This window comes from Chanodichthys erythropterus, chromosome 2 (genome assembly GCF_024489055.1).
Source record: "Chanodichthys erythropterus isolate Z2021 chromosome 2, ASM2448905v1, whole genome shotgun sequence".
Lineage (NCBI taxonomy): Eukaryota > Metazoa > Chordata > Actinopteri > Cypriniformes > Xenocyprididae > Chanodichthys > Chanodichthys erythropterus.
Genome location: NC_090222.1, coordinates 32,711,821 through 32,766,750, shown reverse-complemented (window position 1 = coordinate 32,766,750; position 54,930 = coordinate 32,711,821). Strand labels below are relative to the sequence as shown.

The 54,930-nt window shown below is 35.9% G+C and overlaps 4 protein-coding genes and 1 long non-coding RNA gene across 6 annotated transcripts; 4 read left to right on the top strand and 1 right to left on the bottom strand.

The window, feature by feature from the left end:
* The first annotated feature begins 398 nt into the window (after nucleotides 1–398).
* On the top strand, nucleotides 399–16,608 carry LOC137027924 (semaphorin-4A). The gene is made up of 14 exons (XM_067396551.1): nucleotides 399–638; nucleotides 3,575–3,735; nucleotides 3,912–3,968; nucleotides 5,998–6,093; nucleotides 6,200–6,293; nucleotides 6,389–6,511; nucleotides 6,766–6,899; nucleotides 8,530–8,711; nucleotides 8,823–8,964; nucleotides 11,533–11,722; nucleotides 11,825–11,940; nucleotides 12,161–12,324; nucleotides 13,488–13,555; nucleotides 14,388–16,608. Exons 1-14 carry the CDS (start codon nucleotides 539–541, stop codon nucleotides 15,002–15,004), a joined length of 2,244 nt encoding a protein of 747 aa, XP_067252652.1. The 5' UTR covers nucleotides 399–538; the 3' UTR covers nucleotides 15,005–16,608.
* A 1,113-nt stretch (nucleotides 16,609–17,721) lies between these two features.
* si:dkey-7j14.6 (uncharacterized protein LOC556585 homolog) lies at nucleotides 17,722–22,910 on the top strand. Its single transcript, XM_067396541.1, has 7 exons — nucleotides 17,722–17,878; nucleotides 18,578–18,776; nucleotides 19,021–19,122; nucleotides 20,147–20,203; nucleotides 20,425–20,577; nucleotides 20,683–20,784; nucleotides 22,456–22,910. The coding sequence occupies exons 2-7, from the start codon at nucleotides 18,609–18,611 to the stop codon at nucleotides 22,531–22,533; spliced, it is 660 nt and encodes a 219-aa protein (XP_067252642.1). The 5' UTR covers nucleotides 17,722–17,878; nucleotides 18,578–18,608; the 3' UTR covers nucleotides 22,534–22,910.
* A 2,941-nt stretch (nucleotides 22,911–25,851) lies between these two features.
* On the top strand, nucleotides 25,852–31,231 carry si:dkey-7j14.5 (uncharacterized protein LOC556563 homolog). Its single transcript, XM_067396534.1, has 8 exons — nucleotides 25,852–25,986; nucleotides 26,139–26,239; nucleotides 26,634–26,744; nucleotides 26,822–26,878; nucleotides 29,248–29,364; nucleotides 29,678–29,746; nucleotides 30,584–30,697; nucleotides 30,827–31,231. The coding sequence occupies exons 2-8, from the start codon at nucleotides 26,180–26,182 to the stop codon at nucleotides 30,911–30,913; spliced, it is 615 nt and encodes a 204-aa protein (XP_067252635.1). The 5' UTR covers nucleotides 25,852–25,986; nucleotides 26,139–26,179; the 3' UTR covers nucleotides 30,914–31,231.
* Nucleotides 31,232–33,030: 1,799 nt separating this feature from the next.
* On the top strand, nucleotides 33,031–41,760 carry nudt17 (nudix (nucleoside diphosphate linked moiety X)-type motif 17). Of its 2 annotated transcripts, XR_010897157.1 has the most exons (10): nucleotides 33,031–33,272; nucleotides 33,393–33,467; nucleotides 34,452–34,565; nucleotides 34,670–34,853; nucleotides 35,136–35,161; nucleotides 37,551–37,643; nucleotides 38,166–38,264; nucleotides 38,361–38,497; nucleotides 39,728–40,216; nucleotides 41,308–41,760. XR_010897157.1 is itself a non-coding variant. In XM_067410472.1 (9 exons), exons 1-9 carry the CDS (start codon nucleotides 33,246–33,248, stop codon nucleotides 39,897–39,899), a joined length of 927 nt encoding a protein of 308 aa, XP_067266573.1. In that variant the 5' UTR covers nucleotides 33,031–33,245; the 3' UTR covers nucleotides 39,900–40,338. The 2 variants fall into 2 exon arrangements, 1 of the variants encoding a protein (XP_067266573.1); XM_067410472.1 differs by lacking the exon at nucleotides 41,308–41,760 and having other exon boundaries at nucleotides 39,728–40,338.
* LOC137036356 (uncharacterized) lies at nucleotides 41,323–46,023 on the bottom strand. Its single transcript, XR_010897162.1, has 4 exons — nucleotides 45,959–46,023; nucleotides 45,165–45,305; nucleotides 41,506–41,571; nucleotides 41,323–41,418 (listed from the first exon to the last, which is right to left on the bottom strand). It is a non-coding gene; the product is annotated as an uncharacterized lncRNA (long non-coding RNA).
* Between the last annotated feature and the right edge of the window lie 8,907 nt (nucleotides 46,024–54,930).

Sequence of the window (54,930 nt, the reverse complement as noted above, 5' to 3'; positions counted from 1 at the left end):
ATTTAGTAACAATATTTGTGTGTGATATATTTTATGCATATTTCGGTATCACACAGCTTAGCAACATGCTTAAACCAGGTTTGCTCTAACAATTGCTTGACTAGCTGTTTACCAGTCTGAACAGCTAAACCTCTCAGTCTAACCAGATATTTTTAAGCTTAAATTTTAAGATAAAATGTTGACATTGCGAAAAAAAAAAAAAAAGGTTAAGACAGCTAAAAACAGGTTCAGAGCTTTCTCATCCAACAGAGAAATAAGATGCAGGAAATGCACTCATTAAATATAAAAAGATATTGAGATAATATCATTATAATTCAGTTGCTTGTGACTCATCCATTCTGCTGTCAGAAGAAGAGCCATTAGCAGAATGCGTTTAGTGGATTCTGGGTTAGAGATGAGTATAGTTGGAGTGGTTTGAGGTTTTTAATCTTTCTTCCTGGTGCGCTTAAGGCAGTCTCATCAGAGGAAGTGAGATTCAGTCACTCACTGTTTCGCTAGCTGATCAGAACAGGTTCTGTGCCCAACAACGTCTTTGAGGATGGCAAGATTGTTCAGGATTTGGATGTTTAAGGTCCTCTTCTTCGGATTGATAGACCAACCTCAGGCCTCCCTGCGTCCTCGTGTGTCATTCTCTCAGGGTGAGTGAAGCTATGATGTCGAGACGTACTTTACTGATGGAAAACTCACCTTCATTTTTAGTGATAGATGTGAATGTTGAGGACAGAGTAAACTGTAAAAAGATTATTAAAGGATGTTTTACAGGAAAAAATTTTTTGTACTTCAAATTTTCATGTTTAAATGTGTTACTTGCTATTTCTTTGTGTTACTTGCTATTTCTTTGCAAATTTACTAGAAATTTCTGAGTGAAATTAGTTTTGTACACCAAATTTTTTTCAGTATAAATTCTCTGTTATTGAAATACATTCTTGTAGACATCCTTGAGCTGCTCAAGAAACCAGGACAGGATTTTAATCAGTCAGACTGTTGCTGATATTAGTCATTTGTGACCAAATTTCTGACAGAATGTCTTTACAGTATGAACAATTGAGAAATTAATTGTTTTCCTACTTGTTATTGTAGTAGTTCTTTCCAAATCCAAAAATCAGCTCAGCTATGTACAAGATCATAATTTAATGGGCTTTATTCATGAATCACAAGCAAAGCATTTTCTTATATATTTTTTTTGCATTTGATTCACAGTAAATGGTTCAGTTTAATTAAGAAATGATTTATAAATGATTCACTCAGCTAATCTATGGCTCAGTATTTAGCATCAAAAAGTGTTCAAATGACCAAAACAGTCATGTTAGGCAAAGACAGATTCTGTTGAAGTTTTGCAATCTCTATTCTCTGAACTTGTGAGTTGTGGTTTTGTTTGTTATTACCCATTACCATTGTTCTGCAAATGCTTGATGGTCTAAATGTTGCATGCTTGTGTACTGATGGTGGAAACCACCGTTGACCGATTATCTCCACCACATGCTCAAAACCCTGCTGCTGCAAACAGTCTTAAGACTAGCGTTAGTTTATCAGGCATAAATCAATAGATTTGTCATGAAAATCTTTTTGTGCACTGTCTGGGTTTTTACTCATAACTTATATACATGTTTGAAGTATTTGGAAGAGAAACTGCTTTGAAACGAAATGCCTGCTTTAATATGCATGACCGTTTAAAATTTGGGGTCAGTATTTTTATTTATTTGTTTATTTTTGAAAGAAATTAATACTTTTTATTCAGCAATGATGCATTAAATTAATCAAAAGTGACAGTATAGACATTTATAATGTTATAAAGATTTGTATTTTATATAAATGCTCTTCTTTTGAACTTTTAATAAGAAATGCTTCCTGATCAACTTATCAGCATATTAGTATGATTACTGAAGGATCACTGAAGACTGGAGTAGTATATAAAAAAACGAACCCAAACTTTTCCTCTGATGTCTCAAATTGGGGAAACATTGCAAAGAAAAAAACAAGTAACAAGTGACAAAAGGATCTATGAGTGTTGAAGTCAGCATTAAACGGAAGTTGTGATAGTCTTTTCCTTCCCTATTGCGACATATATTCAAGTGAAATGGCTTCTCAAACAAGAAAAAATGTTGGATGGGACTTGATTTTGTCTGTTGGTAATTGATTGCATCATTGGATGCTTGTGGTTTGCTATTGCTGTGATCTCATGTGAGTGACAGGTTGTCCCGCCTTCGTGCCAGTAAACATCATCAGAGAAGAAATGGGGAAGTTAATGTAATTTAAGATTATGAGGGCACTTGTTAAAAAAAAATAATGATGTGCATGGATAAATTATTTATAATACATACATTAGTATTCCATTAAAGGTGCCCTAGAACTTTTTTTAAAAAGATGTAATATAAGTCTAAGGTATCCCCTGAATGTGTCTGTGAAGTTTCAGCTCAAAATACCCCATATTTTTTTTAAATACATATTTTTAACTGCCTATTTTGGGGCATAATTAGAAATGAGCCGATTCAGGGTGTGTGGCCCTTTAAATCTCGTGCTCCACGCCTCAAGAGCTGGCGCTTGCCTTAAACAAGATAAAAAAAGTTTACACAGTTAATATAACCCTCAAAATGGATCTTTACAAAGTGTTCGTCATGCAGCATGTCTAATCGCGTAAGTACAGTGTTTATTTTGATGTTTACATTGTTTCTGAATGAGTTTGATAGTGCTCTGTGGCTAACGGCTAATGCTACACTGTTGGAGAGATTTATAAAAAATGAAGTTGTGTTTATGAATTATACAGACTGCAAGTGTTTAAAAATGAAAATTGCGACGGCTCTTGTCTCTGTGAATACAGTAAGAAACGATGGTAACTTTAACCACATTTAACAGTACAGTCAGTTATTATTGCTCCATCTGCCATTTTTCGCTGTTGTCCTTGCTTGCTTACCTAGTCTGTTGATTCAGCTGTGCAGATCCAGACTTTTATACTGGCTGCCCTTGTGTAATGCCTTTCATAATGTTGGGAACATGGGCTGGCATATGCAAATATTGGGGGCGTACACCCCGACTGTTACGTAACTGTCGGTGTTATGTTGAGATTCGCCTGTTCTTCGGAGATCTTTTAAACAAATGAGATTTATATAAGAAGGAGGAAACAATGGAGTTTGAGACTCACTGTATGTAATTTCCATACCAGACTCTTGTTATTTAACTATGCCGAGGTAAATTCAATTTTTGAATCTAGGGCACCTTTAAAAAAAGGGTCATTTTGATTTCATAGTGACTTTAACAATAGACAGCACAACAAAATTATATGGTCACTTCTGTGTGTGCAGTGTTGCTAAACCTCAACTCACGGGCCTTGTCTGTTTCCTCAGATCAGAAAGAGGAAAAGAGTCACAGTGTTGTGGTTTCATTTCTAAAATTTCAACTTAAAAAATATAATTTTTTTAAAAATATTTCCCTTACACCTTGAAAACACTCGTGTATAAATTAGCTTCATAGCTTCCTACATGGTATAGGTTACTCATGTTTTGCCTTGTCGGTCTGATAGCAATAGCCCCTGCTGAATGCCATAACATCATTACTGTTGGTTGTTTTTCTTCAACAGGAAGTTCAGAGCGTCTCTTGGGCATCTACCACAGCTCTACTGTGAAGAGCACCACCACTCTGCTGCTCAGCACTGATGCTGACACACTGTTTGTTGGAGCTCAGGATGCTTTGCTCTCCCTAGATGTCAGTCAACCGGACAGTATTACACTCAAAGACGAGGTGAGAAAGATTTTGTAACCATCCAGGTATATTGTGCTATATATTTCAGTTTATAAAACTGATTTTGTTCCCACTCTCTAAACTTGTATCATGAAGATCTCCATAGATTTTGGATGGAATATTACAACGTAATAATTTACATTAAGATAAAAATGTAAAAATTTACATTTTTACAGTTTGAATGGAAAGCATCTAGCGAAAACCTGCAAACCTGTAAAAGGGCCTCAAAAAAGGTATGTGCCATTGCTAATGTGGAACTTCCAAATTGCTTTACAGTATGTTTCAATGACAAATTTGACATTATGTGGGACATTTTTTAAACTTGAATAAAATGAAAACTAAAAGACTTTCAAATCACATGAGCCAATATTTTATTCACAATAGGACATAGAAACATAAATGTTTAAAGGGAGAAATTTTACACAACTTTACACTTTTATCCACTAAATGAGCTCATTTCAGATTTGATGCCTGCTACAGATTGATATCAGGTCTGTAACATGATTAGCTATAAAGACGCAGAGAGGCAGAGTCTCTCAGAAGTAAAGCTGGTCAGAGGCTCTCCAATCTGTGAAAGAGTGCATAATAAGATTGTGGAAAACTTTAAAAACAATGTTCCTTAATGTCAAATTGCAAAGACTTTGCAAATCTCATCATCTACAATGCATAACATCATCTAAAGATTCAGAGAAATAGGGACAAGGCCGAAGACCTTTATTAGATGCCCGTGGTCTTTGGGCCCTCAGACAACACTGCATCACTCATCGGCATGATTGTGTCAATGACATTACTAAATGGGCCCAGGAATACTTCCAGAAACCACTGTCGGTAAACACAATCCGCCGTGCCATCTGCAGATGCCAACTAAAGCTCTATCATGCAAAAAGGAAGCCATTTGTGAACATGGTCCAGAAGCGCCATCGTATCCTATGGTCCAAGGCTTATTTAAAATGGACTGTTTCAAAGTGGAAAAGTGTTCTATGGTCAGACGAGTCCAAATTTGACATTCTTGTTGGAAATCATAGTTGCCGTGTCCTCCGGGCTAAAGAGGAGGGAGACCTTCCAGCGTGTTATCAGCGCTCAGTTCAAAAGCCAGCATCTCAGATGGTATGGGGGTGCATAAGTGCATATGGTATGGGCAGCTTGCATGTTTTGGAAGGCACTATGAATGCTGAAAGGTATATAAAGGTTTTAGAGCAACATATGCTCCCCTCCAGGCGTCTATTTCAGGGAAGGCCTTGTATATTTCAGCAGGACAATGCAAAACCACAAACTGCAGCTATCTCAACAGCATGGCTTCGTCGTAAAAGAGTCCGGGAGCTGAATTGGCCTACCTGCAGTCCAGATCTTTCACCTATAGAGAACATTTGGCGCATCATTAAACGAAAAATACGTCAAAGATGACCACAAACTCTTCAGCAGCTGGAAAGTTATATCAGGCAAGAATGGGAATAAATTTCAACACCAAAACTCCAGAAAACTCATAACCTCAATGCCCAGATGTCTTCACACTGTTTTGAAAAGAATAAGAGATGGTACACCATGGTAAACATGCCCCCGTCCCAATTAATTTGAGACCTGTAGCAGGCATCAAATTTGAAATGAGCTCATTTAGTGGATAAAAGTGTAAAATTTCTCAGTTTAAACATTTGTTATGTTATCTATGTTCTATTGTGAATAAATATTGGCTCATGTGATTTGAAAGTCTTTTAGTTTTCATTTTGTTCAAATTCAAAAAATGTCCCAACATTTCCGAAATTCGTGTTGTGTATATGTATATATATATAAATATATATATATATAATATATATATATATATATGTACACACACACACATTTTTAATTATTTTAAGTACAGATCTTGACTGTCTATGACAACAAGATGGCCTCCTTTATGTTGGTTACATCACAGATTCAACTTAACGGACAAAATGTTTTCAAGTAGTAATGACGTACAAAAAAATTCTTCCTTTTTTCAATATTTAGACAGTTACAACTAGACATTTTTAATATTTTCCATTGCCCTTCAGAACTGAATCTAAAGGACTTATAATTAAAAACATTTAAACATAGAAAAGGTGCATTCAAGTCATTTTTGCATGCATTGCATGCTTACTCTGTTTTTAAGTTACATAATAAATCCAGACAAATTATCATCAATTGATTGACCCTTATTGCTTTTAATGGGATTTCTTTTTTGTTAAGCATGATATTTATTGTAACATTCCTCTTATTTTTTAATTGTATGCTTGTCCATAACAGGATTGTAGCAACTTCATCAGTATTTTACAGTTTTTCAACTCTACACACCTTTATGCCTGCGGGACAAATGCATATGGACCACAAAGCGTCATCATTGTAAGTTCATATAAATTGCATAGATCGATATATGAGGAAGAATGAAGTATAATTTTAAGAATGGATCGATCGCACTGCTCTAACAAACTGGACATCTCTGTTTTAGCCAGCAAGCTCTCTGAACACCAGCAGAGACACAAAGAACGCCAAAAACTGCTGTCCCTACAGCGCCACCCGGAGGAACACAGCCATCATTGTTGGTGAGAGAGCAGAAACACAGTTTAAGATGACCTCAAAGATAGTCTTATCTAATCTAGTGCTCTCACACACTTAACCGTGACCTCTTTGCTTACAGATGAAGAGCTCTATACAGCAACCAATGTCGGCTTCTTTGGAAACAAACAAGTAATTTCTCGCTGTCACAGCAGAGAAACCCGCAACAACCTGGAGCTTGAGAATGTACCAAAATTGCTACAGGGTTTGTATTTTTTGTACCAAGAATAATGCTACCATGATGCTCGGAATACCTGCTCTAACATATACAAATTAATAATTAGATCTTGATGGCCTAGTGCTTATTAATATGGGGTGGTAACACAGAGGTTGCCAGTTTGATTTCATGAAAGGGTCCTAGAGGAGTCACTATTGTAACCTTGAGCAAAACACTAAGAGCATTTCCACATGCATGTGAAGTCTTTTTAGGAGTGAAAAAGTTTTTTTTTTCTCTCTTAGACCCTGTATTCATCAGTTCAACACATGTTGCCAGTGAAGGAAAGATCCTCCTGTTCTTTACTGAGGCTGGGGACTTGACCGGAGACTTCTTGGTGAACTCTTTTTTTGTGTCTCGTGTGGCCCAGGTCTGCACGGTGAGACTTAATTTTTCTCCTATTCTGAAACATAATTCCATTATTATAAGATAGAAGGCTGGATTTTGTTTTACAAATATTCAAGTAACCCTTGTGTCCTGTTTTAAATAAGTTACAGCTGTTTAAGGATTAGTTCGCTTCAGAATTAAATATTCCTGATAATTTACTCACCCCCATGTCATCCAAGATGTTCATGTCTTTTTTGAGGAAAGTTTTTTGAAGAAAACATTCCAGGATTTTTCTCCATATAGTGGACTTCAACGGCTACCAATGGGATGAAGGTTCAAACTGCAGTTTCATTGCAGCTTCAAAGGGCTCTACACGACCCCAGACAAGGAATAAGGGTCTTATCTAATGAAACGATTTGTCATTTTCCTACATGGTATAGGTTACTCATGTTTTGCCTGGCCATGCATTATGTAATCAAGTTGGAAAGGCGGAAGTAGGGTGTAGGGTGTTGGTAGCCACTGAAGTCCACTATTTGGAGAAAAATCCTGGAATGTTCTTCTCAAAAACCTTAATTTCTTTTTGACTGAAGAAAGAAAGACATAAACACCTTGGAGGACATGGGGGTGAGTAAATTATCAGGAAATTTTAATTCTGAAGTGAACTAATCCTTCACGATCGCATCAAAAATGACCCGCTAGACTTAAAGTCAGCATGAAATGGAAGTTGCAATAGTCTTTCTTCTCTGTTGTGATGTACATATGAATATCTGAGTGAAATGGCTTCTCGAACAAAAAAATGTTGGACTGGACTTGATTTTGTCCATCAGGAATTGATTAGATTGGATGGTTCCTATTGCTATTTTTTGTGATCTTTTCAATAGTCATAGTAGAAGCATTTTACTTGGAAACCTTAAGAATAACTGCATTTCAACAGTAGGGATAAGTAACTGAAACAGAGAATATTTGCAAGAGAATATTTGCAAATGTTAGGCATTTGAAATAAATCATGACTGTTTTTAGATTGTGAATGATTTTTAATAATTTCTTATCAGCCATAGAGATATTGCAAAAATAACAACAGATATTGTTAAAGACACTCAAGAATCTCCAATGACCCCCAGCAAAATTATTAAATTATTATATTAAATTAAATTTTTTTGACTCGTATATAAACAAATATTATAAAATCTAAAAATCTGAAGGTATTTTGAACAAATTTAAGATTAAAGGGATAGTTCAGCCAAAAAATGAAAAATTTGTCAACATTTACTCACCCTCAAGTTGTTCTAAACCTGTATGAATTTCTTTCTTCTTTTGAACACAAAGATATTTTTAAAAAATGTTTGGTTGATGGGCCCCATTGACTTCCATAGTATAGAAAATAAATACTATGGAAGTCAATGGGGCCCATCAACTGTTTGGTTACCGATATTTTTCAAAATATCTTCTTTTGTGTTCAGCAGAAGCAAGAAAGTCATACAGGCTTGGGATAAGTTTCAACTTGGGATAAGTAAATGATGACAGAATTTTCCTTGTTGGGTGAACTATCCCTTTAACTATATTTTTTTAGTGTTCCTAACTCTCATCAACTCCCAAAAAAGACCCTAACATCATACAAAGGAAGCATATGAATCTGTCTAGTTTTAAATAACTTCTTTAATGAAATTATTTTTTAATACCAGGATGACAACGGAGGAAGCCTTACTTTACAGAAACGCTGGACATCCTTTGCTAAGGCTCAGCTGGTCTGCCAACAAGGGGAAGATCTCCAGTTCAACAAGCTGCAGGACATTGTCAAGTTGTCCCCACCGGACAATGAGTCACCTGACAGCAGTCTGTTTTATGGGGTCTTTACCTCACAATGGTGCCAATCATTTCAATCTAACCCACCATCGTGACATATTTTATTCACTGTTCTGAATGTTTCTGTGATTTGTGTTTAAACGTTTTCTTCCCATCTCTCTCTGTCTCACAGGTCAGTTTCGTCTGGTCAGTCAGCAGTGTGTGCTTTCAGATTAGCAGATATTAAAGCAGCTTTTTCAGGGGATTACAAGACATTCGATTTGAAAGGAAATTACTGGTCACGTCAGCCAAATGCAGACGGCAAACTCGGCAAGGTAACACAGACTAAGAGAGCTAGAATGTTTAAGGGCTGTTTGTACAATTGGAGAGAAATTATTATAAATATTTTAAATAAAGATTGAAAATTTATTTTTAAATAATATTTAAATAATAATACAAATTATTATCACAGTTCCATTTGGTGCCACTTGTGGTGCCAATTATACACTACACCTTTAAATATTTAGTTCACCCAAAAATGAAAATCTTGTCATCAGTTACTCACCTTCATGTCTTTCCATGGCTTTTAAATGAAATCTGAAAGATTTATGTCCCTCCACTGACAGTCCACACAACTACCACTTTGACGCTTCAAAAAGTTCATAGAGAGATCTTAAAATGAATCCATATGGTTTAGTCCAAATTTTCTGAAGAGACACAATTGCTTTATATGATGAACAGGTTTATGCTTTTATTCACATATAAACACTGATCAGCGAACATAAGCAGAAGCTCAACTGAACCGTAATAATTAAAAGCATAAATTAAATTTGTCTCATCAGAAAATTTGAACTAAACTGTTCAATTCTATGGATTAGTTTTACGATCTCTTTATGGACTTTTTGAAGCTTCAAAGTGGTAGTTGCATAGGCTGTTAAAGTTGCCCTAGAACCCCTTTTCAAAAGATGTAATATAAGTCTAAGGTGTCCCCTGAATGTGAACGTGTGAAGTTTCAGCTCAAAATACCCTATAGATTTTTTTAAATAAATTTTTTTAACTGCCTATTTTGAGCCATTATTACATATGCACCGATTAAGCGCGCGGCCCCTTTAAATCTCCCGCTCCCCACCCCCGCGAGCTCTCGACTGCCTTAAACAGCAAACACAAAGTTCACACAGCTAATATAACCCTCAAAATGGATCTTTACAAAGTGTTTGTCATGCATACATCGATTCCTGTGAGTATAGTATTTATTTGGATGTTTGCATTTGATTCTGAATGAGTTTGAGGCTATATGCTCTGTGGCTAACGGGCTAACATTACACACTGTTGGAGAGATTTATAAAGAATGAAGTTGTGTTTATGCATTATACAGACTGCAAGTGTTTAATAATGAAAATAGCGACGGCTCTTGTCTCCGCAAATACAGTAAGAAACAATGGTAACTTTAACCACAATTAACAGTACATTAGCAACATGCTAACGAAACATTTAGAAAGACAATTTACACACATCACTAAAAATATCATGATATCATGAATCAGACATTTTGCCCTTGTCTAATGGCTTGAACATGAGCTGGCATATGCAAATATTGGGGGCATACATATAGAGTACCCCAGGGATGATGTGTTTTTGTAGGCCAACCCGGAAGTTAGCGGCGCACAGGTTCCCTCGATCGAAAGCCTATGCATTTTTCCCATAGACTTTTGGAAAATCGCAGATAATAAGCTCTGTGTTTAACAAAGGGTTATGACACTTACACGTTTTGTCTATAAAGATAATCTTTACAAGTTAACACAACATTTATAGATTTTGAAGCCTAAATAAAGTCGTCAGATATAAAAAGCTAACTATAAATGGACTACAGCACACCATGGTCGCGGATCAATGTCGTCACCACCAAGCTTCCTCAAACTTTATTTAGAAAACAACTTTATTTAAAAACATGCTCGCTGACTATGATCTGTGCTGTTATGAATACTTATCCACTTTTTCATGAGAAATGCTGTCCAAATGTCCCGTTTTTAATGATGACGTCTAAAGTCCCCGCCAAAGGAAGTAGTGCCTTTTAGCAATTTGTTAGCAACCGCCGATTTGAAGACTCAAAAAATCACAAGTGGGTTATAACTGGTGTGTTTTATGTCATCGATCAAAACGTGAAAGTATTTAGAGGCTTTGATAACCACAGACCTTATTTCAGGCGATTTAGCAAAAACCCATTCAAAAAACCCATTGACTTGACGGCGTTGGAACCGGAAGTCCTAAAATGCTAACTCACTTCCGGGTTTTGCCTACAAAAATGCGTCGTCCCTGAGGCACTCTTTTAATAATCCTGACTGTTACGTAACAGTCGGTGTTATGTTGAGATTCGCCTGTTCTTCAGAGGTCTTTTAAACAAATGAGATTTATATAAGAAGGAGGAAACAATGGAGTTTGAGACTCACTGTATGTCATTTCCATGTACTGAACTCTTGTTATGCTGAGGTAAATTAAATTTTTCATTCGATGGCACCTTTAATGAAGGGACAGAAATCTCAGATTTCATTTAAAATATTTTCAGTTGTGTTTCGATGATGAACAAAAGTCTTACAGGTTTGGAACGACATGAGGGTGAGTAATTGATGACAATTTTTTCACTTTTGGTTGAACTAAAGCTTTAAGGTCAACATGAAATTATATTGCCAACCCATGTTACTCCCATAAAGTTGACGTGTTTGGCCACTAAAACAAACAACAATGTTTGCAAAGCACCACAGTGATTGCACTCCTCAGGAAGTCCACTATAAGTGGTTTACTTATAATATCACATTAAACTGCAGCAGGAGAATGTATTTTATCATCCAAATGACTCACAGCTGATTTAATCATAGTGTAACCAGACTTCTCTCATCTATTTGCAGTGTGGACTGTTTAACGACACTGACCGTGTGTTGAACATTGTAAAAAAGACCTTCCTTGCTGAAAAAGCTGTGCGTCCCGTGGGGAAGAAACTGCTTCTGTCCTCCACAGAAGAGCAGTATAGTCGTATAGCTGTTCAGAGAACTCAAGCTGCAAATGGACAAAGTTACACCATCCTGTACCTGCTCACCGGTAAACATAATGAATACTAATTTTACTGATCTTATGCAGTTTATTTTTGTATGGCCAGACTTTTTCCTGGTGCCCATTTCTGTCCATTTCTATTTTCTTCAGAGTCTGGCTTTCTTCATAAAGTTGTCCTGCTGGCAAAAGGTCCCCATATCATTGAGGAGATTCAAACTTTTAAACAACCACAGACTGTGAAAAACATCCTCCTCTCCAAAAGCAAGGTTTTAAAGCATTACACTTTCCTTGTTTGTCTTTTTACTCTCCTGATCATTGATACATTTTTATACACTGTCTGTTTGCTCTGTTCCTAGCCTAGTGAGCTCTTTCACTCCATTACATTAAAGGAGTGGTTTCAATCTTACCTTTTGCATTAACAGACATAATTTATTAGATGTACAGTGTGATCAGATTTCATTTAATGGTCTCTGTAAATTACCATAGGGTGTGCTGTTCATAGGCTCTTCTGAGGGTGTCTTCAGAGTGCCTCTGTCCAACTGCTCAGCTTATCCAAACTGTGCAGAATGTGTGTTAGCACGCGACCCATTCTGTGGCTGGGACTCGGAGACAAGAGTGTGTGCTACTGTGTCTGGAATGGGGTCTAAACTGTGAGTTGACTTTTCTATACCAATATCTGACCTAATAGATAAAATTATCTCTATTATAAGTGACTAAATGGGCAAAGAACCACCCAATTAAACCACAAAAGTCAGTCTGACCCAGAGTTATTTTGGTATTATTTATGTACTATTATTTATTATGTACTATTATGTACTTTTATGTTATATATATATATATATATATATATATATATATATATATATATATATATATATATATATATATATATATATATTTATATATATATTTATATATATATATATATAGTTTTTATTTTAAATAAAAAATTTAATAATGAACGTGTTTGAAATGTTTTCATTTGAAATTTGGAATATTCATCACTTAAATTTACAACCGTGTTAAATTTCAGCCCCCAAAAATGCAAACCCTGAAAATACAATGCATTAAAAAAACAAAAATTACAATGCATTTTTTTAATTAGTGCAATTCAACATGCCTTTTTTTTCTTTATTAGTTTACTTTCATATTTATTTTAGTTGGACAAAACTACTTGTGATGCTGCTTAAAAGCTGATATTTCTTATATTATTTGATTGTATTGTCATAATTATAAACATACTGTAGTGCAAATAGTTTCACTGTTTACTGCACTTTCTTCTTCTAGATATTTACCTATAGCACATTCACAAAATAAGGTGGATAGTTAGCTGCTAAATATAAACAACATTTATATTTTTCATTTAAGTTTTTTTTTTTCATCATAATTTTTTCATCTAAATGATTTAAAATACTTTAAGTTTTTAGTCTGACCAAGATGAAGTGTGACTTTTTGTGTGTGTGTGTGTGTGTGTGTACTTGTTTATATTACATTTTGGGGACCAAATGTCCCCACAATGTAATATAAACCTGATATCACCTACATTGTGGGGACCAGCCAGCGGTCCCCACAATGTAAATGGATTTATAAACATACTAAATGATGTTTTTTTGAAAATGTAAAAATGCAGAATGTTTCCTGTGATGGTTAGGTTTAGGGGTAGGGGTAGTGTAGGGGGATAGAATGTACAGTTTGTTCAGTGTAAAATCCATTACACCTTTGGAAAGTCCCCACAATTCACAGAAACACAACGTATGTGTGTGTGTGTAAAGGTGCTTTTATCTGATACAAAACTACTACTCTTTTTTGGCAGACGGCAGGACGTGGAAAGCGGAAATGTCAGCGAACAGTGCAAAGAGTTCAAAAGTACTGCTGCTACAGGTGAAACATGTCTTCTGTGCAACCCACTAGATATGAATAGTCTCATGTCACCTTTTTTCATAACCAAAATTTTTATTTGCAACTGCATGGTGTTAACTCATTTGATAGTATCACACTTTAGGTGAAAGTGCCAAATCTTCAACTCATAATCACCAACAAGCATGAAATGTTTGCTAATACAGGCTATATTCCACAAATAGATATGTAGAGCTTTCAAGTCGACATGACACGGAAGTTGCGATAGTCTTTTATTCACTATTGACACATACATCTATGTGATACAGCTTCTTGAACAAGAAAAATTGGAGGGTGGGACTTGATTTTGTCTATAAGGAATTGATTGGATGGTTGTGGTTTGCTATTGGTGGATCTCATGTGAGTGACAGGTTGCCCCGCCCTCTCGCCAGTAAACATCATCAGAGAAGAGATGTTGTTGCAAGATGCACATGAATAAAAAAAATGTGCACAGATACGTCATTTATAATAAATACTGCAATATTCCATAAAATTAAAAATAAGAATTGTCCATTTTGAATTCATGGCTACTTTAAATTGAGAAATGATAATTTAGTATCATATTTTAGTATCATTGAGGTACTATTAAAGTTTCTATTAATATATTGAATATATTTTCAGTTCATTTAAATTAAAGGCACAATATGTAACTTTTCACCTCTAGAGGTCGCTTATTCAAAACAAAGGCATAGCTTTGATGGCGCCTTGAATTTGCGGAATCATGGTTTATCATATTAGATATTATTTTAGATTATTTTATTTCAAGTAACATCTTTTATGGATTTAATTTTTAACTGAAACTTTTGTCTTTTTCCAGTGACACGGATTGCACGGTTTAATGAGACTGTGGTTCTACCATGTCAGTCGAGATCCAGACTGGCGGAGGTGACTTGGAGATTTTCAAACAACAGCGTTGTTTCCCAGTGTCCGTACCTGCAGCGGGCCAATGGCAGCCTGGTCTTCCCTGTCACTCCAGAGACCGTGAACACCTACCGCTGCATGTCGAAGGAGCTGGGCTTCGAGCAAATAATTGCCGCCTTCACTGTAATTCTCCCGGCCATCCCTCGTTCTCTTCCTCCCACATCACACCAGCAACCTGACATCACCCTGGACACGGAAATAGAGCCCATCCCTGATTACTACACAACACTCGAGTTTGATGAATCTGGTGTAAAACAACCCAGGACTAATCATGAATCTACTGTAACCATCAACACCTCTGGACAAGACACTGTTTGCATCTCACAGAAGAGTTACTACACTGAAATGGTTGCTTTTTGCTTTTTGTTTGTCATTTGTCTCTTTGTATTCGTTGCTTTTGTGATCCTGTGGAGACGAAGCATGAGGTGCAACAAAACCACCCCTCAGAAACAAACTAAAGACACTGAGTCAGACAATATCTGGCAAACAGAACTGGACGAAAAGCAAAGCTGAACCCTAAAACCAGCACTATCTGTAAGATTACAAAAAACTAAGGAGTGATTCTTGACCCATAATTAGTTTGGAAAATAACTGTTTCCATTTTGAAATTAGTCTGATTTGATCGCTAGAATGCCAACAGTACATTCCATGATATTTATAATCATTTGATTTTATTTATATTTAATGATTTTATATAACCATACTTGTTTTACTTTCAGTTTCATTATACAAAAACCTCATAAATACATTGGGATGTGATCTAGAACCTGGAATTTTCAAAGTTACAAAGTTTCCATGAATAAATGGGAAATTATGTGAATAAACTGGAAATTTGCAAAATTGCAGGTTAACCTATAGCAGGGAACTTAAACGTAGTTGAAAATAAAACATCTTGCAGCATAATCTTGGTTAAAACAACCAGATTTAATGCAAATTCAGTTTAATTTCTATTTTCATTTTACATTTTCAATGGGACTTTTTGTGTGTGTGTCATAAGGAATATGTTTATTATATTCAACATTCATGATTTTTTGTCCTAAACTGGTCAAAGATGTCATTTTTATTTTATTAGTTTGCATGTATGTCTGTTTCTGATCGAACAAAATGTTTATATTTGAACATGCAGTTTGTATAAATTACCCCAAATTTCCAGTTCCCTTTAATTCCTGTAAATTCTTGTTAAGTTTACAACTTGGAATATTTCTGAAATTCCCCAGCTTAACTTCCCATGGAAAGTTTCTGGAAAATGTCTTGAAATTCTACGTCCCTTTGCAATCCTAGTAACTAACACAAGAAAAAGTGAATTGGCTTTTGCATTTAGTGTGTGATATTTTTTTTTGATTTTGGTTGTCATATTTTTCTTGTTTGAAACCATCCTACATTCAATTTATTGTTCACAGATATAGATTTGAAAACACAATACCCTAAAAAATACAGTGGTATTTTTTCTATATATCAGTGTGTTAGATACGTTGATATACTGATATAAACGTTGAGATATTTTACTTCATAAGTTGTTAAATATGGATTTTTTTTAACACAAATGCATCGCTTCTCGTCAAAAGGCCTTTATTAACCCCCCGGAGCCGTGCGAAGCACACGTTTATGATGGATGGAGGCACTTTCTTTAGCTTATACTCAATGATCTGTCATTATAAAGCTCGGATGCGTCAGGATATTTATTATTATATCTCTGATTATGTTAATCAGAAAGAAGAAAGTCATACACATAGGATGATATGAGGCTGAATAAAGCTTGGGGTAATTTTCATTTGAAAGTGAACTAATCCTTTAAAGGTAAAATTTAATTTCATCAAAAACTCACAGTCCTTAAGCAACAAGTCACAATAATAAAAAAAAGTCATAAAACATAACTTTTCAATTATGAGTGTCCATGTTTTGTTTTTTTCATCTGTATGTAAACATTTCTTTTTTTTTTACTTGTGTTGCATGGATGCAAAAATGCTTGTGAATCTTGTGTTGCTAAAGCCAGAATCAAAATAAATGAATAGTTGCTTGGTTAGTATTTATGTTATCAAGTCATATTTCTGGTTGCAGTTCACTTGGCAGAAGTCTTATAAATTTGTGAGTGAAGATATAATAAAATTAATTTAAACTAGGAATCTTTTCTCTTTATTTAGTGTTTAGAGTGGGGGGATTGTGTAAGTTTTATTTAAGATAACATGTTGCAGAATTATATTATTTTACAATTCATTCAAGTATAATGTGGTTACAGTGATTAGGATGCAGAATGTAGTGTAACCATACTGTAATGGTAACTGGGAGTCACTCAGATTCATAGGCCTATATGCTCCCAAATCAGGAACTGAAGAAAGGGTTAGTTCACCCAAAAATGAAAATTCTGTCATTTATTACTCACCCTCATGCCGTTCCACACCCATAAGACCTTTGTTAATCTTCGAAACACAAATTAAGATATTTTAGTTGAAATTCGATGGCTCCGTGAGGCCTCCATAGCCACCAATGACATTTCCTCTCTCAAGATCCATAAAGATACTAAAAACATATTTAAATCGGTTCATGTGAGTATAGTGGTTCAATATTAATATTATAAAGCGACGAGAATATTTTTGGAGCACCAAAAAACAAACAAAATAACGACTTATAAAGTGATGGCCGATTTCAAAACACTGCTTCAGGAAGCATTGGAGCACAAATGAATCAGTGTATCGAATCTTCTGTTCGGAGCTTTTGATTTCAGCCGTTGGCAGTTGGACACGCGATCTGAATCATGATTCGATACACTGATTCATTTATGCTCCGATGAAATCGGCCATCACTACATAAGTCGTTTTTTTTTTTTTTTTTGGCGCAGCAAAAATATTCTCGTCGCTTTATAATATTAATATTGAACCACTGTACTCAAATGAACCAATTTAAATATGTTTTTAGTACCTTTTATGGATCTTGAGAGAGGAAATGTCATTACTCCCCTATGCAGGCCTCACGTATGGAGCCATCGGATTTCAACTAAAATATCTTAATTTGTGTTCCGAAGAGTAACGAAGGTTTGGGTGTGGAACGCCTTTAATGTTTGTGGCCAATCTCTGTACAAAACAGATGGAAACCCCAGGCAAAAAAACACCGAACTAGTTACTGGATTGAACTGACAGTGTACTTTTACACAACTTAACACGTTTAGCCTCAAACGAGTAGGAGTCCGTGTACATTTTAGTTTGATGGTTCTTTACCCATTCATGGCGTTATAGATGAATAGAAATTCTGACAGAAATTCTGCCTCTATGCCTGAAGGGGTTAAATGAAGTCAGTGCCAGTGGGAGGAGAAGGAAGTTTATTTCCCGTAAAGGTTTTTCTGTTGTTCATTCGTTAAATGAGGTCGCACGTCAACTGAAGTCAGTTTAATCGGTAAGTAAACAGCTTGCATATCGTTCTTTTGTATAGATAATACAAGATATTTCTCCAGCGTCGAAAAGTTCATTCTGCGTAGTAAGTCATAAATAGCTGTTATGATTATGGCTGTGCCTCAAAATCTGGCAAGCTATTTAGATATCGTCGTTATAAAATCTAGTAAGCTGCTTCTTAGACGACATTTATTATTTTTATATCATATCGCAAAAATTTCGGTGGCTTTTGGAATACTCTTAGGCCTATTGTTTTGTAATCTATGTGTTTATGTATACTGTATCAGGGACATTTAAAAATGTTCAGATCAGTCTAGTAATTTTTCTATGCACAGAATATTAATTTGACCTAACGTTACATTTTTTTTAAATGTTCCATTAGATACAACCGCGAGCACATTGCATATAAGTTATCCCAAAATGATTCTATTTCCATCATATAGCCACTGTTTACAGCACGTGTATTGGAAGTTGCTGTATCAGGAAGTTGTGTGATAAAACACACCTGTAGTAACCCCTATAAGTAGAATAAATAACTACATAATTCAGTTTCAACTGTATAGTTTTAAATAACATTGTTTACAGCAAAAATTCTTAAGCAAACTAAAAAATAGATTTGAAATTTGCAACTTTAATGAGGAATGAGAAGCAGGTTTGGCAAGTCCTCATGTTTCATGTGTTTTTTGCTTCCTTCTTGCTGCAGAATAAAAGTGAGCCTCATATTACTGTGAGATATGGCCTCTTCCATGACTACTGAGGCAAATGGAGTGAGGGTAGTGACTCATGTTATCCCACTGGAGGAAAAAATGGAGTCTCTGGAGGCGAGCTTGGTCAAAAAAGAAAAGTCCAACCTGCCACCAAAAACAAGGATGTTCCTGAAGGGGAAGCCTCTATCACTGGGGGTGAGAGCGGGGCGCAAGTATTCAGATGCAGTTTCATACCAATATTAAATATAAGTTAAGCTTCATTGACAACATGTTGACTCCCAGAGGATAAGTTATATCAGCCTAAATCATTTTAGCACTTTGTAAAAGATGTTGTCCTTTCAATATTTTCCCTCTGTTTAGATGAAAGTGATTCAGATTGTTAATGTATTTGATGTATATGTAATGTATATGTTCCTGAAGTTTGTTTATGTTTGTGTAGTTGGTGCAGGTTTTTACTGGTTTGGTAATCATGACTCTGTGCACCGTCTCCCTACTTGCCGGCATGCTACATGCTGACTTTGTAGTCTTCCTTGGACTTCCTGTGAGTGAATATTCTGAGCCTTAATAATACTCCAACATAAGAAATATTAAAATTTATATAAGTTTTATAGTCAATAATGCACAATAAATGTCACTGAAATATCATTCAAACCCAAAAATGAAAATAATGTAATTTATTACTCACCCTCATGTCATTCTACACCCGTAAGACCTTCATTCATCTTCTGAACACAAAGTAAGATGTTGTTGATGAAATCCGATGGCTCATTGAGGCCTCTATAGAAAGCAAAGCCATTCAAACTCTCAAGGTCCTTAAAGCTACTAAAAACATATTTGAAGCAGTTCATGTGAGTTCAGTGGTTCTATCTTAACATTATAAAGCGACGAGAATACTTTTTGTGCACCAAAAAATATAAATAAAGACTTTTCAACAATATATAGTGATGGGCCGATTTCAAAACACTGCTTCAGAGCTTTATGAATCGAATCAGTGAATCGGAGCACCAAAGTCACGTGATTTCAGCAGTTTATCAGTTTGATAGAAGATCTGAATCATTCATTCGAAACAAAAGATTCATAAAGTTTAGAGGCTCATATAGATATTGTTGAAAAGTCGATATTTTGTTTTTTTGGCACACAGAAAGTATTCTTGTCGCTTTATAATATTAAGATAGAACCACTGAACTCACATGAACTGCTTCAAATATGTTTTTAGTAGCTTTATGGACCCTGAGAGTTTGAATGGCTTTGCCTCACTGAGCCATCGGATTTCATCAACAATATCTTAATTTGTGTTCGGAAGATGAACAAAAGTCTTATGGGTGTAGAATGACATGAGGGTGAGTAATTAATGACATTATTTTCATTTTTGGGTGAACTAACCCTTTAATAAATCTGATTATTTATTGTTCATGTCTGAACATATGGATTATTGTGTTTGTATCAGTTTTTTGTTTTCTTTCTTTTTATTTATAATTTCTCATAAAAGAGCATCTGTAGTTTGGTTCAGGTTAATGAACAAAATAAATTGTACATTCAATTGTTTTACATTTTTGTTTTTTCAGTTTGTCATCTCTGGGTTCGTGACAATCGCTGCACACAAGAAATCCAGTCTTGCTCTGGTGAGCAAATTCTCATATTTACTGTATATTTTTACGTCTTTAAATAAACACTGCATTTAGTGCATACCTTATGTGTTCAGATATCTTCAGCATTCGACACACTCTCTGAACACTCAATAAACCGTCTACAGGATTTCAAAAGTCTTCAAATGTTTCTTGAAAGCCTGAAAACACTTTCTTTCTGTAAGAAAACCAATTTCTTATTCTTTGTGATTGTGCAGATCAAAGCCACACTGGCCATGAACGTGATCTGTGTTCTGCTGGCTGCTGCAGGAACCGGATATTTCAGTTGGGAGCTCAGCATCAGACCGGGGGAAGACCCTTGTAACGGCGGAGATTATTGGTCATGTTCACATATATTTAGGAGATTTAATGTACGTCTGTAACTAGTGATGATCTCAAGCTTACATTTAATGAATAATGATGCATCTTGACAGATCTTGACTGTCTTTTTGCCATGTGCAATATTTTTTATTTAGGAATTGATGGACGGAGTAAAGGGTCTTCTGCTGGTGCTGTCTTTTCTTCAACTGTGCATGTGCATCTCTCTGTCCATCTTTTCCGGCCGGGCCATCGTCCAGGTAATAAGTGAACTGAATGACTATATGTCAACCACATGACAAATTAGTGAATTATTAGTAAATGATATTCTGAAAACTTAATTTCTCAGTTGCTATGTTTCCATCCAAAGGTATAAATTTAACTTATGTGCAAAATTGGAATATCACATAAAATATTTGCAATTACAGCATTGTTTCCATCCCATGTGTTCAAGAAAACAAAATTGTCTCTTCCTGGTGCAAATATCTGTAATAAAAATGGAAGTTGTTGCAGTCAGTAAAGCCATTATGGCTCTTTCTTCGTTCATTATAAATGACTTGCACCGCAGACGAAACGAAATAAGCGCTGCCATGTTATCTTGCATTCGGAGGCGGATGCCTGGTGTTTGGGAATGCAGTCATGTTCTGGGACGTGATTATACCCAACCATTTTGATGACTGATACAGACATTTCAGAATGACCAAACCAACATTTGAGATGAAATCAACATTAATCCACTGGTTAGTTCAGTTATCCAATCACATCCACTGTTGAGGCAGTCATGTGTGGGTTTTTTTCTTGTGCATCGAGGGATTTATTCTGTAAATGTGTTTACATCATAGTTTATGTGCATATCTTCTTATTGGATAAGAAAATTTGTTGTCCTCATTTGAGTACGTTTGTTTTTGTTTTTATTTTATGCTCATCTTGGCGTTTCAATCCAGCATTTTTTAATGCCACATCGCAAAATTTGCATATAAATGTGTAGATGGAAACATAGCTAGTGTAGCCCCGACTCCACAAATCTCACTCTAAAATATCAGAAGTTGAGAAAACTAAAAATCTTGCAACTAGCTTCATGACTTCTTTGAGTTTACTCAACTCATGGAAAAATTGTTGTATCAACTTAACAATTTAAGTTTGACTTATTATAAAACAAAATAATATGTTAAATGTTTTTACTTATAGATCCATGTTCAGTCAGTTTGCATTTTAAGTTAATATAAACATTGATATTACATAATAGTGATAGTAAAATAGAACTTAGTTTATCTAACTTGTGTATCAATTTGTTGAGCAAACTGAAGGGCTCCATAGAATTCTATACACCAAAGCAATTTGTGTATTTGAAGAAATCTTACCAAAAAGAACTCTATTCACTCAAATAGGGACTTAAAACATACAGCTTTTACTACAAAATATAATCAAAAACACTACATAGTGCTGAAACGAGATGGTCCTCACTGCAGAACATGAGATCCAGGGGGCGAGGTTGGATCCAGATCCAACTCCTCCCACTTTAGATATCCCTAAACCTATCCGTCTCCGCCCTCTGGATCTAAATCTACCCATCTCCACCCCCTGGATCTGGACCCAACTCCTCCCACTTTACATATTCCTTAACCTTCCCGTCTCCGCCCCCTGGATCTCGTGTGTTCTGCAGTGAGGGGCTGTTGTTTATTTCAGAATAACAAATCATAACTCCCCATGCTTTGACCAAAAATACAATTATTCAAGTGCACCAACAGTGATCAAACTGAGCATGCTCAGCAGCCTGCTACTATAGTTGAACCCTCACAATCAAACTTGTCATTGTAAGTTCTTGCTGTTTAATTTGTAAGTTGCTGAGACTAAATGGCCAACAAATTAATAAATATGCTGATTGTGACATACAGATGTGATCTAACAAAATCATCTTTTTTAAATTCCAGGATGAAACTGATGCCGATCCCTATGGCAGTAACTGCAGTCTCCTGAAGGTTGGGTTGGATTGCCCCTCCAACCCCTGAATGGCCACACAGTTATGGCCAAGGCTTATCTAGCCAAAAGTTTAATCATCACATAGGCTAAACTTAATAACATTTGCTTTCTTTCTTTTTGATGGAATTGTTTGATATAATACAGCCATTTCCCATTAGATGGTTCGTCATTTTTGTGGTATATATCTGGTATAGACATTTCTATGCAGGAATGTTCTGTGGGACCTATAGCACCTTTCTTACTGACTTTATGAATAAAATGCACTTTTTATTTCATTATTCCTCTTGCATTGTTTGGAGAACAATAAGTATCGTTGCATTCACAGCAACAGACGATAACATTCTGTTTATTATTTGCTCGTGCTGCAGTTTATTATAGCGATTATTAAAGCTTACCATTATAGTTATGTTGTTAGTGTGAACGGGCCTTTTATTATTAATTATTTTTCATTACTTTTTTTCATAATGCTTGCATTAAATTATATAAAAATACATATTTTTTGAACATTTCATATAATATTTAAAGCATTCAATAAATGTTTTCTGAATGTAATAAATATATACACAAATTTTTTTTAACATGTTTTTTTTATTTTGCAGTGGAGTCAGTTAATGTAGCTAGCACAATCGGTCTTCTCAACTACTATTTACAGTTTTTTGTTTGAACAGCCCATTTAAAGTGGATGTGATATCGCTACCCTTCAGAGGTTGGGCTCATGAATATTTATTATCTCGTGCTGACGTTGTCAGTTAATTGACTGTTCAGTCACGTACTGTATCTTAGTAATATTCATAGGGCGTCACCTTGATGCTATTCATAAATATCCTGTGTGCTGTAACTGCTGTAGTTTTTGTAGGTTACTAGTTTTCTAAATGTTGTAGGATACTGGTTATTTCCATGGTCTGACATCTGTACTTTTTACATCAGTACTGGGGGAAAAAAGGGCACATTTATTTCTATCTTGCCATCCAATACCGATGCTAAGGAAAGTGCTCAAGCAACATGTTTTTGCTGCGATTACCTCCTCAGGCAAATCCGACTTTGATGTTATATGAAAAAAATGAGATTTTTCGCAACCCTTCCCCAACCTTGCTGATCTGATTTTTTGGAGGCGTTCAAACATATGTTATAAGCCATATTATGCCAGATAAGAAAAAAAAATCATGCTGAAGATGAAAGTCATAATATGACCCAAGTCATTATGACAAAAGGTCAAAATTGAGAAAAAAAAGTATAATTATGACTTAGTATGTCATAGTTTTGACTTTTTCACATATGACATACACAAATGACATTGTGTAAGACCGACGGAAAATGAAGGCCGATATGGCTAGGAACTATACTCTCATTCGGGCGTAATAATCAAGGAACTTTGCTGCCGTACCATGGGTGCAGCAAGTGCAATGATATCACGCAGTATTATTACCAAAGTCCCTTTAAGACAAGTCATTTCCTGGTCATTTCACTCGGCGGCCATCTTTGAAAACGCCTCTCGGGCATCCTGGGCATCATGCCCTATCTTTTTGAATGGGGAAACATCAAATTCTCCAAAACTGTTCGCCAACCTTACAATTACATTTCATATTTGAAATCACCAATGAAATCTGACAACAGCTGTCTTATAAATGTTTTATCCAAACGCTCGAATCATGACAAAAAACTGTATTTTTTAGGCTGGATCAAGCTAATGTGCATGCGCAGACCTAAATGTGCGTCTCTTCTGCTATGTTTCAGAGGCGTCTGACTGTTTCTATAGAAACCGGCGCTTCTAACGGCTGCTGCAGTGACGCGATGACTTTACCAGTCGACGATTGGCTCTTATTCAGAAGGCGGGACTTATTCCGCCATATTGCGCGTTACACTTTCTCCCATTCAAAACAATACGAGTGACACGTCTTGTGTTATTCTATAGTCTTTGTTATTATGCATTAGAAAATCGCAACTTTTCATTTTCCGTCGGTTTTAGTACATGATGTAACTACAGAAGAGTCAAGTTTTAAATAGGAAAAATATCGAAACTCTTTGGTCATTTTTGAGCGAGATGCTAACGGTCTAATCAGATTCAATGAACTATGCTAAGCTATGCTAAAAGTGCTACCGCCAGATCTGGAGTTCGGCTGAATGGATTCGAAAACGGTAAAACTCAACTGTTTAACTCTAGGGGAGTTGGAAAATGAGCCTATTTTCAAAAAATGTGGAGTGTTCCTTTAACATGACAGCACATGCTAGTCGATGAGTTGAATCAACTCCACAACAACTACATCAATTTATCCACTAACCATTCCGAAACGTTCAGTTTCATTCTAAAAGTTGTAACTTTTTCCTGAGTCTCTCCATCAGTGTCTGACTCCGGTTTGAACAATGTAAGGCTGAACACCGTTACTTACAATTGTCATTTTGGCTGCGTGAGATTCTCCAGCTTTGTTGTTGTTGAGCAACCAAAAGCTCCACCCTCTTTGCAAAGCTGGCTGGGAGCAGCAGCTTATTTGACACACAAAAACTGTGTGTTTTGATAAATTTAAAGTTATAATAAATTATCTGTGGGGTGTTCTGAGCTGAAACACAGACACATTCTGGGGACACCAGATACTTATATCAAAGCCACTGGAAGGCAAGCCTGCAACCTTTAGCCAGAAAAGCGTAACGGCTAAAGATACCGCTCCGGCTCTGGCGGTACGAAGGGAATGAGACCGGAGGCTGTTTTTTGAATGGAAGTCAATGGATGAGAGGCTTTACTATGCTTATTAAACAGCTTTTGTGGGGAAATAGCTAATCATTTAATTAAAGGACAGCCTGTTTTCCAATCTTCAGAATGTTTTACACTAAACAATACTTTCGTTGGGAACTACATGTAGATTTTAGCTTGATAAAAATGTATTTTTTAAGAGAAGGCAGACTAGGGAATGCTGCGACTGACGTCACTGCGATTACATGATGAGGTGCCACACGTGATTAAGTTAGCCGTTACGCTTTCTCCAATGGTAAGAGATACAGACCCTCTTATCTCCCCATTATATACAATATCTGCTTATATCTTGCAAAAGGGGCATTATATGTCCCCTTTAAGTAGTCTATCCCCTTGGAAGTTTGCTGAGGCCCCCTAGTGGGCCCCAGACCCCTGGTTGAAAACCACTACTTTACTAAGACATACACACCCATCCATAACCCATATATGCAAGACATTATTTAGGAAGAAGATAATAAACAGATGTTCCACGAATTTATTAGTCTGCAGTTTCTCAAAGCACACTCAGCTCTTATCCTCTACATAATTCACAACCTAGTTAAAAATACCCACTCTTGGGCGCTTGCAAGGGTATTTTCTAGAAAAAGGGCCGGTGGGATGAGTGAGTTGTGCTCGGGACCGAGCCAACCTGAATTTCTCCTTGTTTAGCCGCCGCCTCCCCTCATGACATCAACACTGCGGAGAGCCGCCGCGCGCTCAGACTCTGCTGCAGAGTGCAGAACGCCAGTGCGCAAAGGTAAGCGAGCGCTCCTCATCACGCACGAGCCTGATAGTACACATGTGTGGATTGAAAATATTATTCTCAATATGCATGAGGAATGCATTAACTCGTCTCCACGCCATACCAGCATGTTTTGTTGATGCATGCTGTTGTGCTTGTGTTTGCAGCGGATCGTGTGGTATTGATGAGTGATTGGTGATCTATCAGGATGTCGCTGTACGCGTCTCAGATTAAAGCTTTTAAACGCGCAGAACCCAAGACACTTGGCGTGAGTTTCCCTACAGCACACTATCACATTATTTTATCGATATTTGCTGCTGTTTTACCTCTGCCATTACAGATGTTTTATTAACTAGCCTGTATCATGCTGGATGTTATAGACTGAGCAGATTGTTTACATATTGTTGGAATGCTGCATATGAGATTTTAGTCATTCAACCAGTGGTGTCCTTCTAGAAGATAATATTTAGGTTTAAGTTTAATATGCACAATGCACACGTAGTTTATTTATTAAAAGACATCTGGCCAACATCCAAGGACACACCCATATCTGAGATGAAACACACACACATACTGACAGGCTCAATAAAATAAAATTAAAACAATTAAAAATGAAATTAAACGACAATTGTAATTCTAATATTTTCTTTAATTTGGTTTAGGCTATTGAGATCATAATTGGAGTGTGGACTGTCATTTTGAGCTCAGTTGTGTATAAGCTGCACTATCATATCCAGCGGGAAATCATCATCCTCATCATCAATGGTGCTCAGGTACAAATGCACATACATGTGGGTAGATTTGTGATGTTTCAAATCAGTAATGTGACCTATGGCATTGTTTCCTACAGCTTGTCATAACTGGTGTTGTCCTGGTGCACACTGGGAGGAAGCCAACGAAATGCCTGGTATGAACACACAAATATTAAAATCATCTGAAAATAAGAAAAAGAAGCATGAACAGGTTGCAGTTAGCTTACACTCTTAGAAAAGGTTTTATATAGAAACTTAAACTGTCAGCTGCTTCATATAGAACATTTTAGGGGTTCCCATTATTGGTTTAGTTGTAATTAATTCATTTTGTTTTAATTAATTTTTAATTGTAATTAAATGTTATTAATTAAACAGCTTGTGAACATACTTTATCACTAGAAAAAAAATGAAATAACCATTAAACATCATAGTATTATGAAATCATTCAAGACATTTCTCCTTATATAGAAGCATTTTGACATAAACGGTTCATTTAAAATTGAGTCAAGAACCCTAGGGTTCTTTATTAAAACCCCACTGAACCTTTTTTCTAATAGTGTTAGTACAGTTATGTAAAAGTTGCGCTTTTTGAAAAGTTTCACTTATAGATGACAACGTTGTCAAAATGATCCCCGTTCACACGTATCCACGAAAACGACTAAAAACGCTGTATTATGCATGCCAGGCCAGTAGTTGGCAATGTCACATTGAAAAGAAACACTACGTGCCTGCGCACATACCATAGACTGTAAAGGGCACATACGCATTCTTCTACGTATGTAATTAATGCATATCTGCTGGCTGTAATAGTGGTGCAGTAAATCCACACTTTGCTGGAGAAGCATCAATAAACTCGGTATCTTGAGCAGCACAAAAACAGTTCTGTAGTCCGCTGTAATGACAAATTGGGTCACCAATAGGACCCCAAACAATCCCATTGATTTGAATTGCTTTTAATTTACTCTCTTTAGCACCTGAGTACAACCCCTACAAAATCATGTTATGATAAATGCTGTTTCAACTGTTATAATGACCATATTTTTCTGTATTAGTTAGCTTAGCATAGCATACAGATACCCGATTAGCCTTATAGCTTAGTTTATACACGCATTTGCACTTACTCTACATATATTCACAATAATCTTTAATGTAGTTAAGTGTTAAATGTCCAAATATTTCAGTTATAAATAAAACAAATGATTTTCAATTATTCACTTAATAGGCTATTATTAATATTATTTATTAATTAACATTTAAGTGTAAGAAATTACATTCAGTTGGTTTTATTATGCACTAATTTGTTTTCTTACGCATTATATAGTAAGTTATATGCGTATTTTAAATTAATATAATTCATATATACTTGAGATAATCATCACCTGATCATCATCTCCAGTTTGTGGAGACCTGATTTCAAGGGAGGACCCGATTTGTCATGACACCGCCATTGTTGTTTTGGTTGTCAAGTATTCACTCATGCATAGACTGAACAAGTAATACGCATGCGCGTGATGTCACGTTTTCACAAATTTGCGTTTTTGTAATTTACATAGAGACGATAACTGTACAAGTTAACGTTTTCAGGCCCCTAAAACAACGTTGTTGCGTACATGAATGGCCAAAACGTTTGAAAAGTGTTTCCAAAAAACTCCAAATATAAAGATTTATATTAACATCTACTCTTGAATGCATATAGGAAATTTTAAACAACTGCAGTCAGTTGACACAAATCATGTCAGTCTTGCTCTCCTCATTTAAAATCCTTTAAGGTTCCTCCGTCTGAAAGGACCTTGCACCCCGTCCTGTATTGACCAAGTTAAGTGCAAGCTCAGCAACAGTAGTCTTGTGTAGTCAAACTTCTAATGACAAAGGTCTTCTTTACATATTATTTTGGCCAAGAACTGCCCATTTAGACCGCAAGACATCCGAAATCGCATACTTCCCTACTATATAGTAGGCGAAAAACAGTATGCAACAAAAGAAGTATGTCCGAATTCACAGTACTCATAAAAAAGTAGGCAAAAAGTACACAGACTTACTACTTCATGTTAGATTCTGAAGTGTGTATGCGATGGACACTTTACTATCCCGTGAGGCCACGGGAGAGGATTTGTGAATGGCAGTGAAGCGACGTAACTGACGCTGGTAGGTCACACGATAAGGACAACATGGTGGATGTAGTACGTCTGGATTACACACACTCATACTATATAGAACATACTTTATTTACTTATTCAGAATAAGTACTTAATCAAGAGAGTATGCGATTTGACTGACATGTGAAGTGACCAATCAAATTTTGTGTTTTTACATGTCATTTAGGGGCAATTTGGATTTTCCATATATTTCTGAGCATTCATATTTGAAATCAAAAGAAAGACCCACACACTATTAGAGCTTAAAAAAACGTTTCAGTCCCATGACCTTCATCGGACATTCATTACCGGAAATGAGATTATTAATAAGAGATTGGAAATGCGATTATTATTTATTGTTGAAATACATGTCTGTTCGTTTGTCGCAGGTGCTGACAACCATTGTTCTGCAGTTACTAACAGCAGCATTTGATATTGTTGGATTTGGGCTCATGGCCAGACACATCCCATTCAGAGGAGAGTCGTACTACTACAGGGACACAGAGGTAAACAAACAGAGACGCCCCATCCTGTTCATCCTCGAGCCAAGGCACCTACATTCCCACAAGTGAAAGAAGATTACTTTACTATAAACAAAACAGATCATATAATTGGTTATTATATATATATATATTAAAAAATGGGAAAATGTTATACTTCAACCTTGCTTTGTTCAAAAAACTGAAAGCTGAAAAGCCGATGATTTTGAGAGTAGGAATCAGGAAGCTGTGCATCGATCTGAACAGACGGCAGACTGTGGTTGAGTGTGTGTGAGCAGAAAGAGAGATGTGACTCCAGGCTCTGTCCTGCTTGTTTCAGTGGTGTTGTGACCCACTTCACTCTGTTTGGGCTTGCTGTGGAGAAGGAGAGAAAGGGGGACATAAAGAGGTGAGTCTCATTACAAGCTTTACGATGCAGCTGGGAATACTACAAACACATCCTGAACAGGATTAAAACTGTAATTCGGTTCAAGATGAATCTAATCTGAATTTAGACAAACACAGATTTAATGCACATTTCTCAGTGTTTTAGGAGAGATTTCTCTATAGCGTTTATTCATTTAGGATAACTTTGCTTTGATTTTGTGGTCAAATGATGTGAGCTTCTCAATGGCAGATGAGGATATCAGTAACAAAAGAGCAACATGACCATATAATATTGATGTATTGATGTTGTTATTGCTAACTAAAATTATTACAAATATTTTTGTTAATTGAAATAAAGCTGAAATAAAATATAGTCATTATTTTAAAATTAACATTATAAAAATTTAAGCTGAAGTGCTAAAACTACTAAAACTTTAACTGATAAAAAAAAAATCTAAATTGAACTAAAATGAGTAAAATTAAAATGTAAACTGATTGTATAAAATGAAACATGATATACTATAATAGTATATAAATATTACTAAAATAACACTTTTATAGCTAATTATATAGCAAATTAAATAAATGCATATACTCTACTATTACATTTACTTAAAAAAAGTGTGAAAATAGAAATTATGCATAATAAAAATGTACAAGTCTATCACTAAATTAGACATTTGGAATGATTAATTGAAGTATAACATTTTCCATTTTCCCTCTCTGTTCATATTCATTGTTCATTATTTTCAATATGATTATTATTTACCATGTAAAAAGACATAAAATACAGGTATATTGCTTTATCATAGAATTTTGCTGTTGGATTATATTATTGTATTTGTGGTTTGTATTACAGTTCTTAGTGAATGGGATCTTGGGAACACTGATCGGTTTCCTGGTGCTAGCATGTATCATTGGTTTGGTTGTGTCTCTTTTTGGCGTCTACGCCCTTTCTGTTAGTGCCATTAAGGTACGTGGTTCAGCACTGCTATTAAGGAGATCCCAATATCAGATAATTATGTTCTGTTCTGGATATCTGCTAATGTTTTAAAGCTAATTTATAATGAAACTGACTGTCCAATTCACTGTTTTCTCTCAGGAGCTGACGCCCATCCCTCACTCTACAGCAAACCAATATTATGGTGCTGGCGTTCAGGCCCAGAATATGATCCATGCTGGAAACTGACAAAATAAAAGATGTTCAGAGCAGAAGGGCACAGTTTTAGCACACTTTTACACCAACTGCTAAATACAAACTACAAACCACTCACAGGTAAACAACCACAACTACAGAAAAAAAAAGAGAAAAAAAACTTTTGTGAAGTTGTAAATACTTTTTTGAAAATAAAATGGATAAAATCTCGTTTTTTGCTTGGCTGTTGCTCTCACTAGGACTGCTGTAATTTTGAATGCTCAACTTAATAGTTATTCGTACCCCATTAATTTTTGCTCTTACAAACTGAAGCTTCTTAGCATGTAAGTCTAATTAAATGTCTACCCAGAAATCTTGACCAGAATCCAATGTTATAGATGTATGTTAGAAAGGGGTAAATGTGTTTATCATTCTTAGGATATGTGAAATTCAGCATTAGGTACATAAAAGAAACGGAAAAGGAATTATGGGGAATGGGAACGGTAAGAAGGTTCTGTGATTCTGACTTTTGTAGAATTTTGTACCACCTTTTGCATGAATCTTTATATTGGTCAACATGTTTGTTTTAGCCACATGAGGACATATGGGCAACATTTTATCAAGTTGATATTTGTTCATTTGAATTGCAATTTGAAAACGTAAAAATCTAACAACACTGTAAGCAGGCCAAATGATTATATATATATATATATATATATATTATAATATATATATGCTTACAAATAAAAAAAAAAAAATCCTGGCTTGAAAAATGTGGCCCATGTTCAGTGAAACTCCTCTAAAGCAGAGTAATGAGAATTTAAACACCAGTGAATAATTAAACCGCATCGCTTGGCTTTTTTGTCATCTCGTTTTATCCGTACTGATTCTTCAGGAAAGCTATGATGACTGCCAACTCTGTAAGTGCCACCACTTGTGACCAAAATCATGGACACCCTAATGACTAAAGGTCAGAGGTTGAACCCTCAGTCAAGGGCTCGACTTTGGTGATGTAAAATCCTCTTGTGGAAGCATGTGTCGTTCGTTCTGTGTCTGTAGATCTTTGTCTTTATGACAGCATGTGAGATTTACATTGTGCCTGTTCTCAGTGATCTCTTGATGTGTAGTAAAATGAAACCATGTAGTATGTAGTAATATGGCTGTGTTTGTGTTTGTATTTGACTGAATGATATTTCAAATAAACTTGATTTAATACACAATCGGATGCTCTCACTTTATTGCTTTATTTTCCTCAGTGCACAAACTTAATCAAATCAGTAGATATGAATATAAACTCTCAGCAAGTCATTGAGAGTACAATTTAATGCTGAAAATGGGTTTCAAAATTTAGATGCATTTTTTTAAATGTGAACCTGGACCACAAAACTAGTCATAGAACGGGTATATTAGCCAACAATACATTGTATTGTATATAGATTTTTCTTTAATGCCAAAAATCATTAGGATATTAAGTAAAGAACATGTTCCATGAAGATATTTTGTAAATTTCCTACTGTAAATATATCAAACATTTATTTTTGTGAGTGGATATGCATTGCTAAGGACTTTTGTGCAACTTTTAAGGCAATTTTCTCAGTATTTAGATTTTTTTGCACCCTCCGATTCCAGATTTTCAAATAGTTGTATCTCAGCCAAATATCCTAACAAACCATACATCAATGGAAAGCTTATTTATTCTGCTTTCATATGATGTATAAATCTCAATTTCAAAAAAATGACCCTTATGACTGGTTTTGTGGTCCAGGGTCACACATAGAATTTCTTTGTGAATTAATAGGCTATGGAAACTTTTTTACACCATAGAATTTAAAAAAAAAAAAAAAAAAAAAGTAATTGCGACTTTTATCTAACAATCTTAACACATTTATCTATCTTTTTATTTCTGAGAAAAGTCAGAATTTCAAGATATAAACTAACAATTCTGAAGGGGAAAAAGTCATAATTATGAAATATAATTATTATCAGAATCAATCTTCCATTATTCTCTTTCTACATTACCTGAAATTAGTGTAATAAATATCAATTTAACACTTTAGTTATAAAATGGACTAAAAAAAAACAGACTTTTATTCTAAAAGTTTTTCGAGTTGACCCATTTCCGAAGCTCATGAATATTTATTACGTAGGTTTACGTTCGCTCAGTATTTCTTCCTGATTTGCTGCAAGGTTTCTGAACGAATTAATAACACTGCGTAACTGAGTTAATATTCATAGACGAGCCTTAAAGCGCTGTAAATATTTAGACTTTTATTTTAAAACATCAGAAGGCATTTTCTGGAGAATCAGTTCGGAATCGGGTGGTGTTATGGTTTGGGTTCAGAGACTGGACACTGACAGCATGTTTGTGTTTCCGCTCTAAACACTCATGCGCTCTGACGATCTCCTGGATAGTTAAGTGGTTCACCCTGATTACTAGTGCTGTAACCAATACAATATGAACATTTTGTAGTGATATGTCAAATCATGAATGAAAAAAGTGAATTAATCATATTCTGTGATCATGTCATACAGTATGGAGAAGGTCCGAAAGATTCTAGTTCATCTGTCGAAGGAAAACGCCGCTCCGCAGTGCGCGCGATTCGTGCAGGTCAGCTGAGCTTATATTCCAGCTCCCATTAGTTAATAACGTTAACTAATAATGAGCAGTACATTTGTTACAGTATTTATTAACGTTAGTTAATAAAAATAGAATTGTTCTCTGTTAGTTCATGTTAGCTCAGGTCCATTAAATAATATTAACAAATGCACCTTTTTATTTTGATAATGTATTAATGTTGAAATTAACATGAACTAATTATTTTTTCAGTGGTTAGTTCATGTTAACTTGTAGTTAACTAATGTTCACAAATGAAATGTTATTGTAAAGTGTTAAATATGCATACAATTTGAAAATATTCTGTTATATATATATATATATATATATATATATATATATATATATATATATATATATATATACATATACATATATTATAATTTTTAAATAACAATCTGTTTAAAACGATCATATATGATAGCACCAGGTCCAGGGCATATGTGCACATCCAGAGTTGAAAAAACTCTTTTCAATTCCCTTCTTTTATTATTTATTATTATTATGTTTTCTTTCAGCAGCAAGATCATGGTGTTGGATACAATCTAGCTGTAATAATTATAATTAGTCCTATACAGATAGAAGTCTATAGTATGTGCTCATTATGTGACCCTGAAAAATTCTTATGCATTTGTATGAAAATAAGCTTTCCATTGATGTATGGTTTGTTAGGATAGGACAATATTTGGCCGAGATCTGGAATCTGAGGGTACAAAAAAATCAAAATATTGAGAAAATCGCCTTTAAAGTTGCCTAAATGAAGTCCTTAGCAATGCATATCCACTCACAAAAATACATTTTTGATATATTTATGGTAGGAAGTGTACAAAATATCTTCATGGAACATGATCTCTACTTAATATCCTAATGGTTTTTTGACATAAAGAAATATGTATTCTTGGCTATTGCTACAAATACCTGTGCGATTTATGACTGGTTTTGTGGTCCAGGGTCACATATGCGTTTCATTTTTTCCAGAGCATAACTGGACACTTTGTTGGGAGTGAGGATCAAGTAAATGTGAGCTGTTCTTTGGAGAATAACAGATTTATTTTATGTGACCGGTTGTGTGATGGAGGAGTTCCTCTGAAGGTGAGATCACACTATGTTTATATTATAGTCATTTCAGTTTTGTTAATTGAATCCAGTTAAAACAGGAAGTTTCTTTGTGGATCAAACTCATTGTCTGACCCTAGAGGGCGTCGTTTTGCCCCATCAAATACCTGTCTCACTCAGAGGCAGTCTCCCTGCCTCCAGACACCCTCAGCCGTGGGGTAGATGTGGGTGTGGCTGTGCTGCTGCAGTCCTCCAATCAGAGACTGTTGCTAACGCGTCGTGCCTCCAGCCTCCGGATCTTCCCCAATGTTTGGGTTCCACCTGGTGAGTGAGTTATTGCGCACCGACCCAAATGACCACTCAAATAAGTGCGTGCTCATGTTTATGATTTACAGATGAGTGAGGTCATTTTAGTCAGGTTTATCTGGTTCTGAGGACCACAATTTTAAACGGTTATTTAGTTTCATTATCTGTCGAATCTCAGATCTGACTTTCCATCAGAGACTGTAATGTTGTTAGCTGAAATTAGCTACAGAAATGTGGCCAGCATGTGTGTGTGAGAGTACTGTGGTGTTCAGGACTAATGGATGTAATTTGTTTGTTCAGGAGGCCATGTGGAGCTGGATGAAAAGGTACATGCTGTATTGCATAAACAGTGAGCTATCAGTCGATCAATCAGTCGATCAATCAGTCGATCAATCAGTCAGTCAGTCATTAAAGGTGCAGTAAGGGATTCCAGAGAAACGCTGTTGATATTTGAAATTAAAGGATTAGTTCACTTCAGAAGTAAAATTTCCTGATAATTTACTCACCCCCATGTCATGTTTGTCTTTCTGTCTTCAGTTGAAAAGAAATGAATGTTTTTAAAGGTACAATATGTAAAATTTTTGCAGTAAAATATCCAAAATCCACTAGGCTAGTGTTATATATTTTGTCCAGCTGATTACAAACAATATCTCTAATGTTTTCAACTACTTGTAAATCATGAGAAAATTCCCATTCTAAGCAGTGACACGGGGCAGTGCAGTCGCCTGTCAATGACGTCAGTTACCTTTGTTACCGACTTTACTGACGTGGAAACCACATGACAACAGTGCCGTGGACAAATGCGGAAGTAGTGTCTAGCGTCCAGTAAACCACTAGCTTGCTTCAAGCAGTTCCTTATTTACTTCTTGCACGTTTTATGCTGGATTGTGTTACTTATTTATGGAACATAATTACTGTTTACCATCTGCCGCTGGTTCTGTCGACAAGGACAGCTCCCGTAAACTCATGACCGGAAAAGCGGAAGCGGCGCCGGCGACTGTGTCATAATAAAAGTCCCGCTGCTCGTGAGGCGTGTGTTGATCAATCGCTCCAGCTCCTCGTTCAGCTCCCGCAACACTCGGTCCTGCTCTGCTTCATACTACAATAACGTTAATAATCGCATCCACGAACATGAGTTCTTCCAGACTCCAATCCACATTTTAACCACAAATGCTCATCTTGGAATCACATTGGAATTTTTCGGCCTACCACGGTACTTCCGCCTTTCCAACATGATAACGTAATGCGTGGCATCGCAGAGCAAAACCAATGTTACTCACGTATGGAGCAGAAACAAAGCAACCCGAGCATCTGTTTTCAGGCCTTCCCGCTTAAGTCTCTCCAGTGCTGGAAAGCTTTTCTAATATTAACTCGGGTCCTAAAGCTCATGCCTAATCATAACCCTTCTCTTTCCAGTGATATTCCTCTGACTGTTTCTCTTTTGTAATGTCTCTCAGACATCTCTCTTTCTACAGTCTTTCTTCAAATCTCCCTCTTGCTCACTCTCTCTTCTCCCCTATCATGTGCTGCTCAGTCCGATCCACTTTCAACAGCGTTTCTCCAAAAACGCTTACTTCAACTTTGACAAATATTGTCAAGTAATTTTACTTTAGTTACTTAGTTGTTTTACATTAGTTTGTGATTGATGGATTGATTGATATCCAAATCTGAGACTACTTTTTGCATTCTTTTTAAATTTAATACAGTATTTTTCATTACCAATTATATTATCAGCATAGCAAACTGAGTGATCACATTGTTTGTTGACAGCAGCACTTGAACTGCATGAACTCCACAAGTTTGTGATAACATTTGTACAAGTCACAAATGTGCTTGTTTGATTACTGACCTAGAAATAGAGCAGAATTGTAAATATTTGTTCTTCGTTTTATGTCATGAGTTTTTATATACATATACATACATATAAACACATTTCAAAACTTTGGGGTCGGTAGGATTTTTCAATGATTTTGTCTCTTATGTTCATCGATGCAGTATTTATTTAATCAAAAACACAGTAAAAACAGTAATATTGTGAAATATTACAATTAATAACTGTTTTCTATTTTAAAATGTAATTTATTCCTGTGATGACAGCAGAATTTTTACTTCAGTAAACAATGTCACATGATTTTAAGGATTCATTGATTAAAAAAACACGCATTTATTTAAAATATAAATCTTTTGTAACATTATGAATGTCTTTAATGTCACCTTTAATTAATTTAATGTATCCTTGCTGAATAAAAGTATGAATTTCCTTAAAAGAAATCTTCCTGACCCCAAAGTTTGGAATACTAGTGTGCATTTTATAATTATATTTTTATGAGTAATTCTATATTAATATAATATTGTCACCAAGTGAATTAGATTGAATTAAAGGCACAAGATGTAAGATTTTTGGATTAAAATATCCAAAAACCACTAGAACAATGTATTATATTTTGTTGAATTTTGTACTTACATCATCCCAAATGTTTCCAAGAATGTTTAAATCCAGAGAAATAAGCAATTTTAACCAGGACACGGACTGTGTCCGTGCGTCTCCTATCAAATCAAGGCGTCATAGTAATCAAGTGACCTCTAGTGGTGAAAATGTACATATTGTGCCTTTAATGAAGAACTAAGATATTATTCTGAATGAATGAATGGCCCATGGCTCAGTGATTTCTTTGTGTGTGTGTGTGTGTGTGTGTGTGTGTGTGTATAAACTAGCTGTTGGATGCAGGACTCAGGGAGCTCCAGGAAGAGACTGGTCTGAAACTGAGCCCTGATGAGATCTCCTCTCAGCTGCTCGGCATGTGGGAGGTTTGTGTTTATGGCACAGTGTTTTTTGTGAGACCTGCAGCCAAAGTCCAAGGGGGCCACTGCACAGAGACACTGAATTTGACAGACCAAGGCCGATTGTTTGTAAACCGTAATTGTGTAACCTGGAACAGTCAGGCGTTGCACACATCTGTTGTCTATCTCAAAGTATTAATCATTGACATTAATCTGCTGGCGCAAGATGTAAATCTAATCAAGCTAATCCAGGGGGTTTACTTTAATTTTCACAAAAAACAAACATATGAGATGGTAAAGTTATAGTTTATCCAATGTCCTCATCTCCATGTTGCATGATTTTATTTGTTTCCATGAACACAAAAGATGGAGGCAGAATATCTGAGGTACTATTTTCCATGCCCGGAATGTACATGAATCATGTCCATTTTGATCAATTTAATGCACACCTTGATGAATAAAAGTATTAAAATCTTACTGACCCCAAACGTCTTTCAAAAATAATAAATAAATAAATACTTTCTGTATTAACTCTTATTCCCTGTCCAGTCAGTGTATCCGCCCATGTTGTCCAGAGGACCGCCTCAGAGACATCATGTTGTGACGTACATGCTTCTGAAGAGCTCTCAATCACACCTGCAGCTTCAGGTACACCTTTGGTTCGTCAACAGATAGGAACATGTTTACACCCGCTGCTGATCTGAGGTCCATGTGCTCCATAAGGTCTCTCTCCTTCTTTCTCAGGCTTGTTTGCGCCCAGATCCTGCTGAAGTGAGTGCGTGTGTGTGGGTCGATGCAGGTTTGGTGAAAGCTGTGGTATCTGCTGTAGATGGTGAGAAGGATTCTGTTCGAATACCAGCTGACCTGCCACAGACCATCAGGTATGGAGAACTTCATTAATCTCTATTAACCCTGAAATATGAAATAATAGTCAGAAAAATATATATATTTTTTAAATGGAACAGTTTTTTATTATATATATATATATATTACAGCTATAGAAAAAAATAAGAGACCACTTAACATTGATTTCTGAACTTGGAGTGGTCTCTTAATTTTTTCCATAGCTGTATATATATAGACAATAAATACAATTTGGTGTAATTCTAACAACTTGTGAGGTAAATCAATGGGATCTTTATAACAGCATACCAGAATACTTACATAAAATGCATATGAATATTAGTTGTCACTTTATGGGCCAGATTTATTAAACAAGGCAAATTAGCATGAGAGTGCAATCCCAAAAACTCTGCGCAACTCCAATTTGAGTGGAAAGTTCTGCACGTGATCTACTGACGACACACAAATTAAATATTACAGATGCAGCCGGATCATTTCCATAATGACCAGCACAATCTACCAAGAGCAGCGCAAATTAGGGTCTGGTTTAAGACATGCTTTTTTGGGGGGCGGTAAATAATGGCACAAATACCAGTAAATTGACTAGCGCAAACCTTAGTAAATCACCATTCATGATTCATTTAAATACTCTCCTCCCATAAATTTTTCACTGCATGTTTTTAGTACATTCTGACAGAAGAGTGTTTGCGCTGGCACAAGATGTTAGTAAATCTGGACGTATATCTCCAATAATATGTCTTAGTAAAATGAAATTTAAATGTTTAATTTTATGATCAAAGCTTTGTAGTTTTTATTGTGGGGGGAAATGCATATAATGGAATGCATTACAATGATGATAATTGAGAGATGTACATATAAACGTTCCTCAAAAGCCTGATGTATCATATTTGATACTCATATTTGACCATGATTTTTCTAAAAATTATGTATAATCATGGACAATCAAGTAAACCTAATTTTATTCAGTCCAGTATGTGTTCATCTTGAAATATAATTATGTAAAATGTATGTGTTTACTTTATATAAATCACTAGAAGATTTTATAGTAAAAAGGTGTGCCACGACCTAAAGGGGGGACATTTTTAGAATTATACAAAAAAGCCATTTACTTGCTAAAAATGTATAAACTATCAATAAGAAGAACGAAGACATGTAGTAGATTGTGTATAACAGCAAAATTGATAATATGATACAGTAGGCTTTATTTTTTCCATTGTTTTGAGTGTTCATTTCCTGTATGTTGTCAGTGTGACGGAGGTGTCTTCATGCGGTGAGCTGAGCGAGACCTCTCTGCCCGTTTCTTTGTTCTGTAACCGGGCCCCGGATCATGGCGAGGACATTGAACGAGTCAGCACCGGAACCAAATTTGCATTAGAACTGTGGTTGAAAACACTGGAGTCTCATGCTGAGATGGGATGACGACGACTCTCTGCCAGCTTCTGTTTATGTTTGTTACCATTTAACCAGTGCCTTGAGGAAGACAGCACCACCTGCTGGACTGGAGCTATTTCAGCAGGGCATGTTATTCAGGCACAACATTAAAATCTAAATTTTGCCATAAAGCCTCGACAGCCTTAGAATAACATTTTTCATTAGAATATGATTTTATAATAATCAAAATGTTTATTTAACCCTTGTCAGCGTGCAACATTTTTCAGCATTCTCTGCCTACCACAAGGAGATGGTAGAAACTGTGTCCCCTCTGTTAAAGCTGGCAAATTAAAGTTGGTTTAAAGGTAAATTAATAAATTTTTCTACATAAAGGTTTTGAGATCACATCTGAATATTCGATTGTTCTCTTTTTAACTCCACAATGATCAGACTCTTTAATATGCAGAATAAATTAATCATGACAAATACATCTATTAATAGTATATAATCAAGTGTGTGTGAGCTTGTACAACTATCTTTGTGAGGAAAGGTTTGAGTTTTAGACCATTGGAGAGACAAAGAGAGTAAAGCGAGGACACTTTGGCTGGTCCACAATTTCTGAGACCCCTTTAAAGGCCTGCTTTAGGGTCAAGACTTTGTTTTGGCGATAAGGTTATAATTAGGTTCAGGGTAGGTTTAGGGTTCAGGCTACGCACTTAGTTGTGATGGGTAAGGTTAGGGTAAGGAGCTAGAGATTGAATTGTGTCAATGTATGTCTTCACAAAGATAGATGTACAAGAATGTGCGTGTGTGTGTGTGTGCGCGCCTGTGGATTCAGAGTCAGTGTGTCCAGAAGCTTTGAGACGAAAATATGAGAAAAATTCAATTTCATCAGAGATTACACTTTACCTCAAAGACAATCTGCAGCATTTCACTTGGCTAATCTCTTTCTCTAACACATTGTGTTCTTGCTGTTCAAATACTCCTTGATTTCTCCATCAGGATAGTGCCTGGACATTTTTCCCCTCTTTGCATTTAAGCAGAATTTGACCTGAAGTGACACAGAGCCCTGTTATGACCATCTACTTCTGTACAGTTGATTCTGTTCACCTGATGCACAATCATGATCCACGTTTATGCTTTTTCTCAGGGCCAAAAATTATGTTACACTTACAATAGGTTACACCATCATTCTACATTGCAATTTAAACGTAAATGTTGCATTATGTGACTCATTTCAGCTCTGATTCTTGACCTCAATCCTCCAGAGAACAGACTAGTCATCCCACGGCCATTTTCAGAAACTCCTTTTAATTTCACTAAATCACTGTTAATACATCACATCATTCAATCAATGTGTAAAAGTTACAAAGTACATTGTGCAAAGGTATATTGTAGGAAAATAAATTCTAAATAGATCGTAATGGCATGTAAAATCATTTCCCTGTCTGTTCAGCTTCCTGCAGTGCAGTGCCGGTTGAATGACAGTTACTCTTCCAACAAAAGTTTTCCTCAGGCCTTGTTCTTCACACGTGGAGTGAGTGACAATGTTGGGGGTTCAGAGAACCTGAATGATGGAGTCAAAGTGTGAGATTGAGCTCTGTTGGGTTTAAGTGTGTCACAGGTACTGCTGCATGTGTGTGTTTTACCGTACCTGTGTCCATCATTTGTTCACCACATACATTCCTGTTCGGATTTTTGGAGGTTTTTCTCTGACGTCCTGTTATTAACAGAGTCAGTTATTATTACATGAATGCACATCATAACACCAATTCTGAAAATAAAACTATACTGTCTTCAGCATCAGACATAAAACTACAATGTTAAAAGTAACCCCATTTATTTTTATGAAGTTTGAACTCTTTTTATTTAATGTTTTGTTTTTAAATATACAACCCGAATTCCGGAAATGTTGGGACGTTTTTTAAATTTGTAATAAAATGAAAACTAATAGACTTTCAAATCACATGAGCCAATATTTTATTCACAACAGAACATAGATAACATAACAAATGTTTAAAGGGAGAAATTTTACGCTTTTATCCACTAAATGAGCTCATTTCAAATTTGATGTCTGCTACAGGTCTCAAAAAAGTTGGCATGGGGGCAACGAATGGCTGAAAAAGCAAGACATTTTGAAAAGATTCAGCTGGGATAACATCTAGCAACTAATTAAGTTAACTGATAACAGGTCTGTAACAAATTGCAAAGGCTTTGCAAATCTCATCATCTGCAGTGTATAACATCATCAAAAGATTCAGAGAAACTGGAGAAATCTCTGTGCGTAAGGGACAAGGCCGAAGACCTTTATTGGATGCCCGTGGTCTTCAGGCCCTGAGACGACACTGCATCACTCATCGGCATGATTGTGTCAATGACATTACTAAATGGGCCCAGGAATACTTCCAGAAACCACTGTCGGTAAACACAATCCGCCGTGCCATCTGCAGATGCCAACTAAAGCTCTATCATGCAAAAAGGAAGCCATATGTGAACATGGTCCAGAAGCGCCGTCGTATCTTATGGTCCAAGACTCATTTAAATTGGACTGTTTCAAAGTGAAAAAGTGTTCAGCATTCAGCTCAAAAGCCAGCATCTCAGATGGTATGGGGGTGCATAAGTGCATATGGTATTTGCAGCTTGTGTGTTTTGGAAGGCACTATGAATGCTGAAAGGTATATAAAGGTTTTAGAGCAACATATGCTCCCCTCCAGTCGACGTCTATTTCAGGGAAGGCCTTGTGTATTTCAGCAGGACAATGCAAAACCACATACTGCAGCTATCTCAACAGCATGTCTTCGTCGTAGAAGAGTCCGGGAGCTGAATTTGCCTACCTGCAGTCCAGATCTTTCACCTATAGAGAACATTTGGCGCATCATTAAACGAAAAATACGTCAAAGACAGCCACAAACTCTTCAGCAGCTGGAAAGTTATATCAGGCAAGAATGAGACCAAATTCCAACACCAAAACTCCAGAAACTCATAACCTCAATGCCCAGACTTCTTCAAACTGCTTTGAAAGGAAGAGAAGATGGTACACCATGGTAAACATGCCCCCATCACAACTATTTTGAGACCTGTAGCAGGCATCAAATTTTAAATGAGCACATTTAGTGGATAAAATTTTAAAATTTCTCAGTTTAAACATTTGTAATGTTATCTATGTTCTATTGTGAATAAAATATTGGCTCATGTGATTTGAAAGTCTTTTAGTTTACATTTTATTTGAATTTAAAAAAACGTCCCAACATTTCCGGAATTTGGGATGTATAATATTTTGTTTATTTTATAAAATGTTGTTGTTGGTTTTATTTGTGATGTTTTTTTATTTAAATTATTTATTTGTATTTTATATATTTACTTTTATTATTTTATGTGTGTTACATATTTTTTCACTTTTTTATTTAATATATTTTTTATATTATAAATAATTTTATGTTTCTTTTATTTTTGTTTATTTATTTTTATTGTATGACTACAATAAAAAAATCAGCCTGTTTTTAAGATTTACATATTTCAATTGTACAGTAAAATTTGATCAGATTGAATTGAATAATCCTTACATATTATTTATATTATGGATTAATAATGTTAAATGAGTAAAAAAAACCTAGAGCTTAATAAAACATTTTGTATAAATCTTAATGAAACAAGGAATGGGCCATTTTAGTTTATGTGATTTGTATTCATAATTAAAAAAGAAAAGAAAATATTTTTACATTTATGTCTACAAATCACATAAACTAATGGTCCATTCTCTTACTTTTTTATTTTGAGTTCTTAAGATACACTTTTTCATCCTTTTCAGCTTGATGAGGTCTTGCATAACCTGCAGTACACAAAGTGCTAAAACAAATGTTTTTATAAAAGATTTATAAATCTTTTTTCTGTTTAGTTTAATGGTTACGCCCCTGTTTCTTCCATTTTAGTCTGCCATTTTGTGTTTGGGGTCCATAAGGAAAGTAAGTTGGGGCATTTAGGGGGATTTTGATCATTTTGTTTTCATTATCACTGTGAATCATCCCAGCTTGTTATTAATATAAATGCCAGTGCCCTAACAAACGCCTCCGTTCAGCTCAGTTCAGTTAATCACTCTCTGCTCTGATCAGCTGTCAACCAAAATCTGCTGCTCAGATGCATTCAGCCCTGGAGGCCTCAAGGGTTAGATTCAGAGTTTAAGTCTTTCTCTTCTGGCTCCCGTTATTGTTCGAATGTAGGCAGGGCATTGTGAGCGGTGACGCCGTGGCTACTGGACGATGGAGGAGACGCAGATGGAGGCCTCACAGTCTCTGAACAAGAGTCGAGTTTCCCACGCTTCAGGTTTCTTAGTCAGAGCCGCACAAAGAGGGGCCTGTGCAGGCGACGGGGATGCTGGAACGCCAGGTAACAGTAGCCAATTTTCCCCAGTTCTGATCCGTGATTGTGGGGTCAGTGTTTTACATGGACACAGATAGTGATGGAGAACCCTCCTGAAAACCCCTTTGTTTCCCTCCACAATAAAGATGCAGTTCTATTTATATAGTTAAAAGTTTCAAGATTTGCGTTTGTATTCAGTCTTAACGAAGGCTTTATGTTGCATTGTTAGTCATATAAACAGGTTAAAATGCTGCATTAAAGTACAAGGTTCTTGATGCTTTCTGAGCTGCATGTAAGGCTGCATTCATACGTGTTTTCACTCTCTGCATTTACTAATAGGTGTGACTCAAATTCTCCCGTTCATCCATCAGCAGGCAGGAGCAGATCCATTATGTCTGAACGAGCAGGTAACCAAAGTTAATCCCCCTTTTTAACTTGAGAATAAGTCCTGTAGCTGTAGATAACTATTGTAAATATCAAAATGTGTTCTGTGCCTTTAAGGATTTAATACTTAAAATCTCCTGCTGCTTTCATCCTCTCAAAAAATGCTGTGGTTCTGCTTTTGTCTAATTCAGGTGTTGCTTTTTTACTCTATTGCTGTGTTATTTAATGTTTATATAGACCTACTTTTATAGTATTTTTTTTTTTTCATATTTTTAAATTGCTTTTATTTTTGCATTTTCCGTTTTCATTTTAATTAAGTAATTTTGCTATATGAGCTGTTTTTATTTTTTTCACATTTCTATTTAGATTTTATCAGTTAATTTTTTTAACATCAGTTTTAATAATTTTAATACTTCAACTTATACTCGTTGATTCTGTTCATAATGCACATACTATCTGAACTCGCTGGTATGAAGTCCTAAAATTTAAGGGAGTCACTTTTGTTATAGAAACTAGTTTCATAAACGAACTGTATAGGAACAAAATGTCAGAATGAATTGGATAGTATCGCACCGCTTGTTTGCCGTTGGCTGTATCAAACGTGCTTTGCGTTGAGTACATGGGGATGTCTGGATTGTAGTACATGGGAGGATTCATCTCTTCAGGTTCGTTCACGAAAACTCTTCGTTTCGGACAACAGCACCAGAGCACCACCTGAGAGGAGGAACACTTTTGTCCTTTAACAGGTACAGTCACTGACAAAAAAGTACCACATACATTTGCTTTTTGGACATATTTATGATGGTTTTGTGTACATAAACCATCATGGTGTTATTTTGAGTATGTTACCATAAATACATTGCTTTATTCACCTTATTTTTCGCGTAGGCTACAGGCGCGGCCATTTGTAAAACGAATGTGTCTGGCTTCCGGTGTCATTCACTTTCAGCTATTTTTAGATGTACAAAACACTTGATATTGCAAACTAGTATTCTTAGCATATTATTTTAATGTACTATCTTAATTATAAACAAACAAACAAACAAACAAACAGTTTTACTATTTACTGCACGTTGATATTCTTCTCCTTAAATGGAGTCTAATGAATCGGAAGTCTTGCACATTCACAGAAAACAGCTTTCCACGTTGAAAAATAAGGTGGATGGATGATTATGGTAATTATTTAGTAGTATGGTATATAATCTGGTATGTACCACCACTATACTTAATAATAATAATAATATAGATGTTGGTCAGTTTTATTATTCAGATGAATGTACAATCAATACAAATTTAAAAGTTGCTACCATGTTCTCCATAAAACCAAAGGTTCATACAATATTGATCCTACACCCTCGATCACTCACCAGAATGATGAGGATGATGAGGAGGAAGAGGCTGACAGCCGCCAGCGCTAAGAGGGCGACGCCCCATCCAGGAACCAGAGCAGAGGCCTTGGTAGGTGAATAATTCACAGGCGTGGTCTTCGAGGGCTGTGCTGTTGGGAATGGAGTGGAGCTGAACGTCGGGTTCACAACAGTGATGTGGATGGAGGTAAAAGTGGTCTTGATGGTTGTAGTGGAGGTGTTATTGGGGGCTGTGGTGGTGGTGGTGCCATTTGGGGAGGCAGTGATGGTGGCATTGGGGACTGTAGTGATGGTGCCAGTTGTTGTGGTGGTGGTGCTATTGGAAGGTAAAGTGATTGTACCAATTGGTGCTGTTGTGGTGGTCCCAATGGGGACTTTTGTTGTGGTTCCATTGGTTACTTCATTGGTGGTGCTGTTGGGTGCTGCAGAAATACTTGCGTTATTCATTGGAGAGTTGGCTGTGGTGTTTGGGTGCATTGTGGTGGCGTTAAAGGGTGTGGAGGAGGTGGAGTGTGTGAAGTGTGTGATGTTTCCTACAACAACAGAAGTGGACATGTCAGGTGTGTGTGTGGATGGAAGGCGGCTGGTGAGGGATTCGGCATCCGTTATGATGTCAGGAGTGGAAGTGAGGGGCGTGGCCATGGAGGGCGTGGCCGTAGAGGTTGTTCCTATGTGTGTTGTCGTTGGTGTTCTGCTGAAGGTCTTCTCTTCTTCAAAAGGTTCTTCAGTTGATAGTTTATCTGCGGGTGGGATTGAATGTACTTTTTAGTAGTTTTAGGTTTTTTTTTTTTTTTATGTACATTGTATGGATTCATACAAAACTGCTATTGTAAAATAGTTACATTTTCTTGTGAGATTTGGTTGTATTTGTGTGATTTATATGGTCTTTTCTAAACTTTTAGTAAAACCCCAGTCAATGAACAAATACGAAAGCAACATGAAATCAACCATTGTCGACTGTTATTTTACTTTCAGTGTAGCTGAGGTCGATCTCTAGTGCCGGCGATGGAATTTGTTTGTACGCAGGCAAAAAGATGTCTCTCACAATCTCTGGATTGACTTGGGTCGGCCCAAACAGCAGTCGAGAAGTGGCGATCACTGACCCGTTACTGCAAGAGAAGCACTCATAAGATCAGATATTCTCTGTCGCTTGGTTAAATTGGATGTTAATTTAAGATTGATCAAACCTGAAGATCATTTCTTCTGTTCCCAAATATATCAGGTGAGTGGTGTTAAATGGTTGAGCATAAATATCTTCAAACTGGAAAAGGGAAAGACAAAACAGTGAAAAAGTCAATGTTCATCAGAGTTAAATCAGTTTTAGGGGCCGTTTACACAACAGTGTTTTCATCTAAAAACTGAAATGTTTTATGCGTTTTGGCCATTCATTTACAAGACAATGGTGTTTTGGGGGCCTGAAAATGAAAACTGTTGTAAACGGGTTTCAAAGTGCACGTTATTGTAAAAAATGTAAAAATATAAATTTGTGAAAATGGTGACGTCATGTGCATGTGTATTACGTGTTCAGTCTATAGACGCGTAGTTTCTTTACAAAGTGACATTGCCAACTACTGGCCTGGCAGCAGAATACAGCGTTGTAATCGTTCTCGTGGATCCGATCGTTTTGACATCATTGTCGTCTGTACGTGAAAAACGCAAAGGAATTTTTTTTTTTCCATTTTTAGTAAATCATTGTCGTGTAAACATACCCTCAGTCTCTCAAATTACCCTTTAAATGCTCATTAATTTAATTTAATATTATTGATAAATACACCATTGTATTTTTGGACTTGGTACCATGGTAATACTATGGTTTCCATTACATTTATGCATTTGGCAGATGATTTTATCCAAAGCGACTTACATTGCATGCAAGATATACAGTACATTTAATCAGTTCCATTTATCACCTTAATAATACTGTGGTATTCTATAAGGTACTTTAGTTAATTAGCATATCTTATTTTATTGGTACTATGGTAATACCATTGTTTTCTTAGATGGGCCATGGTATGGTATACATTGTAATATCTTGTAAATAAATTGGCACTTAAAAATTTTCATAAAAATGTACTGTATTAATTTGACAGAATTTTCTGTATTTCCTTTTTTTTTCTTTTTTACAGGTGTTTTTACCTGTATTTTGACCTCATTGCATTATGTTTTAGGGTTAATGGAAATGTCCATAAAATTACTGGATCATGTCCTGGTAATTTTCTGCCAGTACATTATCCATTTTTTTACTGATTTTTTTTTTTTTCAGTGTGGTAAGTTTACTGTACCATTGCAGTACTGTGGTATGATGGTATTACCATGGTACTTTAATATAAACTGTGGTATTAACATGGGATTGGTACTTTTAACAAGGTAAATGGTACTTTTTTTGTAAGTGTAATCATTCAATTCCTTAATATATCAAAATACCATGGTATTTCCATCTGAGACCATTACTGTTCCATGATATATTTTTCAAAGGATTTCTAGACAACCACTTGTCATTGACCTGACCATTCAAATGATTCACTTTCATCTATGGCATACTGTATATCTATTGGTTGTCTGTAATATATCCCAGAATACTGTAAATACCCCATGAATGCTTCACATATACAAGCTTGATTAAAAAGAGACCCTCACCAGTTGGTCCACCTCTTGCTTGAGTGTTGTATACTCTGCTGATTGCTGGTCAGCCAGTGAGTCATTATAAACACGGTTAGTGATTCTGAGATCCATGAACACTGAAGTTAAAGCATGTGGAGTCGAGGCATCTGTGCTTTCATTTGGGGAATCCAACGCAGAGTTATTGACAGAGTATACACCTGAATCAGATTTTGATATATTCATCACAAAAAGGTTTTTTGTGTGTCTTTATCTTTTTTTTTTCTTTTTTTTTGCATAATATTTAAACTTTAATTATTATTTCGCCAAAAATTAAAAATTTGTCATCAGTTATTCACTCTCGTGTCATTAGACAAAAGAAGACTTTTTGAATAATGTGTTTATTCTATACAGTGAAAGTCAATAGTGTCAAAAACAACAACTACTTTCATTGTATGGACCAAAAAAAGAAAAGAAAAGACATTTTTCAAAATATCTTATTTTGTGCACCACAGAAAAAGAATGACATACAAGCTGATAACATCATGAGGGTGAGTAAATAATGACAGAATCTTCATTTTTGGGAAACCTATCTCTGTTACAATGATAAATTAAATGTTAAAATATTTTGTGATTCACATTTTTAAAACATAGCTGCTACTTACCTATGAAAAGTGCAATCCAACCAACAGCTAAGGTGGTGGAGGCTCTTATAATCTTCATCATCTTTGAAGACGAGTAATCCTTCAGCGTGTGATCTGTGCCAGCGGGTTGAGTCAACATCAACTAATGTTCTGGACTCTGGAGAAAGTGCCTCTTTATCAGAGTGAACAGTCCTTTTATTGTTTGAGCACCTGAGCAGGTACCACACACAGGTGGGTGGAGCTCCTGCGCCACATTTTCTCTAATGTTTGTGTTTAAATGTAAAAAAAGATGATGCATTTTATAAAACCTCACAAATGAGATTGTTTCTTTTTGACAGCAATTAGATTAAATGGAGACTTTTCTTATGTCTCATGCTTTTCAGATGGTTCTCCTGAGGAAAAAAAACCCTGTGATCAAACATGACTTCAGTAGAGTTTCAGAAAAGTTCTCAACAGTGTCTCACTTTGTGCTCAAATTTTCCAATAAGTCTGTCACAAGTCTTTTTAAAAATATTTTTTTCTCCAAGACCATGATCTGAGCTATGTTATCCACATTGATTTTATATCTCTACATTCTTGATGTCAACATTTGTCTAGACTGTTTTTTTTTCCCCCTCCAATTTCCCCCAAGGAACTTTAGATAAACCTTCTGAGACAATGTTTTGCTATTTTGGCGATAAGTTTTTAAAACTATTTCTGAACGTTGAAAATGTTTTTAAAATGTTTTATACATTGGTTATGCAAACATCCCAGGTGAAAAAAGCACACTTCTATAATGTACTTAAAGTGCTCTATTCTCTATTTTTTGTACTTAATATACTAAAAATTCTTCTTTAGTACTTCTTAAGATCATCTTAAGAACATCTAAGTATACTCAACTGTGCTATTTTGAGACACCATGAAATATGAACCTAAATATGCTTTTAATATACTATCTCTGTATTTAAAAAATGTATTTAGTTACCACTTGTAGTACACTATGGGTTCAAATGTACTATAAGTAGTATCTAAATACATTTTTCAAATACAGAGAAAGCATATTAAAAGGACATTTTAGTTCATATTTCATGGTGTCTCAAAATAGCACAGTTGAGTACACTTAGATGTTCTTAAGATGATCTTAAGAAGTACTAAAGAAGAATTTTCAGTATATTATTAAGTACAAAATTAGTGCACAAAAATAGAGCACTTTAAGTACATTATAGAAGTGTGCTTTTTTTCACCTGGAAATTAGGAAACATTCTATTTTTTGATTTTGCAAACATTATTTACTTTTGAATGTTCATTGAAAACATTTAAAGAACATTAGTATAACAGTAAAAAAAACAGTAAATATGTTTTTGTGCTAACTTTATGAGAACATTTTAAAAGACCAGATAACTTTGAATAAATATTCTATTAATATTGCTTTGAGGAATGTTTTGTTTATAACATTAAATGTTCCCTGTTTGCTGGCTTGGTACTTTTAAGTTTGTTGATTATGAATATTATGATTTCACTTTTTTGTTAGTGTGTAATGTTGCTGTTTGAGCTTAAACAACATCTGCAAATTTACAACGCTCAAAGTTCAAAGCAAAAGGACATATTTTCTTTTAAAGAATCTTTTCCAATGTGGTTTTATACTGCAAATGGCTAATAAATTGAACTTGAACTCTGTTTAAGGACTAACAACGAGCTTCTTCCCGGGTTAGTGATATCACTAACCCTAAAATTTACATAAACCCCGCCCCTGAGAACACGCAACAAAGGAATGAGGCCATGTTGGGAAGAGGAAGAGTTGTTGTAGGAGAGTGTTGTTGCCATGCTGTAATTTTACGCCAGAGGGTCAATTCAATGCTGGATTTGCACAAAAGATGAACATGACGGCACATGCTACTCAATGAGTTGAATCAACTCCACAGCAACTACATAAATGTATCCATTAACCGTTCAGAAACTTCTTCCTGAGTCTCTTCATCAGTGTCTGACTCCGGTTTGAACAATGTAAGGCTGAACACCTCTACTGACAATTTTAATTTTGGCTGCGTGAGATTCTCCAGCTTTGTTGTTGTTGAACTGTTAAAACTCCGCCCTCTTCTGGAAAGTGGGCGGCAGCTCATTTGCATTTAAATGGACACACAAAAATGGCATGTTTGTGCTCACACCAAAATACGGGCAAATTTGAAAAGCTATAATAAATTATCTGTGCGGTATTTTGAGCTGAAACTTCACAGACACATTCTGGGGACACCAGAGACTTATATTACATCTTGTATGAAACTGAGAACACATGAGCAATGAAATAGCAACATCTGAGCAATAGATTGTACCTTGGCAGTGCTTTTAAAAACAGTGATTTGAATCAGTTATGTAGATATGCACAAGTGCCTGTGGAATATAAATCTGATTTACTTTGAATAGAGATATGAAATTGTGAGAGAATAAGAAAAACATAAACAGAAAATAAATATTCACATGAGGTTTTGTCTAAATGCATTTCATGCTTAAATTCAGTTTCTCTCCAGAAGACGCTTGGCATTCAGCTTTATGGTCATAGCATCTCACCATAAATAGCACATCTCACCTTTGCAGAATTGTATGTGATGACATCATCTGTGACATCAGCAGTGACATTATCCAGCAGGGTAGGGTGTGTGTGTTTCCTCTGGCATTAGCAGGAGACATCTCTCTTCTTCTGAGCATTTCAACCACATCTGTAAGCCTTTTTTAAGTATCCGCTCAGATAAATAAGATAATAACAGGGTCACTTAATGTTCCCAGCTAACAAAATTTTGCTAACGTTCCCATTAAATTATGAAAACGTTATTTCGGAATGTTCTCTGAACATTCACAACGTCCAGTTTTTTTAAATGTTTTAAAATCTTTTTTTTTCTTCTTGGTTATGTGAACGTTAAGGAAACAATCCATTTTATAATTCTTCAAACATTATGAGATTGTTACTTTTGAATGTTCTCCGAACTTTCTGAAGCAAGTAACATAAAAAATGTTAGATGAACATCCAACTAAAACATTTCAGAAAATAAAAACAGTGTATAAATAATGTTTATGTGCTAATGTTTTGAGAACATTATTAAAGACCAGATAACTCTATGAATGTTACTGGAAGAACATTTGAGAGAACCTTGCCAGAACATTAGCCGAACTCTTGCCAGAACTGGGTTGCCAGTTGCATTAGAGTTAAATTATTATTGTGGCATGTTTGTGTCAGATGGATCAACAAAATCATCTGCATTCACATAAATATTTTGAACTCCCTGATTTTTTTTTCTCCAGGTCAGAGACGCGGTGGTAAGAACTCTTCCCCTTGGGTCAGTGATGTTTTATTCACTTGAGGTTTGAGTGTTTGTCTGTGTCTGAAATTTGAGTTGTTAAATGGGTCATTTGGTTTTTCCACAGGGCTTCAGTGAAGTGCTTTATGCCACCCTGATGTTTGGGAGGAAGGACGTCATCTTACCACACACAGTCTGAAATGTTTAGTGACACTCAGTTTAGTGACAGAATTTACACTCTTCAGTGTCTTATTTGCTATTTTAGTTTATTTTCCAGTCTTGTGTTTTTGAATATTTAAAAATGTACACAATGTGGTCTGTAAAATCTGGAGAACATTATCCATCAGCATTTCAATTCATGCCAGTTGCTTGGCTGGTGCAGGTGTGCATATTTTTTTAAGTACTATTAATTTATTTAAAACATATTTTAATGTCGGAAAAATTATTTAATGTGAAAATGTGCAAGGCCCCTTTTGTCCTTTAGTTGTTCTTGGAAAAATTTCAAAGAATTCCAGAATGTCCCAATGATGCCTAAAGCCCTTTTCCAGAGATTTTCACAGTATGTTGAACTTTTCTTGTCTTTACCCTTGATGAAGCTTAATTATCTAATTGGGAACACACAGTTACATTAAGTGGTTACATATGTGATATTTTCAGGCCATAGATTGAGTAAATGTGGTCTAAAGAAAGAAGAGGATTACTGAAACTAACTCAAGAGTTCACACAAACGGACGGGATGGGTGCTCATGGCCTGAACAGGAATGTACTGGACTCTATCAGTCCCTTGGGTTTCTGGAGATGATGTCATCATGTGTGCATGTTTTTTTTTTTCTCATGAATTCTTGGCAGATTCCTAGGTTGGAGAGTTGCAACATATGTAGCTGATTGTCCGTTTGGCCAAGGGATGAAGTCTCCGCTCTTTCCTACAGGCCCACTTCAAGCAATGATATAACACAATGACATACAGTTCAATTAAATTACCTTACAAATCATGCCATGGTAGTCTCAGCCTCAGATGTCACGCCCACTGACCGTTGGCTGAACGTCTGATGCGTATGGCACACTTAACTGGAAACACTTCAGGATATTCAAAGCCGTCATCTGGTTGGTTGAATTCTACAGGATGTCCGTGACGCCAAACCCCCTTGTGGAAGAAAGACGCCATTGTGTTTATAACTGTGACAACAAGCGCTTTCCAGGATCAACTAAAAGCTTGATTTTCAAAAGTAGCCTATGTGACGTTCTGGCTCCATTGTTGCAGTAAACTAAACTTTCTTGAATTAATAATTTATTAGATGCCGGTCTGTTATTGTAGGGACGTTGACTTTACATTTTCACGTTCTTAAAGTCCCCCTGAAATCAAAATTTAAGTTTTTTAGCTTTTAGTATGATTATGTTGGCCTTAAGGTTATGAATAAGCTGGTGTGTTCCAAAACAATGACAAAATTCGCATTTAGGAGATATATGCATTCAAAACTTACAGTCTCTCACTTCCGCTAAAATGGATCACGGATTTTCATGACATCACATCGCACTTCAGTTTCTCGTCAAATCTTCGGTCCAATCAAATGCTCTCTAGAATCTGAAGTCCCGCCCCCTCCTACACTCTTACAGACGCTGAAGCCTCGGCTGAAATCGGTCATTTGCTCACACATTTACTAGTTTCTACATGGCACATAGTGTACTATATAGAGAATAGGGAACGTTTCAGAGAGTGTAAATATGCTTTCCATTGATGAAGTCCATTTTCACATTAGTGTCACATGAACCGCCGCAACGCGAGCACAGTCTGCTCCAATCCAGACACACGAGAGCACAGGGTGGATCATATATATATGCGTGAGTCGGCACAGACCACAAAAGGTATCTGATCCATTTGAATTCTGTACAGAATGCTGTATATAAGCAAAATAGAAGACATTATGAGGAGAAATGGTTAGAGATTAGAAGGAGACAGAGGTTTTACTGAGTCTTATGGCTCTGGCAAACTGTAACATAAATGAAACGCTATTTGCTATTAAAAAAAGGGGCGGGGCTGTTCGATATATCACCCTGTCTTCCTGTTTCAGCTAAAATTACGTCAACACACTGAATAATGCTGCACGTTTCAACATTCTTCAGTGGGCCTTTAAACGATGCGAAACAAAACAAACTGTGACTGGTTGCATTACATGTCAGTCAAACGTCCTCTTGGGAGGTCCTTGGCCAATGAAAGTTCCAGACCTTCTGCCGTCAGTCTCACCAAGGCTACATTTATTCGATAAAAAAATACATTAAAATCAATAATATTCTTAAAAGTTATTACAAATAAAACAAAGTGTTTTCTATTTTAATATATTATAAAGTGCAATTTATTCCTGTGATAGAAAAGCTGAATTTTCAGCATCATTACTCCAGTCTTCAGTGTCACATGACCTTTCAGAAATCTTTCTAATATGCTGATTTGCTGCTTAAGAATCAT

What these genes read in the sequence shown, in the direction of transcription:
- si:dkey-7j14.6 (XM_067396541.1), top strand. Translation starts at nt 18,609, where the DNA reads ATGGCCTCTTCCATGACTACTGAGGCAAATGGAGTGAGGGTAGTGACT. An exon ending in GGAAGCCTCTATCACTGGGG is followed by an intron (nt 18,777 to 19,020) that starts GTGAGAGCGGGG and finishes ATGTTTGTGTAG; the next exon opens with TTGGTGCAGGTTTTTACTGG. An exon ending in CCGGCCGGGCCATCGTCCAG is followed by an intron (nt 20,785 to 22,455) that starts GTAATAAGTGAA and finishes TTTAAATTCCAG; the next exon opens with GATGAAACTGATGCCGATCC.
- si:dkey-7j14.5 (XM_067396534.1), top strand. Translation starts at nt 26,180, where the DNA reads ATGTCGCTGTACGCGTCTCAGATTAAAGCTTTTAAACGCGCAGAACCC. An exon ending in CAGAACCCAAGACACTTGGC is followed by an intron (nt 26,240 to 26,633) that starts GTGAGTTTCCCT and finishes AATTTGGTTTAG; the next exon opens with GCTATTGAGATCATAATTGG. An exon ending in GGAAGCCAACGAAATGCCTG is followed by an intron (nt 26,879 to 29,247) that starts GTATGAACACAC and finishes CGTTTGTCGCAG; the next exon opens with GTGCTGACAACCATTGTTCT.
- nudt17 (XM_067410472.1), top strand. Translation starts at nt 33,246, where the DNA reads ATGCGCTCTGACGATCTCCTGGATAGT. An exon ending in AATCACACCTGCAGCTTCAG is followed by an intron (nt 38,265 to 38,360) that starts GTACACCTTTGG and finishes CTTCTTTCTCAG; the next exon opens with GCTTGTTTGCGCCCAGATCC. An exon ending in GACCTGCCACAGACCATCAG is followed by an intron (nt 38,498 to 39,727) that starts GTATGGAGAACT and finishes GTATGTTGTCAG; the next exon opens with TGTGACGGAGGTGTCTTCAT.
- LOC137027924 (XM_067396551.1), top strand. Translation starts at nt 539, where the DNA reads ATGGCAAGATTGTTCAGGATTTGGATGTTTAAGGTCCTCTTCTTCGGA. An exon ending in TCGTGTGTCATTCTCTCAGG is followed by an intron (nt 639 to 3,574) that starts GTGAGTGAAGCT and finishes TTTCTTCAACAG; the next exon opens with GAAGTTCAGAGCGTCTCTTG. An exon ending in TCCTCCTCTCCAAAAGCAAG is followed by an intron (nt 11,941 to 12,160) that starts GTTTTAAAGCAT and finishes AAATTACCATAG; the next exon opens with GGTGTGCTGTTCATAGGCTC.